We start from the raw sequence: 69,311 nt of genomic DNA on the forward strand, positions 1-69,311 counted from the left end.
TGGTGGCCGACTCCATGGCTCTGGCCCAAGGGGAGCAGAACAAGATGGCGGCAGGGCCTGGAGGAGGAGAGCAGCTCAGGACAGGGCACCAGGGAGCAGAGAGAGCTCTGCCCACCAGGGACAGGACAGAGACCCCAAAGGCACAGCCCAGGGGACCCCCTCCTCCAGCCACACCCCACCTGCTGCAGTCACCCCCCAGTGAGTCCATCCAAGTGGATTAATGCACTATTAGTCTACACCCAGTGAGTCCATCCAAGTGGATTAATCCACTATGAGTCTACACCCAGTGAGTCCATCCAAGTGGATTAATCCACTATGAGTCTACATCCAGTGAGTCCATCCAAGTGGATTAATCCACTATGAGTCTACACCCAGTGAGTCCATCCAAGTGGATTAATCCACTATGAGTCTCCACCCAGTGAGTCCATCCAAGTGGATTAATCCACTATGAGTCTACACCCAGTGAGTCCATCCAAGTGGATTAATCCACTATTAGGTTACACCAGGGAGCAGAGAGAGCTCTGCTCACCAGGGACAGGACAGAGACCCCAAAGGCACAGCCCAGGGACCCCCTCCTCTAGCCACACCCCACCTGCTGCAGCCACCACCCAGTGAGTCCATCCAAGTGGATTAATCCACTATGAGTCTACACCCAGTGAGTCCATCCAAGTGGATTAATCCACTATTAGGTTACACTAGGGAGCAGAGAGAGCTCTGCCCACCAGGGACAGGACAGAGACCCCCAAGGCACAGCCCAGGAACCCCCTCCTCCAGCCACACCCCACCTGCTGCAGCCACCACCCAGTGAGTCCATTCAAGTGGATTAATCCACTATTAGTCTACACCCAGCGAGTCCATCCAAGTGGATTAATCCACTACTGGTCTACACCTCTGGCAACCCAATCATTTCCCCTCTGAACATTCTTGACTTTTCTTTCACATGAGCTTCTGGGGGACACGCGTCACATCCCCAGCGTGACATTCCCCGTTCATTCGCTCAGAGCTGGACTTGGGCTGCCACCCAAGTAGGAGATGAAAACGAACAGATGATGGATTGATGGGTGGATGGACAGTCGGGCCCACGATGGACCGATGACCGATGTCGGATGACGGCAGATGCCATCCAGGGAGAAGGAACAGACAGAAGACTGACAACAGGCCGTGAGAGGCCAATCGAAAAAAAAAAGAATTTTGCCAGCGCCGTGTGCAAACCGGTCATCCCAGCAGCTCGGGAGGCTGAGGCAGGAGGATCGCGAGTTCAAAGCCAGCCTCCGCCAAAGCGAGGCCCTGAGCAGCTCAGGGAGACCCTGTCTCTCAATAAAATGCCAAATAGGGCTGGGGACGGGGCTCAGGGGTGGACATCCTTCCGGTCCCCGGGAAGGGGACATCCCCTGGTTGTCCCCACAGCAGCGCGCAGGGCGCAGTAGCAGGGCAGGGTGGCGCATTCCTAGCAGAGCCCCGAGGACCGAGCCTGGTGCACAAATTTTTTTTTTAGCTTGTCACCAAAAGCTGGACGAGCTGGCCACAGCCTCCTGCCCTGTCCACTCGGTCCGTGGAGGCTCAGGACTGAGCTGGGCGCTGGGCGTCTGCAGGTGGCCGCTCTGGCCACGGGGGGGCGCTCTGCACACGGAGCAGCTCGGCCCTGGCTCCACGCGGACCCCGGGCGCAGGCGGAGCGCTTGGTGGATGGACGCGGGACTCGGACGCCGTGGTGCTTCGTGCGTGGCCGTCTCTGAGTCCCTTGTCTTTCCCTAGTGACCGCTGCAGAGACCCTGTTCCCACCCCAGGTCCCACTCCCAGGTCCTAGGGTCCAGCTTTGGACAGGACCCTCCTCTTACCATGGTGTCCAGCTCCCTCCAGGTCCAGGGGGCTCCTCCTGCCTCTCCAGCTCCTGGGCTCCAGGTGGCCCTGGGCGCGTGGCCCCTCACTGCAGGTAGCCACGGGAAGCGGGCAGTGTCCCAGGTTGGCGTGGACGGGGTGGACGCAGTGAGAGCCTGTGGCCAGCAGAGGGCAGCGAGTGCGCGGGAAGAGCAAGGCGCGGCCACCTCCTGTAGCAGGAGCCCCACGGAGGAGGACTCGGGGGACACTGGACTCTGGTCAAAGGAAATTCTATTTTTTTTTTCTCTTCCCCGACTCCCTGGATTTTTCCAGTTACGGCACAGAAATCCTGTGCCGTAAATCTCTGAGACGCTGTGATTTTCTTTCTGCGGCCCCGTGGGATGGACCCCTGGGCCTCAGGCAAGCCCTGGACCACTGGGCTGCACCCCCGGGCGGCGAGGTTTCTGTGTGACCAAGACCAAAGGAGCGTGGAACGCCATTGTCCAGAGGCACGATGTTGGCCAGGTCCACAGGAGTCCAGGGAGGACCAGAGAGACGTGACCCTGGCAGGCAGGAAGGGGCATCAGGGAGAGGGCACAGAGGGGTCGGGAGCAATGAGCTTCGTGCGCCCCCTGGGTTCAGTCTCTGGTTAAAAAAATATATACATAGATGAAGAAAATGTGTTATCTCTGCACTGTGGAATAGTATGCAGCCTTGAAAAGGAATGGAACCCTGGCCTATGGTACAACATGGCGGTGGAGGTGCATGGTGGACCGATTTAAAAGAAAGATAAAAAGAATTGACCATCGACAGGCACGTCCAGGTGTCCACCTGGGAGGGACATCCCAGCAGAGAGGCCAGTGCTTAGCTCTGACCCTCAGCTCACTCTTCCTTGGAAAGGCCACAAACGCACCCAGTGTCTGACCCCCGCTGCACTCGCGGATCCGTGTGCATCTAACGGTTCAGGGAGGGTCGTTGGTGATCCCTCCTGGGCAGAGCCAGCCTGGGGCCATCTTGGGTGGGGGGGCTTGGCCCCCAAAGGTGGGGTTGTGACCTCAGGCATGGACTCATCCGTTGATGGGCCCATAGGTGAGTGGACCATTGGGGGGGGTGGAAATTGTAGAAGGTGACACTTATTAGAAGACAGGAAGTCTTTAGGGACCTGTCCTTGGGGACTATATCCTGTCCCCGGCCTCTTCTCGGTCTGCTTCCTGGGAGCCATGAGCTGACCTGCTTTCCTCCACCACGCCCTTCCGCCACGATGTCCTGCCTCACCTCGGGCCACAGCAGAGCAGCTCATCTGAAGCCATGAGCCTATCTGCATCTTTCCTTCTTCAAGTTGACTTGCTCAGGTATTTTGTCACAGTAACGGAGAGCTGAGTAGCACAGTGTTTTTGTGAAACACACGGAGAACACACTCTCTGGGCAGATTTCCAGCATATGATACGAGACCAGCAAGTTCCATTTCCCCCACTTGAACCCCTGGTATCCACCGTTTTAGTATTTCTACACTTTGGATATCATTATTATTATTATTATTATTATTATTATTATTATTATTATTATTATTTGGGGGTCCACACAGCAGTGACAACCTGTGGTAGTTGTCATTCTCTGCCTGGATTATTTCACTTTCCAGAATGTCCTCCAGGTCCACCCGTGTGGTTGTCGCAGCAGACAGGGTTCCATTCTTTTTCGGGGGTGTATAGTACTCCATCGTGCCCACAGACCACATCCTTCTGAGGACCAACGCTCAGGCAGATGCCACAGCTTGGCTCTTGTGAGTCGCATTGCAGTCACCACGACACCAGAGAGGAAATCAGGTCAAGAAAGCTGCCACTCACAGATCTGCATTGCGTAAAAGACTGTCAGGAGCAGAGGGAGAAAAGGGCCAGAGGCAGGATATAGTCCCCAAGGCCAGGGACAGGACATAGTCCACACGGCCAGGTCTCCAAAGACCCATCCCTCCTGCTAGCTCCCACCTCCTTCCAGTCCCGCCGCCTGTCAATCACCCACCCCCCAGGAACCCATCCATGGATCAGCCACCCGTGAGCTCAGAGTCCTCCTGATCCTCACGGGGTCACTGGATCGAGGCTCGATGGGCTTTCTTCCCAGGGGAGCAGGACGAGGGGCGCTGAAGGGGACTGGCGAGGGCCACCTCGGAGGACTGGCCATTGTTTTGTCACAGCAGCTGCAGAGACGGAGGCTCCAGGCAGCTCACAAGTTCGAGGGCTGCGGCCGACTCAGGCCCCGGGAGCCAGTCCACCTCGGAGCTGACCAGCTGCTACTGCACGGAGGGCCACCCAGGGGCCACGGGCTCTGGGACACACAGGCCATTGCTCAGGTGGACCTCACAGTCCAGTGGTCCACCTCCAGAGCAGGTGTGGCCAGCACAGCCCCCCCCCAGGCCAGGAAGCAGGGACGCGAGACATTGAGGGGAAGTGGGGACTGTGGGTGGCCACAGCGTCCGCCACAGCCGCTCCCCTGGGCTGTCCCTTGGAGATTTTCAGGTACCTCCTGAACGAGGAGGTGGAGAATCTGCATCTCCTCTCGGCACCTGAGGGCTGCTGCTGGACCGGCCATCACGTCTTGGGCGGCGAGGCTGAGAAGACGGTAGCAGGAGCTCACGTGGACCAGACCGTCCACCTGCTCAGTGCCAGGGAGTGTGGCGGGTTGACTTCAAATGATCCAACACGGCCGAGGTGCCTTCCTGAGGTTGCCACGGCTCCTGGGAGCCAAGCCGAACCCCCGTGTGATTAAGCTGCGAATGCAAAGACAAACTCCGACCTTGTGCGTCCCCTGTGGCCCCGTGATCCCGGAGTTCCCTGAACCAATATGGCAGCACCAACCTCACCAGATGGATGCCCCACACCAACATGGCGGCAGGAACCTCATGCTCTAAGCGCCCTGAACAAAAATGGCAGCAGGAACCTCACGTCGCCAATGCCCCAGTCCAACATGGCAGCAGGGAACTCACCAAAGCTCCCCCATCTGCCTGATGGTTCCGACGCTGGGTCCTGGCGGAGGGAGGATGCGGAGGGGAAGGAATTTCCGAGGCGGGTGGCAGCGCAGCTCTCCTGATGGCTCCCACATGTCTGGAGGCTGCGGGTCCAAAACGGTCCCAAAGGATGGCAGACCGCCCATTGGAAAGGAGATGCTGGAAAACTAACTGTGCGCCCAGTCAAAGGGGACAGGGAAGGAACTGCCTGCCTGGGGGCCCAGTCGGGCCTAAGGAACCACCGGGGCCATTATGAGCCCAGCAAATCTGCTGTGGGTGTCCCTCAAATTTGCATATTGGATTCTGATCCCTGTGGCCCTAATAGTGAGATGGGGGGCTCTGGGAGGGCTGAGCTCCCAGGAGCAGCCCATGAAGGGGACCGGGCTCCTTCTCAGAGAGACCTGAGAGCCCCCTGCCCGTCCACCTTGGAGGACCCAGGAGAAGGGCCTCTGGGAGCAGGAAGCAGCCTCAGCTGACCCCGGGCTGCCCCGCCTGGACCTCGGGCTGCAGCTGCAGAGCTGGGAGCCGCCCATCTCCGTGGCTTCTCATTTGCTCATTCAAAGGGGGACTTCCAGAGGGACTCTGCCCTCTGAGCTTCCTCCCATGCACCCACTTACTTAAAAAACGGGGAAGGATTTCAGATGAAACGGTTTCAATGGGACGTTTAAGGAAAAAAAAATAGCAATGTGAATGAATCAGGAAAAAGCAATGAATTTTTTATAAACATTTCAAAAGTCGCCGCTCCCCGGATGCTTATGGACGAGCCCCAGGGTCTTCCCTCCTCCTGGACCACCCCAGTTCTCTGCTTTCTGCACAGCTGTCCTCAAACACGTCCTGATATGGTGTGGCCCACCACGTGGTCGTTTCCCATGCACCTTTCTTTGTGTGGCCTCTCTGCAAAGCACAGGTGGGGACTGGAAATGACCCAAGGGACGTCAACTCTTCTCCCTACTCGAGATTTCACAGAGACATGGCCCAGGAGAACCTGGTCCATGGGAAAGGCAGCAAGAAGACCCTGGAGCAGAAACTGACCAGAGCTCCATTACCCACCAAAATGGCGGCCTTGCCAATGGACATGTCCACCCCTGGATGTGCGTTTTCCCCAGAACTTAGCGCACAGGTGGCCCTCCGTCCCCGGGTGCCTCCGTGTATCTGCATATTTTGGAGACGCTGGAGGCAAGGGGCCGCAGAGCTGATTGAATTGGGAGAAGCCCACGTGGTCTGCAGGCTCCCTAAAGCAGTGGAGGTGACCTCTCGATGGACAGGTCTTCCCGTCACCATGTGAAACGTCCCCACGGGGTTGGATTCGGGGCATATGGAGTTGTAGGGACTGGTTTGGCAAGTTCCCGGGGAGTTGGTCATTTTTTTCAAAATGCCAAGTTATAAAACGAAATCATGACGCGTGAAAATCCTACAAGGGCAAAGTGACACCTTCTTTATTTCCTGCTGTATTTCAACACCCAAAGGCCATCTGGTGACCTGAGGTCACATTTGGGTCTTGGCCACCCAAACTCCCCCACCCTCGTCCTTCCAGTTGATTGACACATTCCCCAGAGAGCAGAGGACACGCGGTCACCTGAGCTGGAAACCTCCTGCCTTCTCTGAATTCACCGTTGACCACCCATCAAGACCCACCGGAGGTCAGAAGCAGCTGGCGGTGGGTCTGCTGACCGACTGGACAGCGGCTTACTTATTTGCAGATCCAGAAAACTTACAAGTCCACCTCCAGGTGTCCTTGTCTGACCCCACAGTGGAACACGGAGCATCCAAGTGAGCTCTGTCCACTTCCAGTTCCCGGTCAACGGGACTGGGTTCTGGGGCTTGTTTTTGTAATAGCCACGGCCAGTGTCTGCTTCACGGGACCAAAGGGACCAAAGGAGGGAAGATTAGAGAGAGAGACACATACAAATGCACATGGAGGGATGGACGGATGGGTGGATGGGTGGATGGGTGGATGGGTGGATGGATGGGTGGGTGGGTGGATGGATGGATGGATGGATGGGTGGATGGATGAGTGGATGGGTGGATGGATGGATGGGTGGATGGATGAGTGGATGGATGGATGGGTAGATGGGTGGGTGGATGGATGGGTGGATGGGTGGGTGGGTGGGTGGATGGATGGATGGATGGATGAGTGGATGGGTGGATGGGTGGATGGATGGGTGGATGGATGGATGAATGGGTGGATGGGTGGGTGGGTGGATGGGTGGATGGATGGGTGGATGGGTGGATGGGTGGATGGGTGGGTGGATGGATGGGTGGATGGGTGGGTGGGTGGGTGGATGGATGGATGGGTGGATGGATGGATGGGTGGATGGATGAGTGGATGGGTGGATGGGTGGATGGGTGGATGGGTGGGTGGGTGGATGGATGGGTGGATGGGTGGATGGGTGGATGGGTGGGTGGATGGATGGGTGGATGGGTGGATGGATGGATGGGTGGATGGGTGGATGGGTGGATGGGTGGATGGGTGGGTGGATGGATGGGTGGATGGGTGGATGGATGGATGGGTGGATGGATGGATGGGTGGATGGATGAGTGGATGGGTGGATGGGTGGATGGGTGGATGGATGGGTGGATGGGTGGATGGATGGATGGGTGGATGGATGAGTGGATGGGTGGATGGATGGGTGGATGGGTGGATGGATGGATGGGTGGATGGATGGATGGGTGGATGGATGAGTGGATGGGTGGATGGGTGGATGGGTGGATGGATGGGTGGATGGGTGGATGGATGGATGGGTGGGTGGATGAGTGGATGGGTGGATGGATGGGTGGATGGGTGGGTGGGTGGATGGATGGATGGATGGATGGGTGGATGGGTGGGTGGATGGATGGGTGGATGGGTGGGTGGATGGATGGTGGATGGGTGGGTGGATGGATGGGTGGATGGGTGGGTGGATGGATGGTGGATGGATGGGTGGATGGATGGATGGATGGTGGATGGGTGGGTGGATGGGTGGATGGGTGGATGGGTGGATGGATGGGTGGATGGGTGGATGGATGGATGGGTGGATGGATGAGTGGATGGGTGGATGGATGGGTGGATGGGTGGATGGATGGATGGATGGGTGGGTGGATGAGTGGATGGGTGGATGGATGGGTGGATGGGTGGGTGGATGGATGGGTGGATGGGTGGGTGGATGGATGGTGGATGGGTGGGTGGATGGATGGGTGGATGGGTGGGTGGATGGATGGTGGATGGATGGGTGGATGGATGGATGGATGGTGGATGGGTGGGTGGATGGGTGGATGGGTGGATGGATGGATGGATGGATGGATGGGTGGATGGGTGGATGGGTGGATGGGTGGGTGGATGGGTGTATGGATGATGGATAGATGCATAGTAATTTAGATACAGCCTGGATGGATGACCAGATATATAAATGGGAGGATGGATCGACAGTTAAGATCAATGATAAATGGAAGGACATTTAATAAGGCATCGACACATGTGATCACGGAGGTCCACATCCCATCATCTGCATTCCCGAGACCCAGGAGGGCTGAGGATGGAGGGTATTTGCTGTCCCTTGGTAGATGCTCTTGGCTGCTTCATAAGACCCAGCAAAGGCGTCCACCCCGTGCATGTTCAGCACTAGGGTGGGGTCTGGGACTCTATGTACTACCTAAGCGTCCACTGGCCACATGAGCCTCACGGGCAGCATGAGATCCTGCACCGAGGACCGAGCCTTCCACACAGAAGCTGCGCCTGCTCTGCAGACACCATGCAATGGGTCGTCCATTAAGAGGAGCGGGGACAATGAAACCCCATGTCCCTGAAGGCCCCTTTGTTCCTGAGGTGCCAGCCAAGGTGAGGGAACACCAAGAACAGGCCAGAAAGTGCAGGTACAAATTATCCCAAGGGACACGGACTGGCTCTCTCTCATGCCCACGGGGAACCAGGCAAGTCAGAGTCATCTCTAGTCCAACCAGCATCCAGTTAGGGTGACCTGGTCATGGGACCACGTGTGCATGTTCTGGTCACAGTCTCCTCAGGTGTCTGCCCCGGGCTGATCCCGTGTGCTCCCACTCTCTGTCGTTGGATCCTTGCCCAGAATGGATCTCCACAGTTGCTTCCACGTTCCGTGGCCGCCATCTTGAAATTCCCCATCCATGTTTGGGGCGGGAGCCGTGTACTCTCCGTCCGCGTGGGACCTTGTGACCTAAGGTCTGTGTGGCTCTTGTCTCAGGCAACAAAGAGCTTCACTCGCTCGATGCACCGCAGTGTTTATAGTTTTTCGTTGCTGTAACAAATTACCTGAGAAAAACAAGTTGGAATAGGAAAGGTTCACCTTGTCCCGACCGATGGAGACCCCAGCCCTGGTGTGGCCCTGGCCCCCACACGGCTCTCACCCGCCAGACCCCGCCAGGCCGCGTGTCTTTCTAAATGGACTCAGGCAGACACTTTGCAAAGGCGTCCCGCAGGGAGTTGGTTTTTCTGACTCCGTGGCGGCCTAATGGCGAGGTTTTGCCCTGTCCACGAAGGACGTCTTGGCCACTAGGCAGCTTCCCTGGTTTCTGCAGCAGCCCCGACCCGAGTGACGCTGGAGCAGGACACACAGCGGGGCCGGAAGCCAAGTTTCTGCTAATGGCTTAGAGACTGTTTGAACCCTGGGCCGGTCACAGACGGGCAGGAGCCCAGGAGTCTGCCAAACGGAGCCGCATCCCGGAGCGTCCGGGCGGCCCAGGAAGATGCCCGCGGTCAGGAGGCTCTGGAGAGGCAGGTGCCCCCACGGCCCGATCCAGGGGCCCCAGCTCCTGCTGCTGATCCCACCCCACTGCAGGGGGGCGGGGCGGTGGGCCGGTTCCTCATCAGGCAAAGTGGAGTCCCCAGCCCGAGTCCCCGGCCTCACGGTTGAGTCCCGGTGTGTAAGGGCTAGGTCCACTACAAGGAGCCCGGCCAGCGTGTCCGGAAAGGTCCCCCCCCGGGTGGTCTGTCTGTCCTTCCACTCACTGGACCATTCATCTGCTCAATCACCAACTCATCCACCCACCCACCTATCCGTCTGTCTGTCTGTCCACCCACCCATCCACCCACCCATGCACCCACGGATCCATCCGTCCGTCTGTCCACCCATCTGTCCAGCCATCCATCCATCCATTTTGATATGCAGACATCAATCCATCTGTCCATCACATACACTTGGTCCAACCTATTAATATATATTGCACTTTGCAAATAGAGATGTAGATACACTTTATTGTACGAACCATTTTTTAATGTCTTTTATTGACATTCTGTTTGCAATTATGTCGACTATTATGCACCCTAGATATGCCACGCAATCTACAGATACAGAGGGAATTCTCTGTACACAGATAGAAATATCCTCCATTATATATAATATAAATAGCACAGGTCTCCCCACTATTATATATTCATATTATAGTATACAATGAATTATGATATATTAACCACCTGATAATATGACATATTATTTTATATTATTAATATATTATAATGTATCATATATAATTACGATTATATATGTTTTATATTATAATATGATATAAAATATATAATTATATATGATGCATTATGATATATTAATGTTAATACATGTATTTTAATATATAACATAATATATTATAATACATATTATATAAAATATAATACATAATATATAAATTATAATATATAATATATATATAAATTATAATATATAATATATATATAAATTATAATACATAATATATATATTATAATATATAATATATAAATATAATACATAATAAATATATCGATTATTTTTATTATATATTATTTTATATATAAACAGTAGGTGCATTAACACTATGCAACTTTATGTTAATGCATATAATATCTGTGCAGTTCTGCACAGTATTAACCCTACTATGCACATGCAGTCCTGTATATTAACACATACTGCACTCTGTGTATAGAGATTTGGGTATATTTTGTTTATTTCGTTTTACTTATTGTATATATATAGCTCTTGTATTAACACGACACAAGCACCCTCTACACATCACAGATGCACCATTTATATTTGATTTTAGGTATTCACACACAGCAGGCAGACACGCGGTGCTCCACGGATGCCATGACATATGTGTGTGTCCTCAGTAATCCTTGCTGACGAGTTTCTTCCGGCTGCTTGAGGGCATCGGAAATTGCGTGACTTGCGAGGTGCAGTGGCCCACGCCTGTCCTCCCAGGGCCTCGGGAGGCTGAGGCAGGAGGATCGCCAGTTGGAGGCCAGCCTCAGCAACTTAGAGAAGCCCTGAGCACCTGAGTGAGCTCCTGTCTCTCAATAAAAATATTTTTAAAAAAAGGGCTGGGGACAGACGTGGCTCAGTGGTTAAGCACCCCTGGGCTCCAAACCCGGGGCTCCGTCTGCAAAAACAAAATGTTTCATGGTGGAAATGCTGAGTCTTTACCATGAGCTGATTGTGCTTTGCTTGCACTCCGCCGCCGAGAGAATTTAATCTCCTAAAAAGCCTTGTGTCTGTCTCGGGGTTGGGCTCCCAGCCCGGGCCACAGTGGCCTGAAAGTGCAGCCTGTCACAGCTCGGACCAACGCCAATAAACACCAATAAATAGACCTGGATGGAGGCTTTTAAAGTAAACACCGCGCCCAGAGGTAGGCGCAGTACCCACTGCGGGGCCCTTGAAGACTTGTACCTGATGATTGACACATTTGGATCCTTGGGGGTGGAATCCAATTCAAAGGATCCCCTCCCACACACACCCCCCCCCACCCATTAATCGAATTTTCATTCTGGAGATGAGAACTTTAGACATTTCAAAATGCCCACAACACCTAATGGAAATTGTAATTCTGAGCCAGCGCTGAAGGAAAACAGAACACCTCATGGTGATAAAGGGGGCACAAATGAGTCTTTGGAATTGGCCACCAGCCTGGAGTCCCCTGGGTTTCTTTCATTTGCATCTCAGGCTGATTGGCCTCGTGGCTCCAAAATGGCTGCAACAGCTCCAACATTCCCTGGCCTCATAGGGAAAAATCGTACCCCTCCATTGTCCCCAAGTGTGCAACCTGGAAAAATCTGTCACTGGGCAGAGGGTGAGGGCTCTGCAGGAGGGGAAGAGGGCAGAAGAAAAACCTGGGAGAAGGGGCTGTGGCTGTGCAATCAACTCAGGTGAGCTGTAAGACTTCCTGTTTCAACCGACAAATGTCAGCTTTCTTCTTGTGACTCCCAACCAGGGTCAGGTGGCAGGGCAATTAGGGGACAATAAAAAGATAAACTCTCTCTCCTCTGGTGCAGGTGTGCAGGGCCAGGTTTGTAAACAGATTTGTAACCTCTTGTGAGGTTACGCCGCCGCAGCATGTGGAGGCCCTGGGTGGAGGCCCTGGGGTGCAGGGCCAGGCCCTGTGGCCCTGTGGCCCTGTGAGTGTCACCCAGCTGGCCAGGGTGCGGCAGGCCGCAGATGACAGGTGTTCCCACACAGGCCGGAGGGGGCCCAGACACAGCCTGTGGCTAGACAAGGACCTGGACTGGCCAGAGGGGAGGTAGTGAGTGACTCAGGGTGGAGAGTCGGTGACTCAGGGGTCTGTCACGCAGGGTAGTGGAGTGTCACAGCGCGGAGGCAAAGGCGTTAACCTAACCTAGAACACAACATGGACTTAGTGGGGACCGGGGACACCTCTGGCCTGGGATCAGGGCCTTTAGATTCAGAGCCCACCACAGGACGGGCCTCCAGGGACCTGGGAACAGGGTGGGGGTGGCATTTCCTGCCCATCCCCCCCGCCCAGTGATTGACAGTCCCCACCCCCAGCTCTCCTCGCCCCTAGGCGCCTGCTCCCGGAAGCTGCCAGAGCTGAGGCCTCTTTCAGGGAAATCCTTGCCGGTGCGCAGCTGGAGCAACCGTACGCCTGGTCCCGCGGCCCCTCCCCCACCCCGGGACTTCCCTCCGCCACGAGTCAGAGCTGCCCGGGGAGGCCGCGGGGGACCAGGGGCTGCCCTCTCCCGGGACAGACCGAGCGCGAGGTCCTCCCTGGGGGGCGCGTGGGGAGCCCCGCGGTGCAGTTTGCAGACACGAGGGGCTTGGCGGGGGCCGGCGACCCCCTGGGAGCGCACGGGACTCGCCCCGCGGGGTCCCCTCCAGGGTTTGCCGCGGTCCCGGGGCCAGGGCGCGGAGTGGGAGGTGGCCGGGGCGGGCGCGGGGCGGGGACAGCGCGGCGCCCCTCCTCCGGCCCCGCCTGGGCCCGGGATCTCTGGGCCGCCGCCCGCGCGCCCCACTCGCCGGACTGTCCCCCGCGGCTCCGCGCGCACCATGGCGCGTCGGGCCGCCCTGGCCGGGCTGCTGCTGCTCCTCCTGCTGGGCGCCGAGCTGCAGGCGCAGGGTGAGTGACCGCCACCGGGCCCGGGGGGCGCGGGGGGCGCACGGCATCGCGGGAGACGCAGCGCGCGGCGGGGCCTCGGTGCGCGCCCGGAGCCCTGGCGGGCGGCCAGCGGGTGGCCCACGCCTCCAGGAGCAGGCCCGCGCGTCCAGCTGTGTCCCCGGGGCCAGCTCGGATCGCTTCCAGGCGCGAAATGTCAGCGTGTCTTTTCGGGCGTCTCCAACTTTTTCAAAGTTTGCAGGGGGCCCCGGGCGGGGACATCCGGCGACCGTCCCCCTCCGCTTCCCAACCCGGGCGACCTGCTTACGGTCCGCAGCCCGGTGCCCGCTGTCCCCCGGCCACTTGGGTCGCCACCTCTCGCCCACGCGCACGGGGGGCCTCGGGGACCTGGGCCTTTGTGTGCGAGCGACGTCCCCAGCCACGCCCTGCGCCCGGGCCTAAATTTGGAATCGGCTCCCGGAGCTGGGGCCTGGGAGGAGGGGCAGGGCGAGGTGGGCAGAGAAAGTGCAGGGCGAGCGCTGGCCGCGGGTCACGCCTGGTGGAGAAGCGACGCGGGGACAACGAGGCGCTCTTACCAGATGGACAGGGGCTTGTCACTCGGGACACGCAGGGAAAGGAGCCAGAGAAGCAGAAACCCCGGGACCCCCTGGCCCTTTCTTCCCCCCATCCCTGCCCAAACCTCTTTGCAAAACGGAAAGGCTTCAGGGCGCGGGTGGTGTGAGTCACTGTCACCACACGCAGGGCACCGCTGGGTCCCTGAGTGCGCGCGCCGGCTGCCGGTATCTGGGCGCCGGTTCGGTTCAGGAATGAGAAGCGCGCAGCAGCCGGGATGGGGCCTTCAAGTTTCTATGCAGAACGCCCCCAGCCGGCAGCTCAGCCTAGACCTGGGGGGAGGGGGATGGGACACCAGGCACTCGGTTTTTAGGGACAATTTGAACCCGCTTTTGGAATGCACCGCGGCCAAGCACGAGCGCAGGCTGCCTCCTGGTGGGGAAAAACGAGTTCACAGCTCGCCGGTCCTACCCATCCCTAACTTGTTCCTGACATGCTGTTGCTACAGAATTGGGGGGCGATGGCACCTTTTTGGAGGGGTACGGTGGAGAGGGGGCGGCCTCGTCATGTTGGAGTCCCAAATGAGGCGTTTCAGCGTGTCGGCTTGGAAGTGCCTCAGTGGTGCTCACAGGCCCTACCAACCCCGAGGCTGTGGATGTGGATGGTTTCCGTGATGGGGTGGCCGCAGGGTGGGGCAGAGGACTCCACCTCCTCTTCCCGCTCCTGATCCCCTCTTTCCCATCAGATCCTCTTGGGGTGGGCGGGATGGGGACCAGATTGTTCCCGAGAGTGACCCTCGGGCTTGGTTTTCAGGGGGGTTTTGCAAACAATCTTGGCTCCAGACGGGTCCTAAGGCTTGCTGCTGAGAACTCTGCTCCATGTTCCCGGTTTGGGGACGCGGGGAGAGCTGGACATTCCCCAGGCATGTGGGCGGCGCCCAGGAACCAGGAATGGTCACCCAAACCGTGGCTTTGAATGTCACGGTGACAGTGGCCGAGCCTTCCACAGGGACAGGGGATTTTGGAGAAGTGGGAAGACCCAGGCCCAGGGCTTGGCGTCTCCAGGGGCAGCGGCTAGTGGAGGAGGAATTGTCCTCCTGAGGCAGGGGACCCCTGGACGCTGAGGGTCCATTGTGGGCATCTGCAGCCAGGAGGGCGCGAAGTCCCTGCAGGGTGGGCTCTGGCTCCCAGGTGGCACCGGAGCGGGAACCTTGGGTCCTGGTGCATCTCCTTGAGCTCAGCAGTGCCTTAGATCTGAGGTGGCCGGCTGTGCACCTGTCCATCCACGAAGCGTCCCTCTGTACCTGGAAGCAGTCGGCCACCCAGAGATCGGGAGGCTGAGGCAGGAGGATGGCGCGTTCAAGGCCAGCCTCCGCCAAAGCGAGGCCCTGAGCCACTCAGGGAGGCCCTGTGCCGAAATAAAATGCAAAACAGGGCCGGGGACGTGCAGAGCTAACTGGACGCCTGTCCAGCGGGGGGCACTGTCCAGCGAGGGGCAGTCAGGGAGGTCACCTGGGTCCTGCTGGGCTCTCCATGTCCCCTGGCACCAGGACATGGGGACCCTGCTCTCCGCACACTCGCAGACCCTCCTCTCGCGGGGTAGCCAGAGGCGCCCGGAGCCTCTCAGGGGGACGCTGGATTCTTTAACCCAGAAGCCGTCAGCCCCTGGCCGGGCTGGGGACCTCGCCCCTGACTCCCACCAGGTTTTCAAACCTATTTACACGTTCGGCAAAAGAAAGGCCCAAAATCCAGACAGACGGACATTTTCCCCCCTGGAATCTGTCCGTCCGTCTGGGTGACCTAAGGGTCTATTTCATTTCATTCTATTTTTTTTTTTTTTTTTGTACTGGGGACCGGTCAGTACGGAGCCACACCCCGGCGCCTTTATTTTTATCATTTTTAGATTTTTTTAAATTATTTTTTTAAATTTTATTTTATTCATTTTTTGGGGGGGGGTGGTACCGGCCGTTGAATCTGGGGGTGCTTAGCCACCGAGCCCCGTCCCCAGCCCTTTTTATGTTTTATTTAGAGACAGGGTCTCCCTGAGCTGCTCAGAGCCTCTTTGAGTTGCTGAGGCTGGCCTCCAACTCGTGATCCTCCCGCCTCAGCCTCCCGAGCCACCGGGATGACAGGCAGGAGCCACCGCGCCTGGCCCAAGCCGTTGATCACATGGTCGTCGTCACCTTGTGAGAGCGTGGTGGCAGGCGGAGCATGGTGGAGGTGGCCTTCACGGTGGCAGAGTGTCCCCACCTCAGGGACAGCTGTACGCTCTGGCCTTCTTGTGTGTGCCCTTGTCCTGGAGGGAGGATGGTGACCAAGGACGGTGACGGCATCGGGGTGATAACGGCACCCTCTGCACATGGCCGCTTCTCTCTGGGGGCTTCCTGTTGGTGCTGGGCCGTTGGTTTGGGCGGGTGCCAGCCTCCCTGGTGAGGCTGGGCCTCTACCCCGCCTCTACAACTTCCTGTTTCCTGTTTTCCTTCCCCCGAGCCGCACCAGCGGGTGCCCTGGAAACCGCAGCTGGCCGCCCCCCGCTCGCGGGCGTCACTTCTCCAGGGGACACCTCTGTGCGCTGAGAAGCGCCCCAAGATTGCAGGTCCTGTCGGTCCCTCTGCACCGAGCTAGCTCCCTCAGACAGAGTGACGGACAGCCAGGGGCCCCCGCCCGCCCAGTGTCCGGCTTCCAGCCAGAGATGTGTGCGGGTCAGAGCCTCTGCCTGGGTTCATCTCCGTGTCCAGCAAGATGAGGAGCTGGAGATAAGCGGGGAGTGGAAATGGTGGAGGAGAACTAGACTGCGAGTGTGATCACAGAGGGAACTTCCCTAGATCCACATCTGGGCATTCTGCTTTTTCTCCACCCCCCCCCCCCCCCGAGTGTCCAGGGCCCTGTCCCCAGATTCCTCACTGGGTTGAGGTCACGTAGGGAATTGCGCAGGGATCCGGTCTGTCTGGGTGCACCAAGTGCACGGGGTTTTAGTCTCCTTGGCCTGCATCCCCTCCTTGATGCCTATCTTTTAGGATATGGCCCTTTGCCGGAGCTCAGGACTGGAAGCAGCCCGTTCCACTCCTGCCGGCTCCTCCTTCCACCCATCCATCCCTTGATCCTTTGCCGGGTTATCCCAGCGGCTCTGGAGGCTCAGGCAGGAGGATGGAGAGTTGGGAGGCCAGCCTCAGCCATTTAGCAAGACTCCACCCAACTCAGCGAGACCCTGGGGGTGTGGCTCCCCGGAGAAGCGCCCCCGGGTTCCTCCCCAGAGAAGGACAGTTCCCTTCGGTGGTGACCCGCCCCGCGGTGCAGAGTCCCAAGGGACGGCCAGGTCCGTCTCTGCGCCTGTCACCTCCGCCTGGGTCCCTCCCGCACCCTCAAGTGGGCTGTCACTGTCATGGAGAATCCCGACACGGTCCCTGAGCCACCGTCTGCTCAGGAAGGGACTGTCCCCCTCCCAACTGTGGGGGACAATGTCTCACAGTGACAGAGGACGGGGGGCCGCCGCGGGGTTACACTGTCGCCGGGCCTGGAAGGCGGGTCCCTGAGCTGATCTGCAAAAGGCACCGCATACAGGCGGCGCCTAAGCTCGGCGTAGGTCGACCCAGCTGGTTTGCAAGTCCTCCAGGGGCCCTTGGCCTCTGCCGGGCTGCCCTTGGGTGCGCCTTCGGGCCGCCGCGTTTGCACCTGCGGAGCTCCACCCCTGCGCGCCTGCGGGAGGCAGGGAGGCCGGGAGGGAGGCCCGTGCGCGCCGCTGCGGCTTGTTTTCGGAGTTTCCAGGCCGCGGAGCCGAGGAAGGGCGGGGCTCGGCCGCTGCTGGGACGCGCCCTGGTGACTCATCGGCCGGTCCCCTGCACATCTGGAGGCTGGTTGCGCGGGGCGGGGCGGGGCGGGGCGGAGGCAGCCTCTCTGCAAACCCAGGGAGGATCCCGAGCGGCGGTCGGCTTCCCCGCGCATCTGGGGGCCCCCTCCGGACTGGCCACCTGCTCTTTCTTGCTAATGTCCCTGGTGGGGTGTTTGGGCAGCAGATCTGGGTATGGGTCACCTGGGGTTTTGTGCGCACCCAGGAGGAGCGGAAGGGAGGACGGGGCTCTGTGTGTGGGAAGGAGAGGAAGTTGGAGGCTTTCTTTGGACGGTCTGAGTGTCACTTTGTGCCCCCTCCCCCCCTCCGCCTGGTGTAAGATGACACGATCTACGTGACCCAGCCGTCTGCGCCCTCACCATCATGGCCCTGTCCTTCCCAGCAGCTCAGAAAAATGGGGACAGCCTAGGATGAGCCCCCCGGGGGAAATGTGGCATAGTATGCAACCACGAAAAAGGCAGATTCCTCCTGTCCTCCGTGACAGCCTGGTGGCCCCAGGGGACGATGTGTGTGCCCTGAAAGGAGCCAGGCTCAGAAAGACGAGGGGAACCTGTTCTGCCTCTGACACGGAATCCAAAGTGTTGATCTCACAAGAAACAGGAAGTGCCCAGGTGGTTGGGGGGAGGAGATTTGGGGAGCCGGACCGAGGATTAGCTGCAGAGCTGGTTTGGACCTCGGGGAGGCCGGTGGCAACAATGTGTCCCATCTCGGGACACCTGGAGGGGATTCCAAGTGTCCAAATGTCCTCTTCCACGTCTGGGAGCTCTGCAGCCTCTGAGGAAATCGGGGGTGTCCAGACCTCTGCCCCTGGTGGACCTCTGCCCCTGGCCCCATCCACCGTCCACAAACTGGACCCCCGAGCCCCGTCCCCAGCCCTATTTTGCATTTTATTGAGGGACAGGGTCTCCCTGAGCTGCTTACGGCCTCGCTTTGGCGGAGGCTGGCTTTGACCTCACCATCCTCCTGCCTCAGCCTCCCCAGCTGCTGGGACGGCAGGCGCGGCCACCGCGTCGGGCGTAATTTCCGCGGTTTCTAACCTGGATCCCCTTCCTTTTCCTCTCAGATTTCGACCTGTCCGACGCCCTCGGTGAGTAGAGCCTGGTTTTTTATTTTTACTTTTTTAACTCTGCACACAGTGTGTCCCTTACGGCCTTGACGGTGTGAGCCCCTCGGGAAGGGGACAGTGCACACAGGTCCAGCAGGGTCCACCGTGGTGGCCGCTGGGGTCATTCAGTGGAGATGGTGACCTGGGGAGGACACGGCCATGGCACGAGGGCCCCCTGACCCAGGAGGAGCCCATCTCAGGACCCTTCACTGAGTCCCTCTGCAGACACCTTCTAGAAGTCGCTCAGTCCCATGCTAATTGGCTTAGAGCCTGGCTGAGTGGCTGAGGCTGGCCTCCAACTGTCCATCCTCCTGCCTCAGCCTCCCGAGCTGCAGGGATCCGAGCTGGGAGCCACCGCGCCGGGCCCAGCCTGGGTTCCTAGCGGAGGCCGCTTGGGTGCAGGTCCCTGAGGAGGAAGCGGGATTCCCGAGGAGTAAAGGGGCACCGGGTCCCTCCCCGCCTTCTCCTCTGATCTCGGGCGTCCACTCTCGGTCTTGCTGGTCAGCTTCCTCTTTTTGTGGTTTCCGGGGGCATCTGTGTCTCCGGAGGAAAGGGACAGCCCGGCGGGACCGTGCTGTGCAGCCAGCCGTGTTCCACGTGTGCACGGGGTGGGACGCGGAGCGGGCCTCCCTGCCTCCGTCTAGTACCTCAAGTTATTTTTGTTTCTTAGGGGACAATGACCAGAAGCCAACAAAGGCTCCCAAAAAGCCCAGCGATGACGGTAAGGAGGCAGAGTCCTCGCTGTGCAAAGAAGAAACAGGAAACGCTCGCTTCCCGGTCCCTAACTAACAGCAGGACACAGCTCCCGGAGCCACCAGGGGACATGAGTCACTCAGGGTGGTGACAACCAGGGATTGACCTCGGGGACACCCGACCCCTGAGCCCCCTCCCCAGCCCTATTTAGCACTTTATTGAGAGACAGGGTCTCCCTGAGCTGCTCAGGGCCTCGCTTTGGCGGAGGCTGGCTTGGAACCCGCGATCCTCCTGCCTCGGCCTCCCGAGCCGCTGCGGTGACCGCCGTGGGCCATTTCATTCCCATGTCCAGGCCCAACTTTGGGACCCGTGGCCTCTGCCCGTCTATTCCTTAACGGGCATCACTGGGCCCCAGAGTGTGGTTGGAATCTTAGCGGATGGGATGGCCGCTGCCCGCCCCTGGCTGGCCTCGCTGCGGAGGCCGCTCTGCCTTAGCTGCTCGCTTGCTTCTGAAGGTGGCGCGGCGGGGAGCCCTCGCGCACTGAGCAGCTGCTGCTCGCCCTCCGCTGACCTAAGCTTGGCCGCGCTCGAAGCCCCGGGGCCCGTGACAAAGATCGTCCCCAAGCCCTGGCAAGGTGGGCACCGGGGTGGGGCCTTCCTGGAGGGGCGGGCCTCGACTCTGCAAAGGGAGGCACTCGAGACCCGCAGGAGGGTTGAGGTTTCTCTGCTGTGGGGGGGTCTCCCTCCTGCGCCCCGTCGGTCCTGGGGTCCAGCTCCGCGCTCCTGGAGGCCGTGTCTGCGAGAAGGACGGCCTCGTGCGTCCTGAGGTCCCGCAAATAGACGCGGTTAAGGCGGGATGAGGCGCTTGGACCCGGAGAAAGGTCCATGCACCAAGCGGGGAGTGTGGTCAGGGCTGCCCCAGGACCCAGAAAAAGCCACCGGACGGCTCCCCGCAGCTCAGGACGCGCACTGCGCAAAACGCAGTCGCAACTTTGTTGCAAATGAACCCGCGAAAGTTGCAACTTTGTTGCAAATGGACAGCGTGAGTCAGTTGCAACTTTGTTGCCCAGCGACACGGTGGAACACCCCGTGTGCAAGGTAAAGGGGAGCTACCCCAGGGTCCCCAGTGTCCCCTGCTGCACGCGCGCTCGAGGCTCAGCTTTGCTAATAACCCGCTGCTTCTGCTCCACCCCCGGGTGACCGTCTGTCCGTGCCAGCATCGCGCCCCGAGAACTTTGGAATTAACCCCCTGTCCCCGTTTCTAGGGAACGGCTTTAATCTCGAGGACGCCCTCGGCGGTGGCGGTGGTGGACACGGTGAGTGACCTGCTGCAGCCAGGGTCGTGGAGGTGCCCACGCGCGCATTTCCTGCCAGAAAGCAGCGAGGGGCGTCAGGAACCCGACTCGTGTTCTTTGATCCCTGCCGCCGTGAGCGGTGTGGCAGTTGGTGCTGGTGTCCGAGGTCCAGTCCCTGGTGGCCGACTCCGTGGCTCTGGCCCAAGGGGAGCAGAACAAGATGGCGGCAGGGCCTGGAGGAGGAGAGCAGCTCAGGACAGGGCACCAGGGAGCAGAGAGAGCTCTGCCCACCAGGGACAGGACAGAGACCCCCAAGGCACAGCCCAGGGACCCCCTCCTCCAGCAACACCCCACCTGCTGCAGCCACCACCCAGTGAGTCCATCCAAGTGGATTAATCCACTATTAGTCACCACCCAGTGAGTCCATCCAAGTGGATTAATCCACTATGAGTCTACACCCAGTGAGTCCATCCAAGCGGATTAATCCACTGTGAGTCTACACCCAGTGAGTCCACTCAAGTGGATTAATCCACTATTAGTCTACACCTCTTACAACCCAATCATTTCACAATATGGCGGCAGGGCCTAGAGGAGGAGAGCAGCTCAGAACAGGGCACCAGGGAGCAGAGAGAGCTCTGCTCACCAGGGACAGGACAGAGAACCCAAAGGCACAGCCCAGGGACCCCCTCCTCCAGCCACACCCCACCTGCTGCAGCCACCACCCAGTGAGTCCATCCAAGTGGATTAATCCACTATGAGTCTACACCCAGTGAGTCCATCCAAGTGGATTAATCCACTATTAGTCTACACCCAGTGAGTCCATCCAAGTGGATTAATCCACTATGAGTCTACACCCAGTGAGTCCATCCAAGTGGATTAATCCACTATGAGTCTACACCCAGTGAGTCCATCCAAGTGGATTAATCCACTTATTAGTCTATACCCAGTGAGTCCATCCAAGTGGATTAATCCACTTATTAGTCTTCACCCAGTGAGTCCTTCCAAGTGGATTAGTCCACTTATTAGTCTTCACCCAGTGAGTTCATCCAAGTGGATTAATCCACTTATTGGTCTACACGTCTCACAACCCACTCATTTCACTCACATGGTCTCCCACGTGACCTTTGCCCTCTGTTGAAAGTGCTCAGTGAGTAGCATCGTCACCAGGGGGTGGATGGCAACTGCCAGGTGACCATGGGATAAGTGTCCCCTCCGGGGCGAGGTCCAGCTGTGCTGTCCAGCGGCTGGGTGACCCCGGGGGAAGCCGACGAAGGTCCCTTCCCTTCACTTCTCGCTGCTCTAACTCTGTTGCAGACGCCCCAGCGTCGCCCAATGAGCCCAAGCCCAGGCCCAACCAGCCCGGCTCCTCTGGTGAGTCCCCCCTGTCCCTCGGCTGGACTCGGGGTCATGGGGCGTGGCTGGACTGAGGGTCGTGGGGACCGTCCTTGCCCCAAAGGACGCTTTGGGCCGGGATCAGCAGTTTTCAGGCCTTTTTCTGTTTCCTTTGGAGACGGGCGGAGGCTGGCCTCCAACTGGCCGTCCTCCTGCCTCCGCACCGGGACGGCCCCCTCCACCCCGAGGACCCGCTGACTCTCCCCCTCTCTCCCCAGGTGGCTTTTCCGACAGTGACCTCCTAGACGGGACTTCGGGAGGTGAAGGTGAGCTGTCCTTTCTGCCGCCACCCCCCCGCGGCCACCGGCCCTGCAGAGTGTCCCCGAGCTTCTCTGCCAGGTCACTCTCGAACGCGCGGAAAGACCCCCCTGCAGGCTCGTCCTCCGTCTCCGAGCCCCACATGGGGACCGAGCCGTTGACACAGGGGACCTCCGGGGGACCTTCCAGGTGCGGGGGAGACGGGAGCGGGCTGCCCTCGGTCAACACTCTTCTCTTGCAGGACACGGCGGTGGCTCTGACGGCGGCAATCCCAGGAACGAGGGACAAGACAGTATGTACCTTGAACGGCCGCCCTCTCCCTTCCCCTCTCCTCTGGGGACAAGGGACGCCGGGGACACAGTGCTTGAAGTCGTAGTGTTTGCACAATCGATCGCCCTGAAGACCTGGGCAGAGCCCCGTCCCTCCGTGTCAATCACGGGCCACAGCTCGGCTGGCCGCTCGGCTGCGTGGCCACTTTGCAATTTTAGGAACTAAGTGACAGATTTTTTGGGTGGGTTTGGTACCCGGGATTGAGCCTCAGGGTCCCTCCACCCCTGAACCCCGTCCCCATCCCTATTTTGCATTTTATTGAGAGACGGGGTCTCCCTGAGCTGCTTACGGCCTCCCTTTGGCGGAGGCTGGCTTTGAACTCGCGATCCTCCTGCCTCAGCCTCCCGAGCTTCCTGGGCCCGTCCTCTTTGCCGTGTTTAGATGGATCTCCTCGGGCGGCTGTCCTGGGCTTCCACTGCCATCCGCGTGTCCCTCTCCGTCACGGTGACGTCTGTTTCTTCCTCTGTGCAGGTAACTCCGAGGGCGTGGTCCCCGGCATCGTGGGAGCCGTAGTGGTGGCCGTGGCCGGCGCCATCTCCAGCTTCATCGCCTACCAGAAGAAGAAGCTGTGCTTCAAAGAAAACGGTAGGTGCCCTCCTGGCCGCGCCCCGGGCCTCCTCGCAAAAGCACACGCAGCAGCGCTCTTGCCGGCTCACCGCGCGGGTGCCAGGCTGGGTCTCCCTGGGTCTGCCATCAGGCCCTGCTGCCCCGACATGGCACATGTGCACAGGTTGCTAACTGCTCCGGCGCCGCCATCTTGCTTTCTGCACCCAGAGGCATCCGACCCTCCACATGGAGAGTCCCTCCCGCCCGATTTGGTGAAACCAACTCACCAGTGAGGCTCTTGGATGGGGTGCAAAATTGGATGGAGAATCGGGACTCTGGGCGCCTTGGGGACCGAGGTCTTGGGGACTCCATGGTGCGTCATGGGGGTTGGGACCTGGTGCTTAAAAGTCCCTGAGTGAGGCCCAGGATTTGCTCCAAGTCGGGAATCTGGGCCCACGATCAAGGAGATGCCACCAAGGATCTAGAATTCCAGGGAGAACCCAAACCCTCGCCCGGCCTGGGTCTCCCCAAAGTCGCAGGGACCTCCAACGGCCAGGAGTTCTGCCCACGTGGATTTTACAATTTCCCTTTTAGCTCCATTTTCCCAAGTCGGGGTCTGACATGCAGCGGGAGGGGGGGACGCAGGTGGCTTGCTCAGGAAGGATGCGCCCTAGCCAGGGAGCCCCGTGGCGACGCGGGGAGAACGTGACCTTCGGTTTCTGGGGACGCCTCGGGCCTCCCTCAGGAGCCTCCACCTTTTTCTGGGTCGTGCACGATTCCGTTTTCGCCCCTGAATTTTCAAGTGAGCTTGCAAGGCGTGACTCAGGTAGCCGTGGTTTTAGGGACAGAAAGAGGTAGAGAAATGACCTGGGGTGGCCGGGAAGGGGGTTGGGGCAAACCGAGTCCACCACGGAAGGGAGGAGGGGAGGCTCACTGTGAAGTCACCCGGCCACCTGCCTGACGCTTGCAGGGTCTGTCTCTGCTGCTTGTCCCCTGGCACCGGGTCAGCTTCGAGGTCCGCATGGGGGGCGCACAACCACGCGGAGCCTAATCCATGCTCAGGGAGGCGCTTCGGGCTGGGCCTGTGTCCCTGATGGACAGCTGGACGCTGCGCGGAGCAGGGCTGCGCTCACTCTCCTGCCTCCTGCCTGGTCCTCTAACGCCGCCTGGCTGCGCTCTGTCCACCCGGCTCCTGCCCACTGCTGACCTCTTAAACGTCTCCTTTTTTTTTTTATCATTATTATTTTTTTCTTTCTTTTTGGTCCCCCCCCCATTTCAGATGCCTCCAAGACCTAGGGAGGAGCAGAGCACCCTGTCCAGTCCAGAGCGCCCTGAGGACCCTTGTGCCGCTCCTAGGACGCAGCCTGGCCTAGCGAGCCGCCTCCCCCTCTGTGCGCCCGGGTCCCCTCCCCAGCTAGCGCGCCTCTCTCCTCCCCGCGGGGTCCCCTCCGCAGATTTCTGTACCTTAAATTCTCCATTTCTGGGCCTTCTCGGTGCACGGAGCTCGGGCCACACGGCGCGCACCCAGTGCGCGGGGAGGGACGGGAAGGGATGGTGTCCCTTTGGAACGCCACAGAGAGAACGGGGCGCGCCGTGTCGCCCTGCCCCCGAGGGTCCTCTGCAGCGGGTCAGCAGGGCGAGGACCCCTCCGCCGCTCTACTGTGCAGGGAGAGCCCTGGGGCGGGGTCCCCCTGCTCCTGGGGACCTCGCCACTCAGTGTCACTCAGCGCAGGGGAACTTCTCGGCCCAGGATTCCTTCCGCGCTGGGTCTGCAGACACCGCTCCCCAGAGTCCTGTCCTGCGTTGTCCAAAAAGGGCACCGCAGGTGGTGGACAGACCGACTGTGGTTCTGATCACCGCCCCAGGGTGGCCGCCTGGATGGCCCTTTTGCTGTTTGGAAGGACACATGTGTCCAAAGCATCCTCGGTTCGGATCCCCTGAAGCCAGTCCGCGCAGGCGCGCAGGCGCACAGGCTCAAGTCCCCGCAAACGCCACTTGTCAGTACCGCGGAGTGACCGGCCGCTGGTACTCGGTGGCATGCTGACCTGGGCTCCCAGGCTTTCGCAGTTCGCAGTAGTTAAGGGCCAACCCGCTGGGTCCCCTGTCCGCAGCGCAAGCACCCTCTCTGGTCACCACCTGCGCACCTCCCTCAAGCGCGCGCCTTGCGTACACCTTGGGCTCGCTCGCTCTCTGGTCTCAAGCACGTGGGCTTCTTCACTGTGGGTGTCACTTAGAGGCTGGGTGGGGGTGCAGTTTGCAGATCTTAGGGTCCCTTTAGGGCGTCCATCTTTCTGTCGCCGTGATTGCAACCCGCACCGCACACCTTGAGGCACGACGGTATTTGAACCACGGCAGGGCGCGGCCGTGCGTTCAGATTCTGTGATCAGGGGACACGGAGGGCTCGGGTGGGGTGACCTGGGGGGGGGTGAGCCCCCTCCGTGTGGCGTGTAAACGTGTCCTTTGGTGACGGTGCAGAGAACAAATAAACGCATTTAATCCGTGACCCTCGTGTGGACTTGGAGCTCTGTTGGCCTTTAGATGCGCGTTGGAAGAGAAGGGCGAGGGGGTAGGGGGTGACATGGGGCGCGCGACTTTGAAGTTCCACGGGATCGAGCCCCATCCCCAGCCCCTTAGGGCTTAGGTTAGCTCTAAGCTAAGTTGTTGAGGCTGGCCTCCAATGGACCATCCTCCTGCCTCAGCCTCCCGAGCTGCTGGGATGACAGGCGGTGGCCACCGTGTCCGGTACCGGAGCTGGTTTTGGTGGTTTGCATTCTGGGGCAGGTGGGTACAGGGGCAGGGGCAGCTTTTAGCCCAAGGATGGCCCTTGGGGTACTAGCAGGGACGAAAAGTCCCCCTTCTGCAGGCTGCGAGAGTTCCAAGCCCAGCGGTCGCTTCTGAGCCTTGAAGTGGGGGTTCCGTGCCCACCACTCATTCCTGCAGGTTCTTAGGACTGAGAAACGAAGCCGGGGGGTGCAGCAGACACTGGCATCCACCCCGTCCCCCCGCACCCCCACCCCCGGCTGTGATTTGTGCATCTTGAGCAGTGCGTTCCCTGCTCCACTGAGCTGTGCGTGTGTTTGTTTGATTCTTTGCAGCGGGACAAGGAGAAGTGGACTTGGAGAACCGAGCGGGCACCAACGCAGAGCCACCAGGTAAGGAAGGGCGGGTAGGGAGGCCGGCTTCCAAGTCTAAGAAGGAGAACTTGGCTGGGTGTCGCGGGGGTGCACCCCTGTAATCCTAGCCTCTCGGGAGGCTGAGGCAGGAGGACGGCAAGTTGGAGGCCAGCCTCAGCCACTCAGGTGCTAAGCAACTCAGCGAGACCCCGTCTCAAAATTAAAAAGTAAAAAGGGCTGGGGACAGGGCTTTAGTGGTCAAGCACCCCTGGTGTCCCTTTCCTGGGGGTCCCATCCGTCACCTGTGGGGCTCACGGAGTGACTTTTACTATGTGTGTTGGATTGAGGTGCCCGGGCCTCCTGGGTCCTCTAGGAAGCATGTCCCCACGTGCCCCGGGCACTGGGGAGTGACGCCCTGTCCTCTGTCCACCCAGTGCAGCGCACGCTTTTGGAGAAGTAGAGGCCGCTGGGCGGGAAGAGCCCAGTCCTAGGTCGGTCGCTGAGTGACACCTGCCCAGCGACACTTTGCAAGACCAGCTGTCAGCGCGGAGGCCACCGCGCGCTCGGGGAGCCGCCGCCCTGTCTCCACTGAAGGACTCCTTGTCCCAGACCTGAGGTGACCAGCACCCCCGGTGACCAGCGGGACGAACCCGCGGGGACTTGTGTCACCTTGACCCCGGGGCTCCCGGGGATGGGAAAGGCCCACCAGGACCCAGAACCTGGGGTCCGACACCAGCCCGGACAGATGCCTGGATGCGCAAGCCCTGGGCCGATGCCCAGTACCTGGACCCAGGCGACGCCTGAGGCCTCCCGAGTGGGGCTGACCCCAGTGTCCTCGCGTCCCTCCGATGCCTTAGGGATATCCAGCTGTTTTCTTTTGTTTTGATTTTTTAGGATTTTTTTTTTCCAATTAATAAAACAAAATTGGAAACCAAGCGCTTTCTGCGCCCGGGTTTGCCTCGGTGGGTTCCAGCGGGGGCTGTGGGCGGGGCCTGTGGGCGGGGCGTGGGCGGGGCCTCCTCTTCTACAGAGCACGGATGCTCCCCGGCACCCAGATGCAGACAGTTCCCTGGACGCGCATGCTCCGCAGCAGATACTCCCAAGACGCCAGATACTCCCGTGCGCTCACACGCACTCAGATACTCCCCTGCAGCCAGATACTCCCAGGCAACCAGATACTTCCCTGTAGCCAGATACTTCCCTGCACCCGCATCAGGCCAGGCAGACAGATACTCCCCAGCACCCAGCTACTTCTCTGAATGTAGGTCGGCCCTGGCACCCAGGTGCTCCCCTCCCTTCAGATGCTCCTCTAAACAGAGGCTCTGCCTTGGTGCAGATGCTCCTTGTGCGCCGGGACACTTCTGCACCCAGATACTCCTCTGCTCCCAGGTGCTCCCCGCATCCAGACCCTCCTCCGCACTGGGATCCTTTCCTGTCCAGATACTCCCCGGCCCCCAGATGTCCCCCCCCCCCGTGCGGCGTGTGTCCTGTGGGTGGAACGTGCGTGTTCCATTGCTCACCATTTCTGGAGCCTGGACCAGGGTGGGCCCCGTGGACTGGGGTCTGGTTGAACACGGGGCAGCAGCTCCTCCCGTGGTGTCCGGGAGTGTCCTCCTGGGGGAGCCGCGGTCACTGGAAACGGTCCCTTCCCTGCGGTGACAGCCGACTTTCCCCCGTGGTGTGGGGGGGGCAGCAGCTCCTCACCTGGGGCCGCTGCCCACGCCCAGGCCCCCAGGGACGGGCTCCGGTGGACTCCAGCTGCAGCCGGTCAGCCTCGGCTTCCGGCTTCTCCACCAGAACACGAGCCTGTCCACTCGGGGTGGCCAGCGGCCCGGGGCAGTGAACGAGAGCCCTGGCTGGCCGCCCAGAGAAGGCAGCCCCGTGGGGAGGGCCTCGCTGTCCCCCCGGCAGGGCCTCAGCAGCCGCTGCGCGCTGGGCAGCTCCCCGCCCACAGCCCTGGTGGCCGGTCCGACACCCGCGTGGACAGCGCACTGTCCCCTGATGTGGGGGAGCGCGGGTGGGCCGTCCTCCTGGGTCCTAGGCCTTTGCTCAGGAACCGCCTGCATTTGGGGGCGCGGACGGCCGGTCCCCACGGGTAAGGGCTCTGCCCCTCCCCCACGGGCACCCTTCCCCAGGGAGGGGCCTAGGAGCCCCTTCCTCAGGGGCGGGGGAGCTGTCACGTGGCCCAGCCTCTCGGCATTTGAACCTTTCTGTCCGTCTTTGCCACCACCGCTCGGATTTATGACCCGTCAGTCCTGATGGACCTCTGCACCCCGGTACTCCCCTGCACCCAGATGCTCCCCTGCACCCAGATACTCCCCTGCACCCAGATACTCACTTATGCCCCGATGCACCCCTGCACCCAGTTGCTCCCCTGCACCCAGATGCTCCTCTGCATCCTGATACTCCCCTGCATTCAGATACTCCCCTGCACCTCAATAATCCCCTGTACCCAGATACTCGCCTATGCCCAGATGCTCCCCTGCAGCAAGATACTTCCTTGAGCCCAGATAATCACTTGCACCCAGATATTCCCCTACATCCAGATACTCCCCTGCACCCATATGATCTCTGCATCCAGATACTCCACTGCATCCAGATGCTCTCCTGCACCTAGATACTCCTCAGCATCCAGATACTCCCCACATCCAGATACTCCTCTGTACCCTGATACTACCCTGCACCCAGATGCTCCTCTGCACCCAGATGCTTCCCTGAACCCAGATGCTCCTCTTTATCCAGATATTCCCCTCCATCCAGATACTCCCCTGCACTCAGATACTCTCCTGCACCCAGATACTCCTCAGCATCCAGATACTCCCCCACACCCAGATACCCCTCACATTCAGACACTCCTCTGTACCCTGATACTACCCTGCACCCAGATACTACTCTATCCAGATACTCCCCAGCATCCAGATACTCCCCTGCATCCTGAGACTCCCTTGCATCCAGATACTCCTCTGTACCCAGATGCTGTTCTGCACCCAGGTACTCCCCTGTACCCAGATACCCCCTGCATCCAGATGCTCCTCTGTGCCCTGCACAGAACTTTTTCTACATACCAGAGGCTGTTGGTGAGCAGAGAGACGGTCCCTGTCATTCTTTCCAACAGTCAGAACTTTGGTTGCAATGACATTAAGCTGTCGCCAAGAATGTCCCACTGAGCACCTACAACCGCGAATGCCTCTGGAAGTACATGACGGGGACCCCGTTTCAGTGGGCACGTTGTCATGAAGGACAGCCTTTGTGAGGCTAAAAGGGTTCTGCAGCCTGTCTACGCCCATTGCCAAATCGTTCCGCAGACACGCAGCAGATTTGCAATACCTCAAATGCTTTCCTGGCAGATCCGAGAACTTTCGAATGAAAGTTCCACCAGGGCTTCGGTGGAAAACAAGATCAAATCAACTGGCTCACATTTCCACATGTGTCTTAGGAAGGAGGTTGGGTGTAAAAAAAAAAGCAATGTACACACCGTTCTTGGAAACCCAATAATCCCTTTGTTCATTTGTGTACGCCATCCGTTTCTTTTCTTATTGATTTGTAGGAACTCTTTACATATTAAAGATAGCACCCTTGGGTTGCAACATGGATTAGCAGATGTTATTTTTTTTTTTTTTACTTAACTCTGAGTCTTTTAAATCTTTAAAGGCTATTTTCTTGATCCCACTCTTTATATTGAGTGGAGAGAAGAGATTCCTATGTACCAAGTGTGATTTTTTTCCCCTCCTTATAGGATAATTTCATACACACTAAACCATTTAGTGAACAATCCATTTTCTCCTTTACAGATTCGAAATGCAGCAGACTTCAGCCACTGCACTGGGGCAAAGATTTTGCTACGATTTCTCTGCCCTCACGGATCATTTCATCGAGAAAGGAGATAAAACTACATGATTTTTAATTATCGCAGATTAACTCTTTTAATATCTGATGGAACTAAACACATCCCGTTAGTCTTTTTGAAATTTTCTTGCCTAGTCTTTACTCTTTAATTCATTTTGGTTCCAGGGATTGAACCCAGGGGTGCTTAACCACGAAGCCACATCCCCAGCCTTTTAAAATTTATTTATTTTTTAATATTTTATTTTGAGACAGGGTCTCACGGCGTTGTCTAGCACCTCACTAAGTTGCTGAGGCTGGCCTCCAACTTGTGATCCTCCTGCCTCAGCCTCCCGAGCCACTGGGATGACAGGCGTGCAGTGCACCTCTGCACCCAGCAGTGTTTAATTTTTAGGTATCAGAATCACACCCCCCAGTGACCCATCCATCCCCTCCATCAAGAGGGGTCTCAGCCAAGCACCTGCGCGCTCCAGGGTGCACGAGTCCCTGTGGCTAAGCAGGTGCGTCCAGGAGCCGCGGATGCTGAATGATTGGCACCTGGCCCCGCCCAGGTCGTCCCAGGGCCTGCGCTGGTGCCATTGGCTGGGACGGTTGGGAGCAGCTGGCCCTGGGCGAGCGTGTGAGCACTCGTCCCGGGCTCCGTGGAATCCGGGCTCGGGCGCAGTCGGGTGTTCCTGGCACGGGGAGCGCAGCGCAGCGCGCGCGCGCGTCTGGTTTCCTATTTTCCACTTGGACACAGCGCTCGCTGCCCGCCCAGGCGGGGACAGCGGCGTCAACAGGGCAGGGCGGGGCGGCCGGAGGAGACCAGCTGCGACGTGGGACGGACGCTCCAGGGGACCTCAGCCAGCCATGGAGACCCGGCGGCGGCTGCCCGGCCTCTTGCTGCTCCTGTGTCTGCTGCCGCGCGCCCCAGGTGAGCACGGGGCGCCCCCGGGAGCCTGGGTTCCCGCAGGTCCGAGTCCTGCAAAGAGTTGACGCCAAAGTTTACTAAAGAACCGCCCAGACGCTCCGCCCGCCTCCCAGGCTCTGGGATGGGGCATGGGGTTGCGCAGGGACCTGGCAACTGTAGGGTGGAACCGCATGGAGAAGGTCCGTGGGACCCCCGAGGGTCCTCCAGGGCATGATGGACAGAGGGGATTGGGAGAGGCAGAATCGTGGGTCAGGAAGGGACAGGCTCCCTCCAGACGGGTCTACGCTGGCCTTTCTTGTCTGTCCTGTTTGAAGACAGGGTGTCACTAGCTGGTTGTGAATGGGCGGAGGAGATGCCCAGGGCTGGTTCTGCTGTCCAGGGCCCAGAAACCTCAAAGGAGACACACACCGCGATGCCACCTGTAGATGTCACCTCCCGGTGCATTTGGCCTGAGACTATAGGACTTTGAAATCTAGACGTTCTTGCTTCCGTTTGGGGGGTCACGGTCCACTTGTAGGAGGTCCAGAGGTGGCCACCAACAATCATTGGAAGTCACTTGCTTTATCTTCGTTGGAAATGGATGGGGACGTCGGCTGACTGGGCGTATGACAGGTGCATAAACGAATATTTCCAGGGCCTTGTTCGTTTGCCCTTGAAAAGGGTCTTTCTGGTGGCGGGAAGGGTGACATGAGTTCTCCGAGTGCTTCCCGTATTCCTTCGTCCATTTTCCGTGGACAGCACGGAATACCTGAGGCCGGGTATTTTATTAAGAAGAGAAGGTTGTTGAGCCTCGTAGGTTGGAGGCTGGCAGTGTGAACAGCCTGGTTGCGGTGCTGGGGACGTCCCCAGGCTCCACCACGGCAGGTGGGTGGTGTATGCATGAGGTGCATAATGCCTACTGAAACACTAATTGTGGGCTGCGAGGGTGGAGGAGGAGGCAGGGCAGTCCGTACCGGGCGGGTGTGTTTGCAGAACTGTTCTCTGCCTGGGGCTGCGGTGGTCTCCGTGCAATGCGGTGGCTGTGGTGGGGGGGTCTCTGGTGACAGTCCCTGCAAAGTAGACAGACGGTGAGCTGATTCTGCAGGGAGCCTGGGAGACCCGTGGAGTTTGAGGTGCTCAGACACTGGACAGAAATGCAGGGAGGGCGGGCGGCTGCGCAGGGCACAGCGGCCTTTCCTTGTTGGTTACTTTGTTTCTTTTTGTGTCTGCAGAGCTCAGAATCCACCCCCCGGGGTTCCCACGTGCTGGGCAAGGGCTCCAGGGAGTTCCTCAAGATCCAGAGACTCAGAAAGCCATTGTGCAACCGCTTTCCGAGAAATCGCTAAAAATCCTCTTTATAGGAAAAAAATTTTTTTTTTTTAAATCGTGAGGAGTGCCGTGTAATGTAATGCAATGTCGGCGGCTCCGGAGGCTGAGGCAGGAGGCTCACAATTTGGAGGCCAGCCTTAGCAATTAAGCAAGGCCCTCAGCAGCTCGGGGGAGACTCTGTCTCTGATTAAAATGCAAAAATAGGGCTGCGGAGGGGGCTCAGGGGTGGAGGGCCCCCACCAACCGTCACTAGGGAAGGCAGAGGTTTTGCAGATGAGGTGACGCTGGTTTGCACCACACAATAGAGGAGCCAGCTGTGTTTGCCATCCGGTGGCCTCGGTAGACTTGCATTCAATTCCGCGCCGCTTCGTGTGCAAATTTCTGCTGGAATTGGTGCTGCGCCCGGCCAGGGCTTTGGAAACCCTTTAAAAAAAATACATATATTATTATTTCTTTTTTTTTCCCCCTTTATTTCCAAGCCCCGCGCGGGGCCTGATCTCTCCTCTGGGTGGAGCCGAGCCGCGGGGTCCGGGCTGCTGGCTGTGTGCACGGGTAACCGGCGGCGGGTGTGCACAGAGGTCAGGATCCGAGGGTCTTTGCAGGTTGCATGCTTTTGCACCCAATGCGGCCTGGGCCGGGGTCTGGTTGCAGGACGAGGCCGGGGGATGTCTGCAGCTGCATTCGCAGCGCCCCCTGCAGGATCCGCCGCACGACTTCTCTCTGTGCGCATGCGCGGGGCCCGGGGACTCTATTGCAAAAATGCTGCGCTCTGCGCGCAGGGGCGAGTCTCCACCGGCCTTTCCCCGGGGACCGGCCGCCGAGGACCAGCCTGAAACCAGAGGACAGCACAGCAGGCTGCTGTCCCCAACTCCTGGGGGGGTGGGGCTAGGGGTCCCAGAACACAGCAGGGTTGGATTCAGAGGCCACCCAGCTCAAGCCACCAGAAAGCAAGTCAGAGACACGAGTTCTGATGTCCGTGGCCTCCAGAGAGCAAGATGCCCGCGCGATGTCCACCGCCCCGGCTGGCCGCGCCCTGAGCGCCCCCCCCCTCCCGGGGACCCTTGGCTGGGCTCCCCGCCCCCATCGCAGGGCAGATTCCCGTCCATCTCGCAGGACAGAGGCGGTCGCCACGCCTGGGTTTTGGGAGGCTCAACCGGGAGGCCCGGGCGACACCCACGCCCTCCCCGCGTGTGCGTGAGTCACACCTGGAAAGCGACTCTCAAAACCAGGCAAAACCTGTTTGCTCGGCCTCCTCCGGGGCCCCTCCCACATCCTACTGGCCCACGGATCCCCTGGCTGCTTGTCGGAGTTGGAGGAGGCCATGGGATATGGGAAGGGCCTCAGGAGGCTGAGGCGGGAGGATAGTGAGTTCAAAACCAGCCTCAGCCATGGGAGGCCCTAAGCAGCTCAGGGAGACCCTGTCTCTCAATAAAATGCAAAATAGGGCTGGGGAGGGGGGTCGGGGGTCCAGTACCCCTGAGGTCAGTCCCCAATACCCCTCCCCAATAAAGAGAAGAGAAGAAGGGACAGAGAAGGGGTGCAGGAGGGGAGCCTCTGGAAGTCACCTCCGTGGGCAAACCGGCCCCTGCTGCGGGCTGGTGATATCTGGGGACAGTCTCCAGCCCTGCCCTCCTGGATTCTCTGATAAGACCCAGCCTCCACCGCAGTGCGGTTGGGAAACAGCCTTTCAGAGAGGCCAGCCTCCACAGAGGGCCATAAGGCAGAGGCTTTGGCTCTGTGAGACACTGGGTGTGGCCTTGGGAGCACCGAGGAGGGCCGTGGCTCCGTCACGAGGCCCCTGAGAGGCTGGGAAGAGCCGCTGACCTTTCCCTGTAGCAGGGCACCCCGGGGAGTGGGGACGACTGGTGGCTGGGGACACCCAGTATCCGGCCGGCTCCTGGGGTTTCCCCAGGCCCCGCCTCCGTTGGGACTTGGTGACTGGGCCCGAGTCTAAGCGCAGACTCAGCCTCTGCCCTGCCCTTCACCTCCTGGCGCTCCCGGGTTTCTCACCTGGGAAATAGGCATGGTAGTGATGCCAAGGTCCTGGGGCGGACGGGAGGCTGGGATTCTTGAAATGCCACCAACAGGACTGGACACCGTGTCCCTCACCACCCACCGTCATTCCTTACACGGTCACCCTTAGGTGTCCTGGAGGGTGGCTGCAGGGCCCCCTCCGATACCACGACCCACAGAGATTGGGGCTCAGGAGGACCCCTGAGCTCCAGGGAGTCAGATCCTACAGCGTGCCGCACGGTGGGGTGATCTTGGTGCCCAGAGGGACCGGCGGGCCATGCAGGCAGGAGCACAGGGGACCCTGCAGTTGTCATCTGTCACCTTTTGCTTCCCCATGTGACTTGTGCCCTCTCTGCTCCCAACAGCTCAGGGAGACTTTGACCTGGCGGACGCCCTGGATGACCCAGGTAAGTGCCCGTGTTCTCAGTGGGGCTTGGCCTGGTCCCCGCTGGGCCAGGGCTCTGGGGTCAGCTGGAATCCCTGGGGCTGAGGTTCGCGTTCTCTCCAGGGAGGCCAGCCTCCTCGGGAGACCCACAGGTGCCCTTCTAGAAGTCTCTCTGCAGAGGTCCACTTTGGCCATCGGTTCCGACCCTTGTCTTGCTAGATCGGAGCCTGGGGTCCAGGGATACGCGGGGGACTTTGGCCAGGCACTCGACCCCTGAGCCCCGTCCCCAGCTTAGAAGAGGAAAAATTTATTTGGGGCTCACGGTGTCCGAGGTCCAGTCCCTGGTGGCCGACTCCACGGCTCTGGCCCAAGGGGAGCAGAACAAGATGGCGGCAGGGCCTGGAGGAGGAGAGCAGCTCAGGACAGGGCACCAGGGAGCAGAGAGAGCTCTGCCCACCAGGGACAGGACAGAGACCCCAAAGGCACAGCCCAGGGACCCCTTCCTCCAGCCACACCCCACCTGCTGCAGTCACCACCCAGGGAGTCCATCCAAGTGGATTAATCCACTTTCAGTCTACACCCAGTGAGTCCATCCAAGTGGATTAATCCACTATTAGTCTACACCCAGTGAGTCCATCCAAGTGGATTAATCCACTATTAGTCTACACCCAGTGAGTCCATCCAAGTGGATTAATCCACTATTAGTCTACACCAGGGAGCAGAGAGAGCTCTGCTCACCAGGGACAGGACAGAGACCCCAAAGGCACAGCCCAGGGACCCCCTCCTCCAGCCACCCCCCACCTGCTGCAGTCACCACCCAATGAGTCCATCCAAGTGGATTAATCCACTTTGAAGCTCATAACACCACTGAAACACAGGAGATTTGGGGGGTCATCTCCACCTAACCCATAGCGTCTTTACAGACAGGAAGTAGATTATGGGGGGCTCTGGGAAGGAGGACTGGGCATACTACCCCCCCCCCATTCCCGTTCTCCAGCCACTTCCCACCAAGGGAATGCCAGACAGCTTTTCCGATGGAACTTCCAGTAGACACTCGGGTCCTTGGAAGGACTCTGGCCACTGGACACCCGGGATGTGTGTCCAATCTTGTCTGCTCTGTGAAGACTCCAACCCCCTGCTGCCCCCACACGCCCACCTGCGCCCACACCTGAGTCACAGAGCAAGGTTGCACCTTGAGCACTCCCTACCTGATACCCGCATCCAAGAATTCTGACCTCTGGATGTTCCCGTGTGCACCGTGGGGTGATCTGGGTGCCCAGAGGGACCGGCACCTCTTCTGGTACTAGTGGGCACTCAGCTGATGTTTGCAGCGTGAACAATGAAGACCTGCCGTGCCAAGGCTCGCGGCTCCCGTCCTGGGTGCTGTCGTGCCTGCAGGCCGTCTGTGGGCACCGACACAGCCCCTGGGCAGCTGGTGGACAGTCCCCATTCCTCACGGCTTTGCAGTTTCTCCTCGTGGTTTCTTTTGAACGGGGACGTGGACGCCCTTTGTCCGAGCAGCCGGTGACTCTTGGAGGCTCACTGACCCTGTCTTCTCTCTTTGTTCGCAGAACCGACCCCGAAGCCAGGCTCAGGTGAGTGGCCGGGCGTCACGGGGGAGGGGCCGCACCCTGGGCTGGAGGCTTTGGCAGCGAGGGGTGTGGACGCTTTGTAGGGCTGTTGTAGGGTGTCGGGGGACTGGTCCGTAGACGTCACAAGCAAATGCAGGTCACCGGGCAAATGCAAATCAAAAAAGCCACCGTGAGAAGCTCCATCGTGTTCACTAGGAGGGTTAGGATTTTAGAAATGGATGATATCAGGTGTCGAGAACCCTGCAGGCCATGTACGTAGAAGCACGATTCGGTAAAGCCAAAAGGTGGGCATGGGGTCCATCAAACAATGAATGCATGCACACGATCTGGCCCATCCACGCTGTGGAATATGACTAGGCCATGAAAAAGGAACAAGGTGGCCCATGCACCCTGGAATATTACTGAGCCATGCAAAGGGATGAAGCCGCGACACCAGCTACAACATGAACATCAGCTTCTCGGTGACAAAGGCCAGACCCCAAAGGGCACAGAGCCCAGGATCCTGTTTATATAAAAATGACCAGAATTGAGAAATCCAAAGAGATGGGAAGTGGGTGACTAGAAGCTCGGGAGGCTGAGGCAGGAGGATGGCGAGTTCAAAGCCAGCCTCCGCCAAAGCGAGGCCCTAAGCAGCTCAGGGAGACCCTGTCTCTAAATAAAATGCAAAATAGGGCTGGGGACGGGGCTCAGGGGTCGAGTGCCCCTGGGTTCAGTCCCTGGTACCCCCCCCACCTCAACCCGCCAAAAAAGGGTCACCATTGCCCGCCCGCCCTGCAGTTCCTGAGCCGACCACTGGGGGCGGTAGCGAGCCGCTCAGGTCGGTCTCAATGACAATTGGCGGATGCATCGCGTTCTCTTTGGCGCGCTTTGGGGACACAGGGCTGGTTCCCGCCCTGGGGACAGTGCGTGTCCTGGTCCATCCAGCTCCTGAGCAGCTCAGAGAGCCAGTCAAAAAGGACGATGCCAAATAATCCTGGGCGCCACTGTGTCACTCAGCCAGCGACAGTTGGGGACACCTGCCTTGGGCCCCAGAGGGCGTATGTCGAGGACCAAAATGATGTAGGGGACTGACCAACGAGACCAGGGACCTCCTCCTCCAGCCACACCCCGCCTGCTGCAGTCACCACCCAGTGAGCCCATCCAAGTGGATTAATCCACTATGAGTCTACACCCAGTGAGCCCATCCAAGTGGATTAATCCACTATGAGTCTACACCCAGTGAGTCCATCCAAGTGGATTAATCCACTATGAGTCTACACCTCTGTAAGGTGGTCATGTCACCTCTGAACCTTCCGGCTTGATCTCACCCGTGACCTTTGGGGACGTCGCCTATCTGGACGGTAGCGGGACATGCCCAACAACTGTGTAAAGAAATACGGAAAAGAGGGCGAGTGTCACCCGAACTTGGAGCCCCAGGCAGGACTGTTAGATGGGGACAGGCGTGACCCAGAAGTGGATTAATCCACTTGGATGGACTCACTGGGTGTAGACTAATAAGTGGATTAATCCACTTGGATGGACTCACTGGGTGTAGACTAATAAGTGGATTAATCCACTTGGATGGACTCACTGGGTGTAGACTCATAGTGGATTAATCCACTTGGATGGACTCACTGGGTGGTGACCGCAGCAGGTGGGGTGCAGCTGGAGGAGGGGATCCCTGGGCTGAGCTCCATCTCAGAAACACAAAAAAAAATTTTAAATTAAATAAATTCACGGAGGAGAGAGAAGGAGAGACCCGTGAAGGGACTCTGAGTGGACTGTGTCTGGGGACTTGGGAACCGTCCTCAAGGCAAAGAAAACAGGGCAAGAAACCAGGAAGCAGGGTCAGGGCCGGGCGGTGGGCTGCTCCTGAGTTGCTTAGAGCCTCGCGCTAAATGGCTGAGGCTGGCCTCCAACGTGCCATCCTCCTGCCTCAGCCTCCCGAGCCCCTGGGAAGACAGGCGTGGGCCTTGGCACCCGGCCTGAGGTGTGTGTCCTGCAGAAGGGTCATAGAAGGATTTGGGGGGTCTTCTAAGCCTGCACCCTTGTTCCCACAGATATCTACCCCAAGCCCAGGCCCCCTCACGGCCCCCAGCCTGCAAACCCCGACAGCGGAGGCAGTAAGTTCGGGTCCTTTCCTAACACCCGGGGCCGGTTCTTCTCCTTCCCAGCTCTGGCCACTTGCCCTGGGGCTCTCCCTGCGCAGGACCCGTCAGAGCCACGGGGTCTGGACGCTGGCCCTTCCCCTCCCCGAGTGACTCACCAGCCCGAGGGCTTGGCCGAGGTCCCAGCTCGGGTGTGGCCCTGTGTGACTCAGAGCTGGATGTTCCCATTCCTGCCTCCGCGCACAGGAAGGCGGCGGCTCCCTGGCTCCCGTTCCGGGGTTTGAATCTAGCGTGCAGAGCTGGACGGTTAATTTGCAGCCCCCCGTGGCCGGTATCCAAGAGGGTGTGTCCAGAGGTCCTTGACCGCAGCCAGAGCCACAGAGGCATCAGGCAGAGAGATTTCCACCGAAAGAACACCCCATGCAAAGGTCCTGGGGTGGGCAGCTGGTGGTGTGCAAAGGTCCTGGGGTGAGCGTGTCACACTTTCCCTGAAATCCCCGCGCTCTCTTCCTGCAGATATCTACCCAAGGCCGAAACCCCAGCCTCGCCCACAGCCTGGGAGCTCCGATAACAGCGGAGGAGGTAAGGACCTTGAGTCCCGTTCCGATTCCGGAGGCGACTGATCCGGGAGCACTTGAAACTCCACACGCAGCAGCGCTCCTTGGTGAATTCCCCTCTGGAAGAGTTTCACAGCGGGCTACTTGGGTTGCTGGCCAGCACCCGGGGATTGCATGACATATAGGTCCGTCTGGCTTTGCCCGTGTCAAGTGGTGGCATATAGTGGCTTTTTATTAATGTATGCACTGAACAAACAAAGGAGTAAGAGCGACCTTCCTCCTGGTTCTCAACGGGAGCATCTCCTGTTTCTGAACCCTTCTGTTATAGTCTCTGTTACTATAACGAAATAGCCCAGGCTGGCTGCCTTTATAAAGAAGAAAGGTTCATTCAGCCCAGTGTTGGGGGCCGATGGTCTATACAGCTGGTCCGGCTTGGGCTTGCTGGGTGGGAGAGGGAGGTCATTTTGGACCTGAAAGAGGAGAAGGGTCTGGGGCCGTGGGGAGCAGGGGCTGAGGCTGGAGACCCCTCCAGGGCCGAGGTGAGGGTCAGGGGGCTGCATCGGCCATTGGAGGCCCTGCCAACCAGGGGCGGGAGGACAGAGAGGGTGGCGCCTGGGCAGGGAGGGGGCACAGCATCCTGATGGGAGACTCTGAGCAGGACGGGCCCCAGGACCCTTGCACGGGCCCTCCCAGGTGACAGCAAGGCAGGCCCCTCTGGTTGCAGAGCACAGTTCCCGCAGGCTGCTGGCCAGTGTCCCTGTCTGCCCACAGGACACCCAGCAGATGTGTCTGGGGGGTCCCTGGGGGTCCTGGAAAGAGCTGCTGCGTGCACAGGGCTTGTCCCCAACAAAGGCCCCCGTCCTGTGGGTCCGGCAGGGGTGTGTGGGCGGGACGTGGGCCTCACGCTGTGCCTCTGCCCCACAGGGTACCATCACAACGACGATGATGGACGCTACCCGCCCAGGCCCAGGCCGCCCGCAGGTACGTAGGAGCAGAGCCGCTTTGAGCCTCAGGTGTGCCCAGAGAGGGAGGGTGGGGACAGAGCCCGTGAGGAGGCAGGTCACACCTGCAGGACACAAACAGGGTCTGTCCATCCCTGCGTCGGGGGCTTGTGCACCAATCCACCTCTCAAGACCTGTGCTCACGCCAGGCACCAAGGTGCATCCCTGGGACTCGGGAGGCTGAGGCTGGAAGACCGCAAGTTGGAGGCCGGCCTCAGCAACTTAGCAAAGCTCTAAGCGACTCAGTGAGACCCCGTCTCAAAATAAAAACTCCAAAGGGCTGCGGGTGTGGCTCAGAGGTTAAGCTCCCCTGGGTGCAGTGCCCAGGACGGAAGGAAAAGAAAATCATGGTCATTTTCAGGTAAAATGACCTCCCTGTGGCTATACAGAAGGGGGTTAATATATGCCTGTCTGTGTAGACCTTCCTGTGTATACAAATGGATAGAACTTTGTGCAGATAGACCATCTTTCTGTATAGGTCTGTGAATCTTTCTGCATTCTGCATGCACAGAGCTGCCCTTATGCACACATATATCCTGTCTGTGCGTACATTTTATATGCGTACGGACCTTTATGTGTCTATCATATGCTCATGCACATTTACATCACATTTGCATATAATATCCATATGCAAATATATGCATGATATCCGCACATGGTATTTATATGTAAATATATGCATGATATTTGCATACAGTGTTTATATGTAAATATATGCATGGTGTTTGCATATGATATTTATATGTACATGTATGTGTGGTATTTGCATACGATATTTATATGCAAATATATGCATGGTATTTGCATATAGTGTTTATATGCAAATATATGCATGATATCCGCACATGATATTTATATGTAAATATATGCATGATATTTGCATACAATGTTTATATGTAAATATGGGCATGGTGTTTGCATATGATATTTATATGTACACGAATGTGTGATATTTGCGTATGATATTTATATGCAAATATGTCGGAGACCAGCTCCAACAGGGGGTCTCAGGAGACGAACGGATGGTGAGGAGTCGGCGAAAGAGGGGGTGGAGAAACAACACAGACACCAAAGTGAAGGTGTTGATCCCAATCTTTACTTGTGAAGTTGATCATATATACTTTTCATTTTGGCAGGCTTACAGCACTTTGTGGTTATAAAACAGGAATCATTATTCAAACAAAACAAAATATTACATAGCTACAATTAGAATAGAAGAATGTATCTTGGCTTATGCATAAGCAAGCATTTGGACTTTCAGTTTGCGTTTTGCTTTGAGCTGTTCTGCTTAGTTAACTTTTAATAATAGTTACAAATGTCCCAAACTATTGGTCTATACCTTGACTATTCTTTCTTGACTTACTGACTGGAACCGGTGCCATGGTTACGGCAAGGGGTTGACTTGTTATTACTTTTAATCAAACAGAAGTAAGAGCACAAACCATTGTGCACAGGAACAAGAACAAGTTGCTCAGTACTAAGCACTAATCTATCTTTTTAACATTAATTTTTCTTCTCTAGATTTTAATTTAATTTCTCAAAAACTTCCCTGACAGGAATACAGGGAGTTTTTCTTTAGACATTAACAATTTACACTCCACAGCTGAATCATTGCATTTAGAGCAAACAGATCTATGCTTTAGAAGTAGTTACACTAATTGGGAAAGTCATGATTTTTCCTTTATACTTAATGGTCATATGAGAAATCAAAACTATACTTATTAAAGGAATACAAAAACAAATCAGCCCATTCCCAGAAACATACTGTGCTCCTCCAGAGGATGGACGCCTTGCGCCATCCACCTAAGTAGGGCCTTGCCATTGCCTGAGTCAGGGGAGGGGCGCAGCATTTCCCCCTTTTTTATTTTTTAATTTGAGATGTTCGATTTGGACGGAGATGCTTCTGATTGATTTCCAGACAAGTCTGAAGAGGACTGGAAGAATGAGACAAACAAGAACAATGAATAAAAAGCCAAAACCAATATTAATCATATATGACCACCAAGTACTATTGGAAATAGTTTTTTGTACATTTTTGTATAAGTCTGCAGCAAGGTCAGCTGTAGAGTCAGTAGATAAATAAGCCTTACTTATATATTTTACTTGTTGTTGTAAATCTTGTATATTGGGGCCTATTTCAGTTTTATTCCAAATCCCTAATAAATGAGTTTGTACTTGATTCCATCCATATTTAGTTTGATTATATTTTAAGGGAGTAACACAGATCCATTTGAAATTAGCATGACATTTGGTTGTCATTTGAGTTTTTATATTTTGAATCTGGTTTCCTACATATAATAAAGCTTCCTCTAAGGCATTAATTCGGGCCTCCAATTTCTTATCTATTTTTTCTTGAATAGCCAATGCTAATGAAACATTATGAGATAAATCATTAACATGATGAGCAGTATGAATTTCTTTAACTAAAGCTGTAGTAGATAAAGCTAAAGAAGTAATAATTCCTATTAATGCTGTAATTCCTAAAATTAATGTTGCAACAAATTGCTTAGGTCTAATTAATTCATTAAATTTTTTAAGAATTTGTGACCCTTCATCATCATACCAATCATCATTAAGAAGGACAGGAATCATTACATAGGAAGGCTGATGTATAATTATAAAAGTAGTATAGTTTTTTGGAAGATTAGCATGTATACAATTAGTTAACATACATTGATCACAGGAAATAGAATAAACACTATTGTTACGATTAATTGTCAAGGTATTATTATTACCTACTAAAATAGCATGAGGAGCATTAATGCAAGCACGAATATTGAAAGGTTCTGGAGTTTTACCAGGTCTGGTTAAAAGAACCATATTAGTAGCTGCAATTAATCTAAAGAGATCTGGGAAGTATGAAACCTTTCCATTAGGGAGCTCACTCTGAAATATGGGAGTGACCCAACCAGGTGAGAACCATCTATGAATAGGAAAACTTGTATACATTCCTTCAGTATGATTAAATTTTTGAAACTTAGTCTTAAAATAATTTTTATAATCAAAATGAGGGGCAGAAGCAGACCAATCATAGATCTTAACATCTGAAGACTTAGGCTGAAAGACTTGTGCCCTTTGCATAAATCCACATTGAAACCAATGAGGAAACTCTTCCCAAGGATCAATCATATTATTCCAATAAAAATCTTTTTTGTTATTCTTTAATTCACATGGATCAATGGCTTCAGGTAATGTCTTATTAACATAGGTTTCATTAACTATATAATATCCTAAAGAAACCATTTTGAGGAGCCAAAGGCTCCTCTTTTTATTATCCATGTTTGGGAAGCCAGGAGGGCAATCAGTAAAATATTGTCTATAATTAATAGGCATACATCCTTGAGGGATGAATTTATTATCAGTAGCAAAGCAAATAGGAGTCTCTTCTATTAAACCCTTGAAATTAATATTATAGGACATCTTATGAGGAATAAGGGAATCAGAAATCCCTCCTAACAAATCAGGATTATCAGTAAACACCTTAATATTAAGTTTTCCCCAATCAGTAACTCTTAAAAGAGGAGGATCAGGAAAATAAGCCCAATAAGATTGATTAGCAGAAATCAGTGATACCTGACAGGATAAGAGTGCTAGCATAGCAAGAAACACTTTTTCAGGAGAGGCAGAGGCACCTTGGCTAACAACCAAGTTTTGTGCCTGACTGGTCAGATGTTTGATTTGACCCCAGGAGGGTAATTTTGATGTCAGTGTTGTTCGTGCCTGTCGAGGGGAATGAAGGTGAAGATTAGTCATGTCCTCGGCAAGTTCTTCATCCTGGGTCAATGGCATCCTTGGGTATGGCTTGGGGAGGAACCTCCGCCTGCGATATGGGTGAGTCATAATGTCTGATGAGTCGATCTGGAATCCACAAAGGTGAAGTAGCGTCCTGTGGAAACACACAAGCATATCCTCTCCCCGATGTTAAGAGAATATCAGGTCCTTTCCACTGTCCAGTAAGAAGATCTTTCCATTTAACTAAAGGTTTTTGAGTTACTGTTTGCTCAGACCAATGACGTTGCATTGGAGTTAATTTAGAATCATTTACATTTAAATGGTTAATGACAAATAGAGCATGTTGAAGAATTTGATGAGGAGAGCTATAATGTAGTTCTCCCTCTTTTAATTTATTAATTTGAGATTTTAAGGTCTGATGAGCTCTTTCCACTATGGCTTGTCCTTGTGGGTTATAGGGGATGCCTGTGGAATGAACTATGTTAAGTGTCTGACACAGGTGTTTAAAGGATTTTGAAATATAAGCAGGAGCATTGTCTGTCTTAATATGAAGAGGTAATCCCATATATGCAAAGGAGGCAAAAAGATGTTGGGCAATATCCTTATAAGCTTCTCCAGTACGGGCTGTAGCAAAAATAACATGTGAGAAAGTATCCACACAAACATGAACAAAAGATAACTTTCCAAACTCTTGAATATGAGTAACATCCATCTGCCACAATTTGTTGGGTAATAAACCCCTAGGGTTGACACCCATCTGTGGAGAAGGAAAGTGAGTAGGACAGATTTGACATTGTTTAACAATTTGTCTAGCTTGTTCTTTAGTTATATGAAACTGTGCTCTAAGAGCAGCAGAATTTTGATGATGTAATAGATGATCTTTAGTAGCTTGTTCAATAACGTTATAAACAGTCCTAGTTAATAAGTCAGCTTTAGCATTTCCTGCCACTAAAGGTCCAGGTAAGTTAGAATGTCCTCTAATATGTCCAATAAAAAATTTATAGGATCTCTGTAATATTAATTTTTGTAACTTTTGTAATATATTAACAATTGATGAATGAGAGGACAAAGAAGATGTTTCTATGGCTGGAAAGAGATTAACTATATATTGGGAATCAGTATAAAGATTAAAAGGCTGTGTAACCTTTTCAAAAGCAGTTATAATAGCAATTAATTCCGTCCTTTGAGCAGAGGTTTCAGTTGTTTGTTGGACTATTGGCTCTTGGTCATCTATAATAGTAACAGCTATTCCATTAGAAGATCCATCTGTAAAAATTAGAGAAGCCTGATCGAGGGGCACATGAGAAAAGTTTTTAGGAAAAATAGTATTTACCTTAGTCATAAAATGTAGTAATGGGTGGTTAGGCAAATGAAACAATATTTCTCCATAGAATCCCTGTAATGCTATAGGCCATTCATCATTAACATTTAATAAGAAATCTAATTGTTCCTTTTTATATGGAATAATAATGGAAGATGGATCTTGTCCAAAGAGCTCTCTACTTCGAAGTCTACCTTTACAAATTAATGATGACACCTGGGTGGGGTATGAAATATTAATCTTTTTTGGAGTAGAAGGCAAATGAATCCATTCTAAAGGATCATCTTGCCATAGGCATCCAGTAGGAGTGTGTGAAGTCTGTAAGATTATTAACATCCAGGGCTTATTATAGTCTATTTGTTGTAAATAATGATCTGAAATAGCCTTCTCCACCTTAAATAAAGCCTTCTTTCCCTCAGGAGATAATTGTCTAGGTGAATTTGGATTTGAATCTCCCTGTAAAATTTCAAATAAAGGTTTAAGGTCAGCAGTGGTTAATTTTAAGTAAGGCCTTATCCAATTAATATCCCCAAGAAGTTTTTGAAAATCATTTAAAGTATGCAAAGAATCAACCCTAATCTGTATTTTTTGAGAAGTTATATTGTTGGAATTAATCAATCTTCCAAGGTAAGAAAAAGGAGCCTGAGTTTGAATTTTATCAGGAGCAATTTTTAATCCCCAGTCTTGTAAACTTGTAATCATAAAATTAAGCATTTGCTGGAGTATCAAATAATCAGCATGAGCTAATAAGATATCATCCATATAATGAATTATGTATCCAGATGGAAACTTATTTCTCGTGGAGACTAAGGCTGCATCAACAAATTTTTGACATAAGGTGGGGCTATTTTTCATTCCCTGAGGCAAAACTTTCCATTGAAATCTTTGAAAAGGTCTTTGTAAATTAGAAGATGGTAAACTAAAAGCAAAACGTTTACAATCCTGTTTTGCAAGAGGAATGGTAAAAAAACAGTCCTGTAGATCTATAACTACAAGATATTGTCCTTTTGGTATAGCCACAGGAGAAGGGAGGCCTGGTTGCAGAGCTCCCATAGTTTCCATAGTTTTGTTTAAAGCTCTAAGGAGGCTCTGGAGACACAGAAACTAACAAATTGGGTGGCCAATCAGAGATATGATATCGAGCTGTAGCCTCCTCTAAGTCCTCCTGATCTTGAGGAGAAAGTTGTTCGTCCTCCTCTTCATCCCCTTGTTCATTATCAGATTGAGACTGTTTTTGAGGGGATGTAGTTTTATAAAATCTAGATGTAGCAGCAGCCTCAATTAAGGGGGTCTGTTCAGACTCAGTCACTTGACGAGCCAAACAAACTGCCTCATGGGTCGGATCCAAAGCATCTTTAAAAACATTCCATAATGCAAAAGCATCTACAGGAATCTTTTCTGGCCCATGATGATCATAATAAACCTTCATCTCTTTACCTAGTTTTTTCCATGTTTCTAAATTCAAGGTTCCTTCCTCAGGGAACCAAGGAGAGCATTCTTGAATAAAATTAAAAAAATGTCTTAACTGCTTAGAAGAAACTGAAATGCCCCGTTTATGGAGCATATGCTTAGCTATATCAATAAAGAGTCCTCTTTCTTTAGACTCTTTATGGCCCATGACTTCTCAAAATAAGTTCTCTGATTACTTACCCTTCACTTACTTAGCACCTTGCTAAGGGGTCTGCAGTACCCTAGGTAAGATCCTATCCTCACCCGAAAACTTCTTAATGAAATGAATGCATCAGACTTACGGATTACCGATCGTCCCTGTTCAGGGGGCGCCAGATGTCGGAGACCAGCTCCAACAGGGGGTCTCAGGAGACGAACGGATGGTGAGGAGTCGGCGAAAGAGGGGGTGGAGAAACAACACAGACACCAAAGTGAAGGTGTTGATCCCAATCTTTACTTGTGAAGTTGATCATATATACTTTTCATTTTGGCAGGCTTACAGTACTTTGTGGTTACAAAACAGGAATCATTATTCAAACAAAACAAAATATTACCTAGCTACAATTAGAATAGAAGAATGTATCTTGGCTTATGCATAAGCAAGCATTTGTACTTTCAGTTCGCGTTTTGCTTTGAGCAGTTTCTGCTTAGTTAACTTTTAATAATAGTTACAAATGTCCCAAACTATTGGCCTATACCTTGACTATTCTTTCTTGACTTACTGACTGGAACCGGTGCCATGGTTACGGCAAGGGGTTGACTTGTTATTACTTTTAATCAAACAGAAGTAAGAGCACAAACCATTGTGCACAGGAACAAGAACAAGTTGCCCAGTACAAAGCACTAATCTATCTTTTTAACATTAATTTTTCTTCTCTAGATTTTAATTTAATTTCTCAAAAACTTCCTTGACAGGAATACAGGGAGTTTTTCTTTAGACATTAACAATTTACACTCCACAGCTGAATCATTGCATTTAGAGCAAACAGATCTATGCTTTAGAAGTAGTTACACTAATTGGGAAAGTCATGATTTTTCCTTTATACTTAATGGTCATATGAGAAATCAAAACTATACTTATTAAAGGAATACAAAAACAAATCAGCCCATTCCCAGAAACATACTGCGCTCCTCCAGAGGATGGACGCCTTGCGCCATCCACCTAAGTAGGGCCTTGCCATTGCCTGAGTCAGGGGAGGGGCGCAGCACAAATATATGCATGGTATTTGCATAGACATTCATACGTATATGTGTGATATTTGCATATGATAATTATATGCAAATATGTGCCTGTTTGACCCTGCGAGTACCTTTTTATGTGCATTTGCACGAATGTCTGTATGGCCCTATACAAAGCATGTCTACCCTCAGGTATGCACCTTTACAACACGTGTGCACACATTTATATGTTTGTACCCTTTAATGTCACGTGCATGTATCTCTTGATGTGACTTTAGGTATCCACAAATATCTTTATGCAAAGGTCTACATTTTCTCCACGTGTGTACCCACATATGCGTATATCTAAAGAGGTATCAAGAAATTACATATATATAGGGTTTTTTTTTTGTACTAGGGATGGAATCCCTAAGGGACAATTTATTACCCCACCCCCAGCCCCTTTTCTACATTTTATTTAGAGACAGGGTCTCGTTCAGTGGCTGAGGGCCTTGCTAAATGGCTGAGGCTGGCTTTGAACTCACCAGCCTCCTGCCTCAGCCTCCAGAGCCCGCGAGCATGACAGGCGGGTGCCACCGTGCCTGGCCAGAAATAGATCCTTCTGTAGGTCTCTAGGTGAACTCCTAATGCAAATTCTCTGCGTTTGGAAGGGGACGGTCCACACAGACCCACTCAGGATCCTCGAGGGGCTGTGCTTCTGATGCGGGTCATTCTGGCCCGGGGCTGCCGGTCCCTCGGAAGTCTCTCTGCAGTAGCAGCATGCACCCATAGTGGTTTCAATGTGGCAGATACGGTTGGGTGAAGCCGGGAGTCTCCACAGCTGGTCCTGGCGTGAGATTTATCACGTGGACGACGTCACTTTGGCGGGATCACCTTGGCCGTCCTACCCGTCGGTCACCACTGCCCGTGAGCCAGGCTCGGCCTGCTGTCCCTAAGTCCCTCCTTCTCTGTCTGACAGGAGGAGGTGGCGGCGGCGGTGGATACAGCGGTGGACATGGTGACTACGGACACACAGACGGTGCGTCATGTGGGCGCTGGGCAGCGGGGACCCAGATGCTGGAATTTCTGGTTCCCCTTGGGGTCCGCCTGGGCCTGGTATCTGGGGTCCTCGGTCAGCTGGGCCGCCTCGGCTGGGGCCAGGGACTCTGAGCATCTATCTGTGCTGGGAGGACCCCGTCTGTCCCCCGGGAACCCAGGCTCTGCACCCACAGCGTTGTTTAATGGGGAGCGAGACTCTGATGCAGCGTCACCTGAAGGAGCCCACGCGGTGACATGGGAATTCCTTGGGTGGTTGGCCTCCAACTTGTGATCCTCCTGCCTCAGCCTCCAGAGCCGCTGGGATGACAGGCGTGCACCACCGTGCCTGGCCCGAGCTCGGTTCTTGTAACTGGGATCCCACGAGACTGGGAAGCTTGGGGCGTGAGAGAGACACGGCATTTGGGAGGAGCTGTGCTTGCTAACGTCACTCTCCACCCAAAGGGAGGCCCAAAGCAGACTTCATATGTCAATAGCCTGTGGCATTTCACTAATGCAAGAGGTGGGCCGTGTTATCAGTGGATGTAGGCACAACCCTGTGTGGGCAGGGCGGGCTCCTCCCGAGGCCTCTCTCTCCCCTGGGCTTGCAGCCGCCGTCTTCTCCCTGTGTCCTCCCGGGGCCGTCCCTCTGTGTGCGTCTGTGTCCTCATCTCCTCCTCTACAACGACCCAGTCCTGCTGGGTCAGGGCCACCCTGGGGACCTCACGGCACCTCCATCCCCTCTGCAAAGACCTGTCTGTCCACACAGCACGTCCCAAGGTCCTGGGGCCAGGTGTGGGAACAGGGTCTCTGCAGAGGTCACTAGTGAAGGGTCCTGAGATGGGCTCCTCCTGGGTCAGGGGGCCCTCATGCAACGGCCGTGTCCTCCCCAGAGACAGAGGAGAGGACACAGACGCAGAGGAGGAGCCCGTGGAGACGGAGGCAGAGACTGTAGTGAGGGGCCACCCGCCCAGGGCCACCTGGAGCCCAGGAGCTGGAGAGGCAGGAGGAGCCCCCTGGAGCCCTGGAGGGAGCTCAGCCGGGGACCCTGGTCCAGCCTTCATCCTCCGGGGCTGCAGGAGCCGTGAGCTCTGGCGCTGTCCTGCCCGTGTGTGTCCTAACCTGGCCGGGAGCCCTCGGGGACTGGCCCTGTGACTGGTCCAGTGGCCTTTGGAGCCTCACAGGGAACAGGCCCCGGAGCCACCTGGACGGGGCCTCCGCTGCTGTTCGCTTACCGGGGTCCTGGCCGGGTGGCTCCTCACCGGGCGGCGGGGCTGCCTGTGTCCTCCGGAAGAGGGAGAGGGTCTCAGGCCCTGGAGGCCCCGGGTGCCCGGGAGCCAGTCCTTGGGGGGCTTGGGCAGGGCTGGGCTCCCGTGTGGGGCCTGCGCCCTGCGGTCCCCGGGTCCAGTCCCGCGTCTCTCGGGTCTTTCTGTCCTGCAGGCAGAGGGGGTTACAGACCCAAACCTCGTTATGGAAATTCCTATGGTAAAGGAAGGGGCGCGCTGGGCGCCGCTGTCCTCGCGCCCCACTAACCCCCGGCCTGGCGTGGGAGGGGGCCCGCCTGTCCCCCCGCGGGGCCACTAACGCATCCAGGTCTGCGATCCCTGTGCTCACGCACCTCGATGCTCGGGAGCTGTTTTGCACGCGGCCTTAACATCTTGAGGGGAGCTTTTGAGGCCCTCGGGTGCACGTGTGTGTGCACCTGTGAGCACGCTTTGCGCTCACACGCGTGTGTTTGGGCACGCGAATGTGCTTGTGCAGAATGTGCATGATTGCGTGCATGCACGCAGGTGCGTGTGCATGCACTCTGTTCTAGTGCTCGGTGTGCACGTGAATTGCACACGTGTGTTCTTGCGTGTGCGTGTGTGTGACCGTGGAGCTGAGGGGTGCGCACGTGTGCAGTCGTCTGTACTACGGTGCGTGCGTGTAGGTGTGTGAGTGCGCGTGCCTGTGTGTGTTTTCGAGTGTGTAAGGGCCGTTCTGTCCTCGGAGGTGCAGCGGGCACGGATGTGTGCGCCCGTGTGTGGACGGACACACGCGATGCTGTGTGTCTGCGTGTGCCACGTGCCGTGGTGGGTGTGCGTGCACACTGGTGTAGCTCGCTGCGCGTGTGTGTGCCTGCGCTGTGTGTCGCACACCCGGGGCCCCTGCCCACCCCAAAGTCCCCGCGCCTGCCCTCGCCCTGGCCACCTCGCCCCGGTGGCCCGTGCGCTCCGCTTCCGAGCGCAATGCTAACCCTCCGCAGCCCCGCGCCTGCGCCCTGAGCGTCTCAGACGCGCGCGGGCGGAGCTGAGCGCGTGACCGTGTCCTGTTCCGTTTGCAGGTGGAGACGGACAGTCCACCTACGGCAACCCACAAGGTGAGCCCGCCACGTCTCATCGGACCCGGGTGGGCGGGCGCGGTGTAGACGGGTGCTGTGCCCACCCCGGTGGCGGTCCCCTGTCCCCCCCGACTGCATTTTTCACGTGCCCCGTCCACAGGCTGCGCCACCCACGGGCATTCACAGGGAGCAGCGGTGGGGACAGCCCGGGGCTGAGGCGCCTTGCAGCTCGGGCTTGGCCCGAGGGTCCTCATGGCGCCTGTGCAGGGGACAGCACCCGGGACAGACACCTGCGGGTCAGGGGGAGGGGAGGGTCGTTCTGCCCCAGCTAAGCCCTCAAATGCCCCATCGGCCACCTCAGGGCAAAGGACAGAGGACGCTGCGCCCAAAGGGTCAACTAGCAGGGGGCAGGGTCCCCGCCTTCCCAGGGACCTGGTCCCAACCGGCTGGAGCGCAGACCCAGGATGATCGCGACCCGCGCGCCCCACCCCGAGGCTGTCCCGTCCACTACCGGGGAGGACAGCGGGGACCGGCCATGCCCAGCGGCCACAGCGTCGGCGTGGCCATATCTTAGGCGGACTGGGAAGCAGGTGCCTGGGTGTGGCATCTCAGGAGAACCCCTTGATTCCTTATCGTAGCCCCACCGCCTCGGCCATCTCTGTCCCCTGACCCTGGGACACCTCGTGTGGACACCTCGTGTCCCCCAAATCAGAGAGAACCGAGAAGGGCAGAGAAGCCCCTGCTGCCCAGGCTGACCCCCTGGGGTCCTGTGACTCACGGGAAAGAGGGAGCCCACACGGGGTGGGTGGGTGGGTGGGGGCCACTTGGTAGCAATGACGTCTAAGGGGCGCAGAGAGGAAAGCGGTGAGTATCAGTCAGCTGCGATGCTGCTGCGTAACAAAAGAACCCCCCAACTGTTCGCTACCATGGCGGTATTTGATGGTGGTGGTTTAAGGCCCGCCCGGCCTCCCTGCTCCATGGTGCTCGGGTGGAGGCCGCTGGCCTTCTTGGTTGAGGGACGGAGTCTCCCCGTAGACCTGGGGCTGCAGCTGAGGCCGCCCCCTGTCTGCCTCCGCTGGGATCTCACACGGGACATCCATGTCCGTCACCTCCCGCACCCAGACCTGGGCTGGGCTGTTGGAGCCCGTCTGCAGGGACATGGCTGGTGACTCCAAATGTAAACTAAGCTTCCCCTTCTTCTCATCGATCCATCTGTCTATTGATCAGTCGATGGATCAATCAATCAATCAATATGTGTACCTACCTACCTACCGATCGAGACAGGGATAAGTGTCGATGAATATCAATACAGTGACATAGTGACATACGTGCACCCTTCCTCTTCCTGTAGCCACATACATGTGGCTGCCGTATGCACACAGAGGTCCCCGACCTCGGTTCTCGGAAGGGAGGACGTCTATATTTGGAGGTTGTTTCTGTTTCAGGAGAGAATCAGCCTGGTTTTGGAAACAACTCTTAGCAGGAATGTTCTAGATTTTTTTTAAAAAAAATATACACACAGCTGGGCATCGAGGTGCACGCCTGCCATCCCAGCAGCTCGGGAGGCTGAGGCAGGAGGATGGCGAGGTCAAAGCCAGCCTCAGCCCAAGGGAGGCCCTAAGCAGCTCAGGGAGACCCTGTCTCTCAATAAAATGCAAAATAGGGCTGGGGACGGGGCTCGGGGGTCGAGTGTCCCCCGAGTTCAATCCCTAGTACCCAAAATAAAATAAAACCCTGTCCACACACACCCCACACCCACACTTATAGATGCACCCATAAGTACGTATGCAAATGCATTTAATAGTCACGTTTGTGTACGTGCAAACCCATCCATCCAGGTGTGTGTCTATGCACGAGTGGGAGAAATTATAGATATCATGCATCACGATACATCGTACATATTATATAAGATAATTATCTATAATCATCATATAGTACACATGATCATATAGACATCATATATGCGATATGATAATGAAATATACATCTCAGATACAGTTATATATAATATATAATATATTGTATATATCTATAATACACCGCTCAGATAGAATTATATATGATATGTAATTAGCTACATGATTATGTAGACTTGATACATTTTACATATTGTTTACTATAATTATGTGATCGTTATATATTACCTAATCATATTTCATATGTTGCATATTATAATAGGATATATAGCATGCAATTACATACACTGTATAATTACATGTATTATGTGACATATATTCTTTATGCAGAGTGTGCATTATGTATATTGCGTCTTGCATTTTACACGGTCGATTATCACATGTCACACTCATAATTCACATATAATTCAATGCTTCTGTTATGCGACACTTTTCTGCCCTGTCCCCCCCCCCCGTGTCTGTGGGTTCTGCAGCCACAGATGGAGCCCACCAAGCACGGATGGAAAATTGTCAATTCCAGCCACCCTAAGTCACCTAGAGGTGGTTTCAAGTGCCCTGGAGGACAGGGGTCCGTGCTGAGCATCCGGGGCTTCGGCAGCCCTGACAGCGTGCTGAGGCACAGCGCTGCGGCTGAACCGGAGCCTGTCCATCAAGGGCTGCAGACCCCGGAGTGGACCGTGCAGAGCGGGGCCCTGGGTGTCTGTCTCCCGGCCAGCGTCCAGGCGCCTCTCCAGGCCCTTCTCCGACCCGCCCTTTTTAGCCGCGGTTCTGCTCACCAATATTTTTTCCCTCAGGCAGACTTTCTTTGTCTACCCTGCAGGCAACACGGTGGCCCGAATCGTGTCCCCGATCGTGTCTGTGGTGGTGGTCGCCTTGGTGGGGGCCGGGGTCAGCTACTTCAAGTCCAACCAGAGGAGGAATTGCTTTCGGGCCAGTGGTAAGTTCCTTCTCTTGTCCCTCTCATGGTAGGGGAGGGCCGCTGATGGCGAAGGACCAGTCACATGTTTAACTGGCGTCTGTGGGGTCTAGATGGGAGACCACCCACGTGGAGGTCTGCCCCGGCCTCTGGGCCTCCGCGGGCGGCCTCCCTCCGGGAGTTCGTGATGGACTCTAAAACCTGGCCTCGCGCGCCCTCTGCTGGCCGAGACGCGGTACTGACAGTCCCTGAGCCACTCAGGGAGCCCCTGTCTCTCAATAAAACACAAAATAGGGCTGGGGACAGGGGCTCAGGGGGTCTGAGTCCCCCCGAGGTCAATCCCCGGTACTAAAAAATAAGAAAAAAAAAAAGAAGAAAGTTACCCTCCGCGCTTCAGATCTGATGAGACCACATTAAAAAAAAAAAAAAGAGGCTCACACAAATATCAGTTTTAACTCAAAAAGCTTTCGCTGAAATCCCCCGAAATGCATTTGGGATGAGGGATGCAGCTTCTCCCCCGGCCCCGACTTGAGACCTTTGGCCCCTTCCCTTCCAGATCCAGAGACGGTGTGAAGCTGCCCAGGTCTTCCCGAGGTCCCCACAAGGACCCCACGACGCCGGGGACTGTCCCGCGGAAAAGCTCTTTTTATATTTCAGTGCATTCCCACCTGCGGAAGGAGGCCAGCTGCCTCCAGAAGGATTCTCTGCCTGTGGCCTCCACCCCGCAGCTGCTGCTGCCTTCACGGGGCGGAGGGGGGGGCCTCCACGGAGGCTGAGCCCGGCTGCGGAGGCCAGGGCGCAGAGGGGTCTCAGGGACAGAGGCTGCGGCCCTAATTACTGACACTGCCCCTTCGCCCCCTGCAAGGGGGCAGGAGGGATTTCCAGGGCCCTGCGTCCCCTGTCTGTCCCCTCCAAATGGGATTTGAGGTTTTAAAATCTAAAGTCACCGGGTGTTAAAATCACCTCGTGGAAATGGGTCTTGCAAGACTTTTTTCTAGAAAATTCTTCTTTCCTTTTTTTATACTGGGAATGCAATCCAGGGGTGCTTTACCACTGAGCTATGTTGCCAGCCTTTTTTTTATTTTTTTTTTTAAATTTTGAGACAGAGTCTTGTTAAATTGCTTAGGGCCTCACTGAGTGGCGGAGGCTGGCCTCCATCTTGCCGTCCTCCAGCTTCAGCCTCCGCCCTTGGTTTATACCTTTGTCTATTCACGGAGGGGGAACCTCCTAGATCCTTCAACATCTAAAGAGTGTCTGAGCCATTCGCTCTATTTTTAGGGACACTTTGAGGGACAGGGCGCGGGAAAAAAATGGCCTTGGGATCCAGTTTGATTCAGGAGAGGTTTGTAATGACGTAAGTTTTTACACTTTGCCCCAAATATCAGAACCAAAGATTCTGGAGGTCATGGCAGGCTGGAACTCGTACAGAGGACCCCCCCCAAGTCCCTGGGGTTCACCTTGTCACCTTGGCTGCAGGTCTCCAGAGAGGGGTGAAATAGCCTCGATTTGAAAAAGGACCCCAAATTTGTAACCCTTGTGTCTCAGAATCACGTTTCTCATTTTTTTTCTTTTATTTTTGGTACCAGGGATTGAACTTGGGGCCCCTCGACCCCTGAGCCCCGTCCCCAGCCCTATTTTGCATTTTATTAGGAGACAGGGTCTCCCTGAATTGCTTAGGGCCTCCCTTTGGTGGAGGCTGGCTTTGAACTCACCATCCTCCTGCCTCAGCCTCCCGAGCTGCTGGGATCACAGGCATGAGCCACCCAAGCGTCTCAGGGAGACCCTGTCTCTCAATAAAATACAAAATAGGGCTGCGGACGGGGCTCAGGGGTCGAGGGCCTTTGAGTTCAATCCCTGGTACCAAAAAAGCAACCACCCTGAGATTCGTACCCGCACACCGAGGCGGAATCTAAACATTTTTGATGGACGTCTGCCCCTTTCCATGACTGTCCTAAACCACTTTTAATTCCTTCACGTAAGGGTGGGCGCTGGGGGTGGCCCAGGGACAGGGCGGGCACTTTGCAGGCACCGGGCCCTGAGTGTGAACCTCAGCACGTCCTCCAACTCTCCGATCGACAAATAAATAAATGCCAAAGGAAACTCTTGGCTTTGACCTTGTTGCCCTGTGTTAAGTGTCACCTTAACGAGTCCCTTTCTGGGGTGAGGATCAAGGACTTAGGAACATAGAAAATAGGGTCAGACCGTGACAAGATCAAACCCCGCCCCAGGACCAGAGGGTGAAGCTATTGGGATATATGTTAGATCGCTGTGACTGTGAGAAAACACCCGACGTCAGTCAACTTATCAGAAGGATTTCTTAGGGACTCACTGTTTCAGGGGCTCAATCCGGGGTTGGGGGGTTTGAGTGAGCTTTTTCATCACTGTCACCAAAAGACCCTGAAGAAAACAGGAGGAAGAGTTTGTCTGAGGCTCATGGTGTCCGAGGTCCAGTCCCTGGTGGCCGACTCCATGGCTCTGGCCCAAGGGGAGCAGAACAAGATGGCGGCAGGGCCTGGAGGAGGAGAGCAGCTCAGGACAGGGCACCAGGGAGCAGTGAGGGAGGAGGAGGAGGAGGACAAGGAGGTTTCTCGAAGCTGTGCAAACTTTTATAAGTTTCACAACCTCTCTGAGTTTTAATTACCCCATTCCAAAAAAAAAAAAAAAGAAAAAAAGATAAATAAACACGTTGGACACTTCTTAGAAATGGCTGGAAACTCTACACCATGAAATCAAAACCGCAGAGGAAAACTACAGCGCTGGAGAGTAGAGAATCCAGGCTGTTTGGCCCAGTTTTTCCTTCTCAATAGTTTTAAATCCGCGAAACTTGACCAATGGGGCCTGGTTCCTGGGCTGACGGAGGAACTACATTTCCCAGAATCCCTTGCAGTCAGGCATGATCATGTGACTCGGTCTGGCCAATGGCAAGCCAACTCCGTTTTTTGAAGCCTAAAAACTCTTATAAAATCCTAAAAATCGTGTAAAGATTTCTCAAAACATGATACTAATCACAATAAAAATTATTAAAATAATAACGTTTTAAAATAATTATTAAATTATTAAGATTATATATCTGAAGAATTATTTTAGATGATTAAAATACAATTTCTTTTTAACTGGTGTATATTAATTAAGCAGAACAGCGTGTTTCACTGTGGGCTACGCATACAACATGATTGGCTCAAAATTACAGCCCAGTTCTTCCCTTCCCTCCTCTTCCTGGCCCACGCTGATGGGCCCTTGTCCATCAGCGTCTGGGTAAGTGTCACTCAGCGTGATGATCTCTAGTTCCACCCATTTTCCTGCAAATGCCATATGCCATTCTTCTTCATGGCTGAGTAATATTCCACTGTGCATATATATATATATACCACATTTTCTTTATCCATTCATCCACTGATGGATCCCCAGGCTGGCTCCATAGTTTGGCTGCTGTGAACTGTGCTGCTCTGAACCTGGGTGTGCGCGGATCATTGCAGCGAGATGACACGGAGGAGCGGTCCAGCTGGGGTCATCTGTTGGTCCCATGCCTGGCCCTTTGAGGAACGCCCCTACTGAGTTGCGTAGTGGTTGTTGTAGTTCGCAGCCCCCACCAATGGCGTAAGAGAGTTCTTTTCTCGCCCCACACCCTCCGCCCTTCGTTGTTATAGGTTTTGTTGATGAGCACCATTCTGACCCGCGTGAGAGGAGGTTTTTCAGCCTGGATTTCATGTGCATTTCCACCACTCTTTTCCTCACTCTTTTCCCTACATTCATGGGCAGCCTGCGGTCTCTCTGAGCTTGTCAATCAGAGAACACACCAGGTACCCCACCCCCCAGTCGAGCATCCCAAAGAGGGAGAATTGGGTCTTCATTTTTTGAAAAACGTTTATCATCGAAATACCCAATACTAGTTAAAGCACGCTGTATTCCGCTTGTTTGCAGAAATAAACCTTTCACATGCAGAAGACCAATCCAGTGCACGATTTGGCCCAGGAAAACAGCAAGAAAAAAGCCCAGGAAAACAGCAAGAAAAAAAAAAAGTTCAGGGTTTTTGATGGCCCGCACCTGACATCCCAGCGGCTGGGGAGGCTGAGGCAGGAGGATCGCGAGTTCAAAGCCAGCCTCAGCCAAAGGGAGGCCCTAAGCAACTCAGGGAGACCGTGTCTCTAAATAAAATGCAAAATAGGGCTGGGGACGGGGGCTCAGGGGGGGTTAATCCTCAGGGGAAAAAAATTTAAAGATCAACAATTGCTAGGAACAACTTTTATGGGCAGATGAACGATTGATACAAAGTGGCGGCTCTGACACACAGAAATTTGCATATTTGTCACAAACACTCTACTTTTTTTTTTTTTTTTAATTCTTCCGGGTGGCAAACTCATACTGTCAATCAAATAGGTGGTCCCTTTTTTAAAAATGGCTTTTCCATTTGTCATCTGAGTTGTTCTCGGCTTGCATTTGATGTGAGATCAGGGTCCCCTGGATTCTCCAGTGACATCACCCTCTCCGCGGTGAGGACATCCTGAGGACATGTCTCCAGGGGCACCTGCCCTTTCACCCAGGAGCGAGGGGGCTGCCTGTCCCCTGCTGACTGGGCACAATGTCATTTCGAAACAGGCTTTTGCTCTGCTTGGAGAGGAAACGGGAGAGCGAGTGTGGCGCAGGGGACGGCAGCACATGGACAGAAGCTTGCGTTGCAGACCCAGCGCCTCCAACCTCTGTCCAGTTTCCCGCCTTCCGTTTCCCTCCCGGGCTGACCTTCAGTGTGATGGACATGTCCAGCTTCCATGTTCCCAGCAAAGACACCTGAAGACAAAGTCCAAGGAGCTCTGGGGGGTCGGAGGTGGATGGAGAGACCGGCTGTGTCCCCGGGGCCCTGGCAGAGGGATCCAGCCAGGTGGCCTCCCACCCAGAGGCCTCTGCAGCCTCTGGGCACTGTTTCCCCACAGCCCCGAGGGGTGTGGCTGGTGCGGTGTCACCTCTAGGGGCATTGGCAGTGTCTGGAGAAGGTTCTGGGTCTGACTGTTGGGAAGAGGCCGCTGCTCCTAGTGTCTGGTGTGTGGAGCCCAGAGAGGCTGCTGCACTCCGGGTGCATGCACAGGATTCAGGCCCACACCTACCTGCACCCCTCCTCGGCCTGCCCATGAAGGGCCCTTCACCTGAACCATCAACCCGGTCCCCGCAGTAACCCGAGGCTTCAAGGACACATGGTGAGGGGCCACCTGGCCCCGTGGCCATCTGCGTCTCCCCCAACTGGATGCAATAAAGGGCTTGGCCCCACTATGCGCTGTCCCTGGGGCCGGCCAGGCCCGCTGGCCTACAGGAGGGCCAGCCTCTTGGGTCTTGTGACCCGGGTTGATTCAGTTCATTCATTCAGCTGAAAGTGGTCGTGCAGTCTTTCAACCCATCCGTTCACGCAACCACGTGGTCATTCATTCATTCATTCATTCAAGTTCTCTGCTCATCCATTCATGCATCCAGCTCATCCGCTCACGCGCAAGTCTCTCCTGCGCTCATTCACTCCGCAGAATCTGCTCGTGCATCTATTCATTCCGCTTGTCCGTCCAGGTGTGCGGGCGCTCGTGCGTTCATTCACCTGCCTGTTCACTCATTCATTCATTGGAATCTGCTCCTGTACCCATTCGTTCAACTCATCGGTACATGTGCACACGTACTCATTCATTCATTCCCCTGCTCACTCATTCATTCCCCTGCTTATTCATTCATTCATTCATTCCCCTGCTCATTCATTCATTCATTCATTCCCCTGCTCACTCATTCATTCCCCTGCTTATTCATTCATTCATTCATTCCCCTGCTCATTCATTCATTCATTCATTCCCCTGCTCACTCATTCATTCCCCTGCTTATTCATTCATTCATTCATTCATTCCCCTGCTCATTCATTCATTCATTCATTCCCCTGCTCACTCATTCATTCATTCCCCTGTTCACTCATTCACTCATTCCCCTGCTCACTCATTCGTTCATTCCCCTGCTCACTCATTCGTTCATTCCCTGCTCACTCATTCGTTCATTCCCCTGCTTATTCATTCATTCATTCATTCCCCTGCTCACTCATTCATTCATTCCCCTGCTCACTCATTCATTCATTCCCCTGCTCATTCATTCATTCATTCCCCTGCTCACTCATTCGTTCATTCCCCTGCTCACTCGTTCATTCATTCCCTGCTCACTCATTCATTCATTCCCCTGCTCATTCATTCATTCCTCTGCTCACTCATCGGCGGAATCTGCTCACACGATTCATTTAGCGCCACAGTTCATGCGCGCACGTGCTCACTCATTCGTTCCACTCACCGGATCAGGCGCGCATTCATTCATTCAAGGCCCCCGCTCATTCACTGTTTCTTTCAAGTCATCTGTTCATTCATTCATTCATTCATTCGCTCATTCGCTCAGCGGAGTCTGCTCGTGCACCCATTCTTTCAACTCATCTGTTCATGCGCATATGTGCTCATTCACTCTTTCACTTGCTCATTCATTCATTCACGCGCTCATTCACTCATTCACTTGCTCATTCATTCATTCACGCGCTCACTCACTCATTCACACGGTCATTCACTCTCGTTCACGCGCTCACTCACTCATTCATTCATCATCTCATTCATTCACTTAGCGAAGTCTGCTCGCGCATCCATTCTCTCCACTCACCTGTTCATGCGCACGTGCTCACTCCTTCGTCCACTCACCTGCTGAGACACGCATTCATTCATCCATCCATCAGGGCCCCTGCTCATGCACTCTCCGCTCCTGCACTGGCTCACTCAGCCCACGCGCGGATGCAGCCTTCTCCCAGGGCCTCCTTCATGCCCCAGCCCATCCGCTTAGGTCCGTGCACGTGCTGATGGGATTCACTCATCATCCACCCACTCAGCCCCCAGACACCCACGCACTCCTCCCGCTCCTTCACGCATTCGGTGCTGGTGCACGCACGCTCCCGAGCACTGGCTCATCCTGCCTGCGGATTGACACGCTCGGCTCATTCATCTGCACGCTCATCCACACACTCACCGCTCCCGCGCCCACTCGCTTGGCCGTCCGCTGGCTCACGCATGCGTCGTTCCTGCGTTCCATTGGCTCGCGCACGCACGCGGCCGACTCGGCAGTGCGTTCATTCACACATCCACGCATGCACGCCTCCGTATCCATTCACTCATGCCCGCATTGATTCCTGCACCAAGGCGTGAGTCTGCTCCCTCCATCCTGCACGCACGAACTCAGTTGGCCCTTCGCTCTCCCATGCACGTAGCTCTTGGCTCATGGGCGTAGCGGGTCCTTCACGCACGCATCCGTTCACGCTGTCAATCATTGGCGCCTTCCCAGCCGGGTTTACTCTCCCGTGAGTCCCGGGCTCCCTCCACCATTGTCCTCACGTGTGCTCAGGAATGCGCGCTCGCTCTCTCTCTCTCTCTCTCTCTCTCTCTCTCTCTCTCTCTCTCTCTCTCTCTCTCATCCACCCTCCCACGTGTGCACCCAACGGCTGAGCCGGGCTCGCTCATTTCTTCCCCTTCTCTCCCGCGCGCATTCAATTAGATGGGGAATGGAATCCCGCCTCCCGGGCAGGGGGCCTCCCAGCCGGGCCTCCGCCGAGCCGCCCGCTGGCCTGGGGCCCGCGCCGGGGAAGCCACAGCAAACATTTGCTTAGGGGTTGGCTGAGTAAAGGTTAAATGTCCAAACCCGGGAGCCAGGAACCGCTGGCTGCGGCGGCGGGGAGCGGCCCCCGGGGGAGGGGAGGCGGCACTCGGGAGTGGAGCGCAGCCAGGTCCCCTCTTGTGTCTCCTGGCAGCCAGCCCAGGCTGGGCGACAGGCGGCGCGAGGGCTCTCTGGCCGGGGCTGCGACACCGCTGGGCGAGGCGAGTGGCGGCGCCGAGGTGGGGCCGGGCTTCCTGCGACAGGCCAATCGTGCCGCGCGGGCTGCGGGGCGGCGCGGGGGCACAGGCCGCCCGAGGGCCGCGGAGGTGCGGGGACTGCAGGGGCAGCGGGGCGTGGAGTCCGGGGAGCCGCGGAGGCCTGGGATGGAGGCTGCCGAGGGCGGCGGGAGCTTGGGGCGCGGGAGGGCAGAGCGCTGGGGAGGGGGCGCGGGCCCGGGAGGAGGCTGCGGGGTGAGCGCCCAGGAGCTGTGGAGGGAGCAGAGGAGCGTGGTTCGTGGAGATGGCCTGGCCTCAGCGGAGGCCGGGGACGAAGGCCGCCAGAGAGCGTAGGGGACGCCGGAGGGGTGGAGGGAGCGGGGCGCGGCCTCGCCAGGAGCCCGCGGGAGGTGAAGGCGGCGCGGGTCCTGGGCGGGCCGGGGAGGGGCAGGGCTGCTGCAGGGTTCAGGCATCTTGGGGGCAGCAGAGGGGAGGCTGGTTCGGGGAGGCAGCGGGAGGCGCCGGTGGAGGAGGTGGGCCGGGCTCCGGGGAGTTAGAGGGAGCGCGGATGGCGCGCAGGGTCTGGGTGGGGGGGCCTGGGCGCCGCAGCGGGAGGCCCTGCGCGGGAGGCCCGGGGGAGGCTAGAGGCCCGGGGAGGTGGGAGGACTTGGGGAGCGCAGCGCTCAGGGCGCAGGGTTGGCCCGGGAGAGGACAAGGAGCCCCGTTCGCGGGTCCGCCTTGGCGGCAGAGGATGCCGGCACTCGAAGGAGGTGTGGGGCGCGGGTAGGCGACTGAGGACACCCGCGTGGGGCCCTGGACACACCGGGTTCACAGGCTGCCCTGGGACGCACAGGGGCTGCGGGTCGCGGGGGGGGGTGGGGAGCCCAGGTGGAGGCTGGAGGCTGACCCTGCGCTGGGAAGTGTGGGGCGCAGGTGACAGGGGCCTGGGGTCCGGGGACTGTGGCCGGAGCTGCTACCCAGGGTTCCTCCCGCAGGCCTGGGCCAGGAGGATCCATCCACCGCGCCAGGGCGCAGGCTTCTCTCGGAGCCCGCGGCGGCCGCGCCTCCCAACATGTCCGGTGAGTAGCCACTGCTGGCTCCAGAAGACCCCCCCCCCCCCGCCTCTGTTGACCGTGACCACTGCTCCCAACCTGAGTCCCCAACTGGCTGCCGCGCCCAGGTCTCTGGGGCCTGAGGGAGGAGCATTTCTGATGTGGCCGGAGCCTGGGGGCGGGGGGGGGGGGTGGGGGGCTCAGCAGCCGAGGGAGGGGCTGATTTATGGCCTGATTGGGGGGGGGGGTCGAGATGTCACAGTTGTCCTCCTGTGAAAGTGTCACCTACAGGACCAGAGGAGCTGGGTTCACCGGAGTGATATTAAGCTGAGAGTCTCGCTGCGTGGGAGACGGTTGGGAAGAAATCGAGGCTCGAGAGCGAGGCCGGTTCAGAGTCAGAACATTAGTTTTATTTATTTTGTTCAATTTGTTTTTTGGGGGGGGTATCAGGGATCGAACTCGGTGCTTAACTCCTGAGCCCCGTCCCCAGCCCTATTTTGCATTTAATTTAGAGACAGGGTCTCCCTGAGCTGCTCAGGGCCTCGCTTTGGCGGAGGCTGGCTTTGAACCCGCGATCCTCCTGCCTCAGCCTCCGGAGCCGCGGGGATGACAGATTTACTTATTTTTTCTTGTCCCAATGATTCCCCCAACAGGCAGCAGGCCTGGGCTGGATGACCAACTTGCAGGGATTGCAGCCTGCTCAGCCCGGGGTCTCCCTTTCCTGGAGCTTGGGCAGGGGACATTGGGACAGTGAGACCTCGATCCTGTGTCTCCGAGCTCCGGGCTTTGCGGGGTCTCTCTCTCGGGGTGGACTGGGAGTCTCTGTGCCCGGCAGCCACAGAAAGGGTCCTCTGTTCCCAGAACCACGGTGGAGCTCCCGTGAGTGGCCACCGCGTGTCCCCCGCCCCCGAGGCCGCCGGGGGGTGTGTACAATGCCAGCATTCAGCCAGCCCACACCGCAGGACACGCCTTGGCCAGGCTTGGAATGTCCTGCTAGACCTGCTTTGGGGGCTCTTTGCAGGCATCAAAAAACACCTTTGAGCAGAGACGAGGCCCCGGGAGAAGCCCGTGGTGTTATTTGGGGGGAGAGATGGAAGGTGGATGCAGGGCGGAGGCCAAGAAATAGCCACTTTTTGGCAGACTCGGTGGAAGACTCTTGGCTGAGCCTCGAGTGGGTTTTTTAAGAGTGACTGCTTTGCTGACCTGGGGTCTGCAGCGTGCCCCTGGGTGCTGCCCCCCAAAGCTGGTCACCCCGATGTGTTAAAAGCAAACTGCATTCAAGTCAGCGGAGCTGGTTTTGCAGCTTAGATGGCCTCCAAGGGCCGGGGGAGGCTGCGATCCCTTCACGGGTCAATGTTCTTGTCCGGAGGGACAGTTGGTGGCCGGACACAGGGCCTCTTCCACTCGTGGGTGCTGTTAATATGAGTCGTAAGCCCGGTCTGTGATTCTTTTGTCCATCTTGGGTCCTAGGACGTTTATTGCCCCTTGGTCCTGGAGGCTGGAGGCTGGAGGTGCGAGGTCCAGGGTGGGCAGGGCGGCTCCTCCTGAGGCCTCTCTCTCCCCTGGGCTTGCAGCCGCCGTCTTCTCCCTGTGTCCTCCCGGGGCTGTCCCTCTGTGTGCGTCTGTGTCCTCATCTCCTCCTCTACAAGGACCCAGTCCTGCTGGGTCAGGGCCACCCTGGGGACCCCACTGCACCTCCATTCCCTCTGCCAAGACGCATGTCCACCCACACAGGCACGTCCCTAAAGGACCTTTGGGATGAAAGATGCTATGGTTTGGATACGGGGTGTCCCCCCTAAAGCTCATGCATGAGACCAGCCAGATGTGAAGTGTTCACAGGTGGAATGAGTGGGTTAGGAGAGGTGTAGACTGAAAGTGGATTAATCCACTTGGATGGACTCACTGGGTGGTGACTGCAGCAGGTGGGGTGTGGCTGGAGGAGGGGGTCCCTGGGCTGTGCCTTTGGGGTCTCTGTCCTGTCCCTGGTGAGCAGAGCTCTCTGCTCCCTGGTGTAGACTAATAGTGGATTAATCCACTTGGATGGACTCACTGGGTGGTGACTGCAGCAGGTGGGGTGTGGCTGGAGAAGGGGGTCCCTGGGCTGTGCCTTTGGGGTCTCTGTCCTGTCCCTGGTGAGCAGAGCTCTCTCTGCTCCCTGATGTAGACTAATAGTGGATTAATCCACTTGGATGAACTCACTGGGTGGTGGCTCCAGCAGGTGGGTGTGGCTGGAGGAGGGGGTCCCTGGGCTGTGCCTTTGGGGTCTCTGTCCTGTCCCTGGTGAGCAGAGCTCTCTCTGCTCCCTGGTGTAACCTAATAGTGGATTAATCCACTTGGATGGACTCACTGGGTGGAGACTGCAGCAGGTGGGGTGTGGCTGGAGGAGGGGTCCCTGGGCTGTGCCTTTGGGGTCTCTGTCCTGTCCCTGGTGAGCAGAGCTCTCTCTGCTCCCTGGTGTAACCTAATAGTGGATTAATCCACTTGGATGGACTCACTGGGTGTAGACTCATAGTGGATTAATCCACTTGGATAGACTCACTGGGTGGTGACTGCAGCAGGTGGGGTGTGGCTGGAGGAGGGGGTCCCTGGGCTGTGCCTTTGGGGTCTATGTCCTGTCCCTGGTGAGCAGAGCTCTCTCTGCTCCCTGGTGTAGACTCATAGTGGATTAATCCACTTGGATGGACTCACTGGGTGTAGACTAATAAGTGGATTAATCCATTTGGATGCACTCACTGGGTGGTGACTGCAGCAGATGGGGTGTGGCTGGAGGAGGGGGTCCCTGGGCTGTGCCTTTGGGGTCTCTGTCCTGTCCCTGGTGGGCAGAGCTCTCTCTGCTCCCTGGTGCCCTGTCCTGAGCTGCTCTCCTCCTCCAGGCCCTGCCGCCATCTTGTTCTGCTCCCCTTGGGCCAGAGCCATGGAGTCGGCCACCAGGGACTGGACCTCGGACACCATGAGCCCCAGAGAGACTTCTCCTTCTTGTCACGTCCTTTGATGTCACTGATGGGGGGAAAAACAACTAAAGCCAAAGAGAAATTCTGGGTCTCCCCTTCTCACCCGGCTTCTCTGGGCCTCTGTCTTCCCACCACCCCGTCCCTGGGCTCCGTGGAGAGCTGTGTCTGGCGGGACCCCACATCCAGCCTGCGATCCCCGTCTCTACTTCGCTGGGGACACTCGTCTGCCTTGGGTGGGCTCGTCCCTCCCGGGTTATTTTTAATCTAGTTTCTGTTGGAGACAGGAGAGAAGGGTTATTTGGGGGACTTTTGTGGCTTTGCAATGAGAGGTGACGTTCGGCTCAGTGAGTCACGGGGGGCGGGGGGGGGGTCCCCGATTTCTCTGGGCTTTGAAACCCGTCTCGGAGTTGGGGTGGGAATGGACGATGGGGCGGACACGCGGCGCGTCCCCGCGTTCCTGGGTGGGCGGGGGTCTCTGGATTGGCGTCTGCCAGTCAGGTGTTGGGAGCTGCCGTAAGTTCTACTGGTTTTCAGCCCTTAGCCGCCTCCTGGATCCATGTCCATGTGGCTCTGAAAGTGTTCATGGCTCGGGTCACTGCAGTCTCTGCCTCCGTCTGCACGGGGCTCCTCCTCTGGGTCTGTGTCCCCTCTGGGTCTAGCAGCACGGACTTTGGGAGCGATCTTCCTCCTCTCAGCCTAAGTCGTGGGCATCAGAGGGACATCAACGGCAACTTTTTGTGTATTTTTGGGGGGGTACCAGGGATTGCACTCGGAGGCCCTCGACCCCTGAGCCCCGTCCCCGGCCCTTTTTTTGCATTTTATTTTGAGACGGGGTCTTGCGAGGTTGCTAAGTTGTTGAGGCTGGCCTCCAACTTGCCGTCCTCCTTCCTTAGCCTCCTGAGCTGCTAAGATGACAGGCGGGGGCCCAACTTGTTCCTTGAATGTCCCTCGCGTGGGACGTCCGGTCCTCTAGGAAGCCTCCTTCCTTCCCCCACCCCTTCCCGCGCTGTTTGCGATTCGAGTTCTCCTGCACCTTTCTGTTCCCCATCAGCTCTGCGTCCGGGTGTGTTGCCTGAGCAACTGTCCATGTCAGTCCTGCCTGTGGGCGGGGCTTCTCGGTGGGCCTGAATTTGGGGGGTGACGTTGTGTGTGAGGAATTAGGGGATCCCTCTTCCACGTGGGGGTGACTTTCTCTTGGGGACCTTCCCTTTTCTTTAGAGTCGATTCCACTTTTAGATTTCTCCTGGGGATGGGGGGAGTTGGATTCTGAGGATCCCATCTGTGACCGTCCAGCAGGGGACACCTGGACTCTGGCTGTCCATCCGGTGGGTCCTTTGGTCCCTTCCCACCAGCGCTCAAGCCACTTCCTGTCCTAACCTCTGGTTTTGCTCCATCGTAGACGGCCCAGTGCTTTGGAAATATCCAGATCCATGCTGGCAGCCAGTCGATGTGGGCAGGGGACACTCTCCAGGGACAGAGGGGTCCTCTCAGAGGGGACAGGGACAGCGTGCCCCTCCTGCCCTCCAGTTTTATGAGGGTCCCAGGGAAGTCCCCAGAGAGCCCCGCCCAGGTCCCCTCCTGACTTTGACGGACAGCAGGGCGACCTCCGACCCTCCAGTCCCCACGGCCATGGCCACTCCGGGTCCCCCTGGCCCCTGCTGCCTGGTGCTCAGTGGAACCTGTTCTTGCAGATTTTAGGGTTGGAGGAAGGATCCTCGTCCCCCTGGGTCCCGGGACCTGGTCTGCATCAGGGTCCCAGAAGTCCCCCCTTCAGGGTCCCCTGGCCCCTCTCAGGGACGTGACTTCCCGCCTGCATGTCCCCTGCAGGTCACAGGGGGTGTGTGAGGACGGTGGCGGAGGCTGTGTCCGGAGGCCAGGCAGGGCTGCAGGTCCAGGGCTTCTGGGGAAGGAAGCTGTGGGGTCAGCACCGGGGGCCGTTGATAGAACTGTCCCCTGGACCTCCGGTGCCACCAGACAAAGTGTCTCTATTAGCTTTTCCCTGATGTGACCAAGTGACCTGAGAGGAGCAAAATGGCCTTCTCTTGGGCTCCTGGCTTCAAAGATGAGCGCCATGGTCAACTGGCTCCAAGGGAGAAAAAAAAACATGGCGGAAGGGAATGGAGGTGGGAGGGTCCTGCCAATCAGGAAGAAGAGAGAGAGGGAGGGAATGCAAGGGGCTGGACAGAAGGTCAGCCAGGACACACACCTGCTAACTGGTTTCCTTTAACTAGGTCCCACCTGCCATCATCCATCCAGCCCTAAATGGATTAATCCTTTCCATCCATGGGACGCTTGATAGACTTCAGGATATGGTTGTGTGGACTTCATCCAGGCGTTCTCAGAAGTGTGTTATTAGGGGATTTTTTTTGTGGTGTGGACACCGTAGCCATTTCGTCGGTGTAAGGAGACTGTGTGATGTCCACACAACAGAATCCGGCAAGTGGATTAATCCACTTGTGAGGTCAGAGCGTCACGATCCCTCATCAAGCCCCACTTGTGAGCCAGTGTCCCAGGGAATCTCTCGGGAGAGTCACCCTCATGTTCTTGTCCCACCCCCAGTGACCACCCAAGCCTTCGTCACGCTGGCCACCAATGATATTTACTGCCAGGGGGCCCTGGTGTTGGGACTGTCCTTGAGGAACCACAAGACGTCGAGGAAGCTGGTGGTGCTGATCACCCCTCAGGTGTCCAGCCTGCTCAGGTAAGAGCTGGGGACTCCACATGCCCCCCGATGGCAGTAAAGGTCACCAAGCCCACGGGGACCCGGGACATACTCTCAATCCCCCCCTTGCAGGTTGGTTCCCAGGAGCCGATGAGCATTTCTGTCTCCAATGTGGATTTTTCAGTCCATCGGAACCACCCAGAACTCGGGGGGGATCCTCCTGAGGCGGAGGCAGGATTGGAAGTCTGGTCCTTTCCTAAGGAGCGGTCGGGAACCACAGTGTTAGTTTCCGTTGCTGTAACAAAACACCTGAGGAAATCCAGGTTTATGGTGTTGGACGAAAGGTTTACTATGTTGGCTCGTGGTTTCAGCAGGTCTTAGTCCGTGGTTGGTGGCTCCATTGCTCTGGGCCTCAGCCGATTGTTTCTTTCTGGAATTTTCCGCCGAATAGCTTGGGATCATGGTTGATGGCGGGTCATTGAAACCAGGAGCCAGGAGCAACCCCACCCAGGTTGTGACCACCACGTAGAATGGATGGATGGTGGACAGATGGTAGGTAGGTAGGTAGGTACACGTACTTCAGATATTGAGACAGTAGATCGTAGCTGGAGGGAGACAGAGATCGATATGCAAAGTGGGAAAATGCAGAGTTTGGCTACCATCCTTCATATATAAAGAACTCTTATAAATCACTAAGCAAAGACAGAGTAGCGGGCGTGTGTGTGTGTGTGTGTGATGAGCACGTCTCCATCCCTCTCAAATAGTCACACCGGGTCAGTCTTTGCTTTAGTCTTTGAGGTCTTTGCCTCCCTGGGGTCGGCCAATGTCTTTTAAAATGGTGGCCTCCTTGGGTGGATCTCTGAGCTGGATGCCCAGAAACACGATCAGATTTGGACCGTCTTGGCTGTGACCATTCTCTTGAAGGGTCCTCCCAAGGAATGGGTGCCGAGGTTGTATTTCCTCTTGATCCAACAAGTCAGTCA

General features: G+C 56.0%; 3 protein-coding genes across 13 annotated transcripts in view; all 3 read left to right on the forward strand.

Moving 5' to 3' along the window:
- Positions 1-12,965: 12,965 nt before the first annotated feature.
- Cd99 (CD99 molecule (Xg blood group)) lies at positions 12,966-27,205 on the forward strand. Of its 3 annotated transcripts, XM_078035230.1 has the most exons (11): positions 12,970-13,143; positions 18,602-18,625; positions 19,314-19,364; positions 19,852-19,971; positions 20,602-20,652; positions 21,946-22,002; positions 22,242-22,289; positions 22,523-22,573; positions 23,083-23,196; positions 26,253-26,309; positions 26,705-27,205. In XM_078035230.1, the coding sequence occupies exons 1-11, from the start codon at positions 13,074-13,076 to the stop codon at positions 26,728-26,730; spliced, it is 669 nt and encodes a 222-aa protein (XP_077891356.1). In that variant the 5' UTR covers positions 12,970-13,073; the 3' UTR covers positions 26,731-27,205. The 3 variants fall into 3 exon arrangements, with proteins under 3 accessions (XP_077891357.1, XP_077891356.1, XP_077891358.1); XM_078035231.1 differs by lacking the exons at positions 26,253-26,309; positions 26,705-27,205 and adding an exon at positions 24,437-25,660 and having other exon boundaries at positions 12,966-13,143; XM_078035232.1 differs by lacking the exon at positions 19,852-19,971 and having other exon boundaries at positions 12,980-13,143.
- Positions 27,206-30,697: 3,492 nt separating this feature from the next.
- Positions 30,698-54,502, forward strand: Xg (Xg glycoprotein (Xg blood group)). 2 transcript variants are annotated; one of them, XM_078035233.1, is made up of 11 exons: positions 30,698-31,026; positions 34,710-34,751; positions 36,301-36,324; positions 38,361-38,423; positions 38,925-38,990; positions 39,890-39,946; positions 48,606-48,665; positions 50,102-50,146; positions 50,985-51,020; positions 53,718-53,834; positions 54,370-54,502. In XM_078035233.1, the coding sequence occupies exons 1-11, from the start codon at positions 30,963-30,965 to the stop codon at positions 54,384-54,386; spliced, it is 591 nt and encodes a 196-aa protein (XP_077891359.1). In that variant the 5' UTR covers positions 30,698-30,962; the 3' UTR covers positions 54,387-54,502. The 2 variants fall into 2 exon arrangements, with proteins under 2 accessions (XP_077891359.1, XP_077891360.1); XM_078035234.1 differs by lacking the exon at positions 50,102-50,146 and having other exon boundaries at positions 30,699-31,026.
- Positions 54,503-61,301: 6,799 nt separating this feature from the next.
- Positions 61,302-69,311, forward strand: part of Gyg2 (glycogenin 2) — a 27,652-nt gene continuing 19,642 nt past the window's right edge. For 4 of the 8 annotated variants that reach the window (XM_078035235.1, XM_078035236.1, XM_078035238.1 and 1 more), the window contains exons 1-3: positions 61,871-62,073; positions 62,659-62,742; positions 68,226-68,367. In XM_078035235.1, coding sequence (XP_077891361.1) covers positions 61,968-62,073; positions 62,659-62,742; positions 68,226-68,367 — 332 coding nt within the window. In that variant the 5' untranslated portion in view covers positions 61,871-61,967. The other 4 variants (XM_078035241.1, XM_078035240.1, XM_078035242.1 and 1 more) reach the window with 4 other exon arrangements.

This window comes from Ictidomys tridecemlineatus, chromosome Y, assembly GCF_052094955.1.
Source record: "Ictidomys tridecemlineatus isolate mIctTri1 chromosome Y, mIctTri1.hap1, whole genome shotgun sequence".
NCBI classification, from domain to species: Eukaryota; Metazoa; Chordata; class Mammalia; order Rodentia; family Sciuridae; genus Ictidomys; species Ictidomys tridecemlineatus.

Coding starts and splice junctions, on each gene's coding strand:
- Xg (XM_078035233.1), top strand. CDS start 30,963: ATGGAGACCCGGCGGCGGCTGCCCGGCCTCTTGCTGCTCCTGTGTCTG. Junction 31,027..34,709: donor TCTGCTGCCGCGCGCCCCAG/GTGAGCACGGGG, acceptor TGCTCCCAACAG/CTCAGGGAGACTTTGACCTG. Junction 50,147..50,984: donor TCGTTATGGAAATTCCTATG/GTAAAGGAAGGG, acceptor TTCCGTTTGCAG/GTGGAGACGGACAGTCCACC.
- Cd99 (XM_078035230.1), top strand. CDS start 13,074: ATGGCGCGTCGGGCCGCCCTGGCCGGGCTGCTGCTGCTCCTCCTGCTG. Junction 13,144..18,601: donor CGCCGAGCTGCAGGCGCAGG/GTGAGTGACCGC, acceptor TTTTCCTCTCAG/ATTTCGACCTGTCCGACGCC. Junction 20,653..21,945: donor CGGTGGCGGTGGTGGACACG/GTGAGTGACCTG, acceptor ACTCTGTTGCAG/ACGCCCCAGCGTCGCCCAAT.